Source organism: Gossypium arboreum, chromosome 7 (assembly GCF_025698485.1).
Source record: "Gossypium arboreum isolate Shixiya-1 chromosome 7, ASM2569848v2, whole genome shotgun sequence".
Lineage (NCBI taxonomy): Eukaryota > Viridiplantae > Streptophyta > Magnoliopsida > Malvales > Malvaceae > Gossypium > Gossypium arboreum.
Genome location: NC_069076.1, coordinates 105,396,198 through 105,465,434, shown reverse-complemented (window position 1 = coordinate 105,465,434; position 69,237 = coordinate 105,396,198). Strand labels below are relative to the sequence as shown.

The 69,237-nt window shown below is 31.3% G+C and overlaps 9 protein-coding genes across 18 annotated transcripts in view; 2 read left to right on the top strand and 7 right to left on the bottom strand.

Annotated features, from left to right (window-relative positions):
- LOC108466292 (protein CONTINUOUS VASCULAR RING 1-like) overlaps positions 1 to 5,005 on the bottom strand; it is a 5,195-nt gene extending 190 nt beyond the window's left edge. Inside the window, exons 1-7 of the mRNA XM_017766628.2 lie at positions 4,635 to 5,005; positions 3,469 to 3,521; positions 2,580 to 2,689; positions 1,844 to 2,011; positions 1,616 to 1,713; positions 686 to 812; positions 1 to 349 (exon numbers count right to left, since the gene is read on the bottom strand). The exon at positions 1 to 349 is cut by the window's left edge and continues 190 nt beyond it. Of these exons, the coding sequence (XP_017622117.1) occupies positions 261 to 349; positions 686 to 812; positions 1,616 to 1,713; positions 1,844 to 2,011; positions 2,580 to 2,689; positions 3,469 to 3,521; positions 4,635 to 4,775 (786 nt within the window). The 5' untranslated portion in view covers positions 4,776 to 5,005 and the 3' untranslated portion in view covers positions 1 to 260. The remainder of the gene's footprint in view (positions 350 to 685; positions 813 to 1,615; positions 1,714 to 1,843; positions 2,012 to 2,579; positions 2,690 to 3,468; positions 3,522 to 4,634) is intronic.
- A 2,529-nt stretch (positions 5,006 to 7,534) lies between these two features.
- Positions 7,535 to 11,719, bottom strand: LOC108471786 (uncharacterized). Of its 2 annotated transcripts, XM_053030349.1 has the most exons (5): positions 11,114 to 11,719; positions 10,800 to 10,857; positions 9,266 to 10,714; positions 8,992 to 9,112; positions 7,535 to 8,387 (listed from the first exon to the last, which is right to left on the bottom strand). In XM_053030349.1, exons 3-5 carry the CDS (start codon positions 10,709 to 10,711, stop codon positions 7,771 to 7,773), a joined length of 2,184 nt encoding a protein of 727 aa, XP_052886309.1. In that variant the 5' UTR covers positions 10,712 to 10,714; positions 10,800 to 10,857; positions 11,114 to 11,719; the 3' UTR covers positions 7,535 to 7,770. The 2 variants fall into 2 exon arrangements, with proteins under 2 accessions (XP_052886309.1, XP_017628845.1); XM_017773356.2 differs by lacking the exon at positions 10,800 to 10,857 and having other exon boundaries at positions 11,114 to 11,716.
- Positions 11,720 to 17,064: 5,345 nt separating this feature from the next.
- Positions 17,065 to 25,121, bottom strand: LOC108453693 (proteinaceous RNase P 1, chloroplastic/mitochondrial-like). Of its 6 annotated transcripts, none has more exons than XM_053030742.1 (11): positions 23,632 to 25,121; positions 23,283 to 23,554; positions 23,076 to 23,196; positions 22,914 to 22,982; positions 22,700 to 22,829; positions 21,926 to 22,549; positions 21,476 to 21,817; positions 21,002 to 21,171; positions 17,673 to 17,811; positions 17,355 to 17,463; positions 17,065 to 17,268 (listed from the first exon to the last, which is right to left on the bottom strand). In XM_053030742.1, exons 1-6 carry the CDS (start codon positions 25,090 to 25,092, stop codon positions 22,308 to 22,310), a joined length of 2,295 nt encoding a protein of 764 aa, XP_052886702.1. In that variant the 5' UTR covers positions 25,093 to 25,121; the 3' UTR covers positions 17,065 to 17,268; positions 17,355 to 17,463; positions 17,673 to 17,811; positions 21,002 to 21,171; positions 21,476 to 21,817; positions 21,926 to 22,307. The 6 variants fall into 6 exon arrangements, with proteins under 6 accessions (XP_052886702.1, XP_052886703.1, XP_052886701.1 ...); XM_053030743.1 differs by having other exon boundaries at positions 17,355 to 17,454; XM_053030741.1 differs by having other exon boundaries at positions 17,355 to 17,811.
- LOC108453702 (rop guanine nucleotide exchange factor 9) lies at positions 17,659 to 22,417 on the top strand. Its single transcript, XM_017751972.2, has 7 exons — positions 17,659 to 17,896; positions 18,504 to 18,620; positions 19,218 to 19,372; positions 19,456 to 19,530; positions 19,996 to 20,262; positions 20,621 to 20,941; positions 21,024 to 22,417. The coding sequence occupies exons 1-7, from the start codon at positions 17,659 to 17,661 to the stop codon at positions 21,402 to 21,404; spliced, it is 1,554 nt and encodes a 517-aa protein (XP_017607461.1). The 3' UTR covers positions 21,405 to 22,417.
- Positions 25,122 to 26,808: 1,687 nt separating the features above from the next.
- Positions 26,809 to 32,998, bottom strand: LOC108486282 (cell division control protein 48 homolog B). Of its 3 annotated transcripts, none has more exons than XM_053031194.1 (13): positions 32,824 to 32,998; positions 32,179 to 32,382; positions 32,033 to 32,077; positions 31,762 to 31,817; positions 31,478 to 31,627; positions 30,942 to 31,049; positions 30,393 to 30,492; positions 29,941 to 30,225; positions 29,705 to 29,874; positions 28,559 to 28,687; positions 28,149 to 28,236; positions 27,586 to 27,663; positions 26,809 to 27,373 (listed from the first exon to the last, which is right to left on the bottom strand). In XM_053031194.1, exons 2-13 carry the CDS (start codon positions 32,371 to 32,373, stop codon positions 26,882 to 26,884), a joined length of 1,896 nt encoding a protein of 631 aa, XP_052887154.1. In that variant the 5' UTR covers positions 32,374 to 32,382; positions 32,824 to 32,998; the 3' UTR covers positions 26,809 to 26,881. The 3 variants fall into 3 exon arrangements, with proteins under 3 accessions (XP_052887154.1, XP_052887153.1, XP_052887152.1); XM_053031193.1 differs by having other exon boundaries at positions 32,179 to 32,434; positions 32,824 to 32,997; XM_053031192.1 differs by having other exon boundaries at positions 32,179 to 32,393; positions 32,824 to 32,991.
- Positions 32,999 to 34,817: 1,819 nt separating this feature from the next.
- LOC108483339 (uncharacterized) lies at positions 34,818 to 36,491 on the bottom strand. The gene is made up of 3 exons (XM_017786693.2): positions 36,274 to 36,491; positions 36,052 to 36,170; positions 34,818 to 35,257 (listed from the first exon to the last, which is right to left on the bottom strand). The coding sequence occupies exons 1-3, from the start codon at positions 36,408 to 36,410 to the stop codon at positions 35,238 to 35,240; spliced, it is 276 nt and encodes a 91-aa protein (XP_017642182.1). The 5' UTR covers positions 36,411 to 36,491; the 3' UTR covers positions 34,818 to 35,237.
- Positions 36,492 to 42,108: 5,617 nt separating this feature from the next.
- On the top strand, positions 42,109 to 53,718 carry LOC108486224 (peroxisomal fatty acid beta-oxidation multifunctional protein AIM1-like). Of its 2 annotated transcripts, none has more exons than XM_017790146.2 (18): positions 42,109 to 42,630; positions 42,724 to 42,795; positions 42,920 to 42,982; positions 43,105 to 43,161; positions 44,367 to 44,434; positions 45,138 to 45,219; positions 45,332 to 45,387; positions 45,836 to 46,138; positions 47,432 to 47,518; positions 47,666 to 47,840; positions 48,216 to 48,337; positions 48,659 to 48,822; positions 49,421 to 49,675; positions 50,644 to 50,765; positions 50,885 to 51,006; positions 51,903 to 52,051; positions 52,834 to 52,972; positions 53,456 to 53,718. In XM_017790146.2, exons 1-18 carry the CDS (start codon positions 42,537 to 42,539, stop codon positions 53,498 to 53,500), a joined length of 2,175 nt encoding a protein of 724 aa, XP_017645635.1. In that variant the 5' UTR covers positions 42,109 to 42,536; the 3' UTR covers positions 53,501 to 53,718. The 2 variants fall into 2 exon arrangements, with proteins under 2 accessions (XP_017645635.1, XP_052886273.1); XM_053030313.1 differs by having other exon boundaries at positions 42,604 to 42,630; positions 42,924 to 42,982.
- Positions 53,719 to 54,920: 1,202 nt separating this feature from the next.
- Positions 54,921 to 62,139, bottom strand: LOC108470737 (protein tesmin/TSO1-like CXC 5). The gene is made up of 8 exons (XM_017772183.2): positions 61,400 to 62,139; positions 59,667 to 59,771; positions 58,345 to 58,522; positions 57,329 to 57,688; positions 57,049 to 57,152; positions 56,878 to 56,972; positions 55,901 to 56,320; positions 54,921 to 55,619 (listed from the first exon to the last, which is right to left on the bottom strand). The coding sequence occupies exons 1-8, from the start codon at positions 61,696 to 61,698 to the stop codon at positions 55,318 to 55,320; spliced, it is 1,863 nt and encodes a 620-aa protein (XP_017627672.1). The 5' UTR covers positions 61,699 to 62,139; the 3' UTR covers positions 54,921 to 55,317.
- Positions 62,140 to 65,644: 3,505 nt separating this feature from the next.
- LOC108458220 (cyclin-dependent kinase F-1) lies at positions 65,645 to 69,167 on the bottom strand. Its single transcript, XM_017757534.2, has 2 exons — positions 68,570 to 69,167; positions 65,645 to 66,853 (listed from the first exon to the last, which is right to left on the bottom strand). The coding sequence occupies exons 1-2, from the start codon at positions 69,053 to 69,055 to the stop codon at positions 65,912 to 65,914; spliced, it is 1,428 nt and encodes a 475-aa protein (XP_017613023.1). The 5' UTR covers positions 69,056 to 69,167; the 3' UTR covers positions 65,645 to 65,911.
- Between the last annotated feature and the right edge of the window lie 70 nt (positions 69,168 to 69,237).

Here is a 69,237-nt window from a genome sequence, read left to right as displayed (position 1 = left end):
ATTTGGGGGGAAAGATGAACCCCGCAATTATCAACAAACTTAACACTTTGAAAGCAAACGGTTTTTACATTTCTATGCAAGCAAGCTAAATTACAGATGCCACCAGAACCAGACACTACCATTACAAATTTTTATAATCTAATTCCGAATCCTGCATTATTGAGACATATTGATTGCATGGTCGGTCCGATGACTGAAGTCCAAAACTAAAAAAGTGAAATAAATAAACAACGACAACTCTACAACTGTTACCTTATATCTCAGCTTCTCTCAGGTCTGCTTCTTTCCAATTGAGTATCTAGTGTTGATAGGATCTGAGGCATTGACATTCCCCCAGATATAACAATTTCTGCAATGGGAGAAAGAGCGAGATATAAGTTTAAACTCGAAACAAACTCGAGATATAACAAGCTCGTGTACATGATTTATATGTTCAAACTCGATACAAAATTTTTGGGTATAGTAGTAATTTAATATCATAATATTAGAACTTGGCTCAAGAATGATCAAATCAAATTAGAGTTTTTTTCAAGTCGAACTTGAATAGCTTACGAGCACGGTGTCTCATTTAAACCCCGAGTTAGGAGGTCTATGCAGTAACTCCTCTCATTCCTACCCCACCCAGCCCCTTCCTTTTTTTCCTTGCATTTGCAATAATGACAACAAAAGAAGTTGAATGCCTCACCAATTCCTTCACGGACTGACAGATTCAGTCTGATAACATCCTTGGTGTTGATGAGGAATATATCACCAAGGTAAAGATGATTCGTGGGAACAAACACACAGCATAGCTCTTCTTCACCAGCGTCACTCTGCATTTAAAAAAAAAAAAAGAATAAAACGGCATCCTTGATTTCACGTTATCTGGTTTGTTTAAACCCTACTGGAATAATCAATATTTAAAACGCTAGCAACCAAATTTAGAAGTTCAGACACCAAGCAACAAGCAGTCTTTTGGAACAACAATCCTGTAGAAGCGAGCTGGGCAACAAGCAGTCTCAATGAACATGCAAACATGCATGCCAGAAAAATATGGGATGGCAAAAAAACCCGAATCTGACGGGTTCCAACTTGAACCAACCTGTTAGGATTAGAGTTTTTTTGGAAAATCAGGTTTGAGTGGGTCAGGTTGGGTGAAAATAGAAAATTAGTCAGGTTTGGTTTTAGGTAAACCCGCCCCATCCTGTCCTGAGATATTTACAAAAATTCTCCTAATATTTATTAAGTTTTTGCTTTCAATAAATAAATATTAAGTTTAAACTACAAATAAATAAATCTTATTTGCTTCAAAATTAAAAAATAAAACAATTAAAATGTAATATTTTTATTTTCTTCAAAATAAAAATAAAACTATAAAATAAAATTCAAGTCAGTTGGACTCGGGAGTCGGGTCTCCTATTAAATTTCAAATTCGAGGCAGATTTTTTTTTTTCTTAAGAATCAGGATCCGGTAGGATTCAAGCTGAATTGATTAAGCTTCGGGTCAAGGTCAGGTCAGGGTCAGGGCGAGGGCGGGCAAAAATCCGCTCCACCCTGTTACGATCTCATGAGAAAAAGAAGAAAAAAACAGGGCAAGCCAAAATGATAATTTAGGAAGAAAACTTTATTTGCTTACCTGCAGAGTAACAGATGAAGTGATGAAGGCAAATGCATATTCACCGATACGTGGGTGCCTTATAATGGCTACTTCCTTGAAGGCTTGTGTGTTCTGATCTGAAATAGTAAAAGAAGTGAATGAAAAGACTGATGTAGCATATGGATTGTCACTACATGGATCAATTTGAATAATATGACCAGCTAAACTAATTTACTTCATGTGGAAGAAAACCAGCATAGTGCATACCTGGTGATATAGCAGAACTGATCTGCTTGGATGCATTGTAGATGTGACGAACAAATGGCATCCGCTTGATAAACCACTCACCAAGGCCCAGGACAGATGCTCCCAACCAAGATGACATGAATACGCCAACCAAGAAGATGAATGTAATAGAAGTTACAAAGCCGAGACCTATCCAGGAAATAAAAGGAGGACATAGCCTTAGAAAAAGAAAACATGTTTACGAACTCCATGATCCAATTGGGGGAGGGGGGGAAGAATAAAAGACTCAACAATTGGTAAAAGTACCATGGAGGCCCTTGTACTAAGATTCAAACTGCATTTTGCCCCCTCAACTAAAGATGGGCAAATTAGTCTCTATACGTTATGTTAAAGAGCAAACCAATTCTTCTGTTAAAAATTCCAGCAACTTTTACCGTTAAAAACTGGTCCTTGTATGTCAGCATGAGCTACACATAGCATGCCAAGTGTAACTGTTTGGTTATTCCATCAGCCACACAAGTTTTTAACAGTATAAATGGATGAAATTTTTAACAAAAAGGACCAGTTTGCTCTTTGATCTAACATATAGAGACTAATTTGCCTATTTTTTGAGTAAAGGGGGCAAAATGCAATCTAACTCCTAGTACAGGGGCCTCCATGGTACTTTTACCCTCGACAATTATGAAATAAGTTCAACGCACTTGCTGGAAGTTAAAAAGAAAAAGCTTTTTAGGTGCTAACTGCCTGAGATGCTCACCAAATATATCAATTCCGAGTTGAGCATAAATTGGAGAGAAAAAGCCATCCACAAAGTGAATAAACCACCATGTTATGTAGAAAGTGATTGCTATAGGAAACAAAATGACGCTGCAAAATAAAAAATGGTTCAGTAGCTGCTATAACAGTTTCATGAATGACAATAGAAACTCCATACACATTTTCTTGGAATCAGAAACCAATGCTACTAAGTTTTGGAGTTCATCAAATAAAAGTTAGCACAAATTCATAGCGGAAAGAACAAACATTTTGTAAGATGATAGAGAAGTAGGGAATCTCAAGACAAGCATCCATTTCATGACAAGATTGCGACAAGAGAAAAGTGGAAACAAGAAAAAAAAATTAAAAGAACATGTCAGGCTGGTCAATGATCAAACATGTTATCTCTATTTCAAATTTCATATCAAGCTTCCACCGTAACTCTCCCAAAGAATTCATTGTAAATGAGGATATTTATTATAATTATATGGTGACTGAATGCATCCCAACCATTCTAGTGAAATACTTATTTTCCACCAAGCACTTTGCCTAGAAAATAGCTGAATAATTGTGAAAAATTTCAAGGTATTTAGAATTATCTCTCATTCAAGAATTAATAGCTCCAAAGTTCTAAAATTTACAGTACTCAAAATTAGAGGTAAAATCTACAAAGATATTTACATATGATACATTAGTGAAAGTATTTTCACTAATTATCAAGGATATGAAACAAAGAAGTTGAATTGGAGGCTTGTGTTGATCCCTTTTTTCCTTTGTAAGAAGATGGTAATAGCACCATCCAAATCATTTTCATACATATGACCATTGTAGAAACATCCATCATATGAGTCCATAAAGCTAAAGAAAGGAGATGAAAGAATGCCAGTTACCATCCTGTCATGAACTTCTTTGAAGCCCAGCTCTGGACAATTTTGTAAAAGGTCTGCATAAAACAAAGCTTGTAAGGCAAATTTTCAGAGTAAAAAACAAAAGTGTGCTCGTTACAAGAAAACACAGACAAACATAAGCATAGAATTCCTATACAGGCAACATAATAAAACCATTTCTTTTTGAAAGATCATCAATCCCACTCCACAAACCAGAAAGAAATAATGTCATTGTGTCTCATAAGCGGAGGGGAGACATCAAATTCAAGCCTATAGTTCTATACCCTAAATTTGTTCAAGGGAATTTACGAAAAGGAATCATATACCTTCTGTTGTGGGCCTTAACATTCTTTACACAGCACTTTAAGCTATCAAAAATAAATCACAGATACATTGAAAGCCTCTAAAACGGAAAAAGCAATCATTTGTTACAAATTTTGTATGAAATTCTATCAACCATCAGCTCAGTTATACATATACTAAATGGTCTTATCTTCTGATAACAATTTTACAAGAAAACAAAAGGGAAAACCATTTCCTTAATTTTTAATAGCTCCAGTATATTTATGCAACTTCCTACATCAAAAATACCAAGTCAAACACAATTAAAACAGTTCCAATTTCCATACCTCTTCTAATATCAATAATTTCCAGCTTAAATAGGAATTTGAACCATCTAATTTCTCTATATTAAATCGCATTAAGCTCTATTCCATGAGTATTAATTTATAAAATTCAAATCAAATCTTACAACTACTAACCAAAAACAGCTGCAAACCAAGTCAAATTGAATTAAATCACAAAGGTAACTCCAATTAACAACAAAACAAAGGAAAAACCATTTCCTCATATTTTAATAGCTCCAGTATATTATGCAACTTCCTACATCAAAAAACCAAGTCAAAACACAAGTAAAACAGTTCAAATTTCCATACCTCTTCTAATATCAATAGTTTCCAGCTCGAATATGAATTTGAAACATCTAATTTTTCCACTATTGAATCGCATTAAGCTCTATTGCACGAGTATTATTAATTTATAAAATTCAAATCAAATCTTACAACCACTAACCAAAAAAAGCTGCAAACCAAGTCAAATCGAATTGAATCACAACGGTGACTCCAATTAACAACAAAAAATCGAGAAAAAAGGAAATGAAAGAAAAATACCTCACGCCCGGCATGATGCGAAGAAGAGGAAGACGAAGAAGAAGAAGCTTTGGAGGAATCTTCGTCTACGGATTCAGCCACCGGAATTAGAAGCTCACGATCTCTACTCGCCGTCATCGCCGCCGATTTATCATCTCCCATCACCAGAAAAAACGCGGCTACCAATATCCTTATCAAAGGATCCCAAAAAACTCGCTTCGGCCGTGTCTCTCAACTCACCGTTTACCGGTCAAAGGAAGAAGAAACAAGAAAGGAATTTTCTAAAAAATAACCAAAAATTTTCAAATATTAGCTTTTGAGATTAGAGACGACTCTTTTGAATCTGCTGCTTCGTCAATTTGACAGTTAGGCTGACTTTTGTAAATTTGTTTCTGCGTTAATTTCACCAAAAGTCCTTAATTTATTTCAAATATTTTAAATTAGTCTCTAAACTTCATCAGATTCCAATTAGATCTCAAAGTTACATCAATAAGACACGTCACTTTAAACATTTAATAAAATTTAGAAAGATATTATAAATTTTATTACATCAAATCAGATTATCTATACAATATAAATACGGGTTTATAATTGACATATAATAAATTTAATCTCTAATATTCATCATTTTGTATATTAATTTTTTAAGATAATTTTATTCGTTAATCTTTAAAATGAAGTCAATTTATTTTTTTTAGAGAAAAATTAATGTTAAAATTTTAACGAATTAAGGTGACAACTTGCATGGTTGTAGCTTATAAACATGTATTTCATAAAAAAAACATAAGATTTCATAAAAAAACAAGAGTTCATATGTATTGAATTATTATGCGGTTATCACATTAGTGCCGTTAAAATTTTAATAATTCAATCAAATTTTCTACTCAAAACAAAGCAATTGAATAAAATTGAAGGTTAAGAGCCAAAATAATTTAAAAATAAGATCAAAATAAATTAAATATTAAGAGATAAATTTATCATTATACATTTATAATTTAATCTTTATTTTATATACCCATAATGTATATGAGCTCACATTTTACGCTCAAACTAATAGTTAAGCTAATAAAAGAATCAAATTATTATAATATTGATTTTTGATGGTTGAATTAGAATTTTTAAAATTTAGGATCCATTTAAAATTTGAATAATAGTTTAAAGTTATTTGGTAAAATAACCTTTTCTATCATTTAATTTTTAAATTTAATTATATAAAATATTAAGGGATGGGGTCGGACTTGTGGCTCTGATTATTCAAAGCTCATCATTTTGTATTTTTGGGTAAATTTCACTTAAAGTCATTAAACTATTACTAAATTTATGTTTTGATCACTCAACTTCAAAAGTTACAAAATGATTACTAAATTATTCGAAAGTTTTCATTTATGTCACTAGGTTGTTAAAATTTTTACTTTACAACATTCTCCATTTGCATCGATTACACTAATCGGAAGCTTTTTTTCTCTTATTCTTTTACAGTTCAGTTTTATTTCATGAAACAACTTTGAACTTCGTCAAGAATATGAGAACTAAAATCTAAATAGTTTTCTTATTCGATCTTTGACACTGTTCGTTAAATCAACTTAGATCTAATGTATGTTCTTCTATTTGTTGATGAGTACTGATCCACTGTAATAATCGCCGAATTATCCCTTGGAGCTTGATAGCAAGACTTTAGAAAAAAAAAACTTAAAGCTTGGTGACTTAAATAAAAACTTTTGAATAATTCAATGATCCATTTTATAACTTTTTAAAATTAAGTGACCAAAATGTAAACCTGCAAATCGTTTAATGACTTTTATTGGAATTTACCCTATGTTTTTCAATAGCGCGTGATCTTTATATTCCAGAAAAATATAATATAATTAATTGATATTATATTATTTACCCACATAAAATGAAAATGGAAATACTTTTTGTTTTGTTTTTTCCTAATGGGTTTGATTTTTATTTTTCAATAGCGTGTGATCTTTATATTCTAGAAAATAAAATAAAATAAATTGTAATTACATTATTTACCCAATAGAAAATGAAAAATAATACTTATTTTTTTTCCTACCGGGTTTGATTTTTTTTTCAGTAGCTTTGATTAAATCATGAGTAAATTTATCTACAAAATTTTTGTTAATATTAGATTAAGACATACTTACGATGTAGTTAAAAGTATTTACATAGTAAATATGTTATAATCTAATGTTTAATTTCATTATCATTTAATTAAATTACTCAATTAACTTGTGATATAAACTTAATCAAATGCTTAATATATAATATAAATAAATTAACAATACATAAAATTTAGAATTGCATGAAATTCAAGTTTGATACTCACAAATTTTCAAAAAAGAAAAATTTGGTACCATCAAAAACATAAAATTGAAATCATAATCTAAATGCCTCACATTTGAAAAGCTCGAGTTTTATTATGCATGATTATCGTATGTGATATCTAATCTTATCATGCATAGCTGTTATATTACTAATGGCAAGATAATTAGATAATTTTTAAAATTAGTATAATAGTAACTTTAACCCTTAACATTTATACTTTGTGTAATTTGACATTTTGTTTTTGGACTTTTACTTTTATTTGCGACATTGAAAGCTAGTTTTAAAAGCATGAGAAAAGATAAAAATTATCTTTCATTTTTGGTATATTATTGTCGCTAAATCAAATTTAGTTGATGATTTTTTTTAACTTTTTATGTGAAAAAGTTATAAAAAGCAAATAAAAAAAAATTACGCAGTGTGTATATGTTCAAGAGCTAAATTTTTAGAATCAATACTATATTAACGCAATGTATAAATGTTGAGTATTAAAGTTGTTATTATGCTAATTTCAAAAACAACCATGTCATTTTTCCGTAAGTCATTTAGCAATTGATGATCAAAAAAGAAAAATTCGAATAGTTAGATAACTATTTTATAACTTTTTATAATTAAATTACTAAAAAAATAATTTAATAATAGGTGAGCGACTATAAATATAATTTACCCTAAACGAATTTACAATTATCAACTAAAGCAACTTTATTTACAATTGTTGTATCGCTCACGTCCATGTTGTACCAAACTTTCGGAACAATATTATTATTTTTAAAGTTTGAACTCGTATTCTCTTGTTAAGAGTGTAACCGAACTCGGTTTCTGCTGAAACTTAGGCATAAATCTCCTCGATTAACCCATTCAATAATTGCTTCTCTATTTCATCCACTACTTGTATCGTGTCATTCACAGTAAACCCTTTCTTCCAACCCAAGTCCCATATTCCACTTAAAGCTTCCTTGTGCTTTAAGTCTCTTTCAAGCATTGAATAAAGACTACCAGCGGGGTAGTCTTCACCAGCTACTTCACTATAGTTTCTCAATGCCTCAACCTGATCACAAGTTTCCCTTAACAAATGGTCTAGAGAGATATGAGTTTTGGCATTTCCGACCACGGATGATAATGGAGGGTGAACCAGTTGAGAATCGGGAAAGCTTATTCTTCGAACAATTTCATTTGCGCAGTCTAAGAAAAGTCTTCTGTTGGCATCTGTGAATTCGTTGATGTCGAATTTTGGTGAAGTTGTAGGAAGATTCACATGAAGATAAAAAAGATAGTCGGCGTGATTGAGGAAAGCCGGACTGCTCAATAGCAGTGCTTTTAGTTTGGCCTCTCTAGTGAAGCTTTCGTTGTCAGTTTCATTTGGACCGATACATTTTCGGTTGTTTTGATAATCAGTAGTCACCAGGGTAATGTCACAAACGGAATCCTCGCTGTTATCACGACATTCTGAGAAAAGGAAACAAAGAATTTGTTAGGTGAGTATCAACATTCTACGCACAGTTCAATCGGTAAAAATATAATGGAGGTCCCTATATTAGGAGTCAGATTACATTTTACCACCCCTTACTAAAAAAATGGGCAAATTAATCCCTATACATTACTGATCATTTCTGTTTAAAATTTCATCTATTCTATTCTTAAAAACGGGTATGGCTAACATCATGTTGACATGCACAAACCAATTTTTAGCAAGACAAATAGATGAAATTTTTAATAAAATGACTAGTTTACTCTTTGATCTAACATACATGAACTAATTTGTTCATTTTTTTAGTAAAAGAGACAAAATGTAATTTGACTCCTAATATAAAGTTCTTCATGATATTTTTTACCCAGTTCAGTATCTAAACATATATCATCTAAATGTACGTCATGTTCTCGAGTTTGTCCCAAGTATCGAATAAAAATTAGGAACTCTCAGCATATTACATGCATCTACATCGGAAAATGCATTTTGTATACATTTACGAATCTAATACAGCCACACAGCAGCTGACTAATGTCGCATACATCAATTTACTATACTAAAATTTCTATCCTCCATTGTTACCTCCAATCATAATATCGGTTTCAATGCTATATTGTTCGAAAACTGTATCGCTTTCCGATATAAGATCAATCTTCTTTCCTTCCGAAACAATACCATCTCCATTGTGTTCTAATATCTCGTTCTGCATAAAAGATAAACTGCATTTAGTTTTCAATCTTCATTTCGGGTTTTCATAGCTTAATGAATGTAGCATAGGCATTTCAAGTCCAGTATGCTGATATGCCGTTTAACAAAAGAATTATAAATACAGAAAGTAAACTTATAAAGAACTCACAGTTATTTTAGCCGTTTTCATCTTGTTCACTCCCTTTTTCCGATCATTTGGAGCACGGACTACAGTTTGTGATCTGCGTTGATGAGACATTTTATTATTTGTAACATTTGATCCATTTTCAAGCTTACCAGACTTTGGAGGGGTAACCTTAGCTTCATCTTTAGACCTCAATAAATTCTTTGCCTTTGCAACCTCCTTGTTAACTGGTTTCGGTATCTTTTTGGTTTTCTTGTGAGTAGCCTCTTTTTTCAGCAATGGCACGGTTATGGGCCCTGAAGTTTTTGTCTTCATAGATAGCTTCTCTTTAGCTTTTACCTCGCTTTTCACTGGTTTGGCCTCTTTCTCTTTGCTTTCTTTAGCACCTTCCCTCGAGCTAATGGAAGGAGGCTGCACTTTTCTGAGCATAGTATCAGTGTTTAAGCTACGACCCTCGTGAAACCATGGCACGAACTTTTCTTCTGTTTGCAAGTGTGGACTGTATCGAGGTTTTATAAGTACGATTGGAGGACTATCATTGATCAACTTCTGTTCTGGAAAGAAATCACTCCATTGATGGGAATCATACTTGATCTCTTTGATGAAGTTGCTTTTCAATAGTCCTTTAAAATGCATGGCCTCGTGAATGTCCATTGTTCGCCTATCTAGATCTTCCTTCCGGAAAACAAATCGAGACTTCCTCACTTTTGGCCTATTGATTTCAAACATATGCTTTTGTCTATCCAAAATCTTGTTACACTCCACTTCCTTGCACGAATTTGTCTGCAGTGGTCTCGAAGGCATTTGTTCTAGTCCCATAAGCTTCGCAATCAAACTTGGGCCTTTTTCAGTACGGACGGTTGAAGATTGACTCGAGCTTGTAGACGGGATACCCGGATATCTTCCACTTAAGCATCTCATTTCTTCAACATTTGGCAAAAGATTTTGCTTAGCTAGACTATACGTAATCACTTTCCTATGCTCCTCAACACAATCTCTCGAAGAACCATCAACGGAAAGCCTCGGATTTTGGTTTTCAGTTCGATAATCCCATTCTCTAACCAGACTCAAATTCGGCTCGTTTCTCACCCTATCCCATTTTGCCATATAATGAGAAGCTTCTTGCAATTTCCCAAGCACATGCAATGAATCTTGCAAATCAAGTGCTCCTTTCAACAAATCTTTAGCTACATCTCTCGAATTCGTATCATACCAAAGCCGTTTCGAACATGAATCAATCACATTATTTAGCTTGTGAGCTCTCCTTGAAACCTCCAAGAGTTGACAAGAAGTCCCCTTTGTCGATCGGTTCTTCGTTTTTTGCTGGCATTCGTCAGTTTTATTACGCACCATCGTGTCGGTTGAACCGGTTTTCGACCTTCTAATTGTTCTACTCTCTACAACTCCTTTTGGATCATCACATGTAACAAATGATCTATAAACAATTGATCTTAAACTCTCTTGAGGCATATTCTGTAAACCCAAAAAACAAATATATTCATTAACTCAGATACTTACAAATATACACAAAAATACAACGCCAAATCCACTTGCTTACATGCTCTTCAATGTTCTAATCAAAGACATGATCATCTAAAAACCGACAAAACCAAACTCTGTTTCAGTGAAAAAAAACAACATAAACGCAAAAAAAAAAAAAACATTAATCAGTTCTTGTCTGCTGCGCTAATAAACAAAAAGCATTGTCATTTACAAAAAAATGGAGGAAAAAAAGTATTTTCAGTACTTAATTGAACAAGAACCAAAAATGGCCACAAAATTACCCAAAAAAAGCAAAAAGAAGAAGATCATGATGAGAAAATGGATGTAAAAATGAAAAGCATAAAAAACCCAAGAATTTATGGTGCTTACCTGTTGCAAATGAACTAGCAGAGCTTCAGATCCAAAGCCAAAAAAAAAAATGTTTATTTGATTGGTTTACTTATTGGGGATAATGAAAATTTTGGACCTTTTTAAAAAAGTGAGCAAATTTAGAGCATGCAAAAGCTTTAAACTTTATTTAAAACAGTTACCTAATGAAGGAATTAAAGCTTTGAAATTTTTTAATTTACATCATTTACCAAATTTGTTTAATTTTTTACCACTATTAGTACATTTTTGCATTAAGGTTTAAGCTTTTAGTGGAAATCATGAGTATGGTGTTGATGGTAAAGGGAAAAAAAGGAAGAACAAAGGGAAAAAAAAAAAAGGCATTATGAACAACCACTTGCAGATCCATGTCTAAATCACCTTTCACTATCAAATTATGAATTAAATGAACTTTTTAATTGATAAAGAGTTTAAAAAAAATTTCCTGTCTGGGTTTTTGCAGTAAAGTAGGTAAAAATGATCAAAAGCTGAAAATTTGAACAGTTTAAATGCATTCACAAGATTCCTGCAATGTATGTATGTATGTGTATATTTAGTTTTTGTTACTGATACTCCTTTTGGTGCCTATCATAAATGTAATTGAATCTTCATTTTCCCAGCTCTTCTTTTGGCCGGTTGCTGGGAAATATTACGATAGAGGCCACTAAATTAGGAGTTCAATTACTTTTACCGCTGCTTGCACATGTAAAGGTTTAATTAATGCTTTGAATTTGAAAACCTTTTTACTCAAGCTAGAAAGGTAAAACCACTTCTGTAGCCTTTTTCAATTTTGATATTTTGTCACTTTAAAAAATTAGCATAATTTAATAGTTAATTGTAAGTATTTTTTATTAGTGTAATAATAAATCTTATTAATTAACAAGCAATATTTATATATTCCGTTAACATTTATATAGAATATATAAACATTAAGAGTTACATTTGTTATTATATTAACAAAATTATATACAATTGATGAAAAATATAAATGTTGTGATTAATTTTATTTAGTTGCTCACTATTAAAATTAATAAAAATTATATTATTTTGATTTTTTAAGAGAAACCAGTTCACACAAAATCAAAATAGAAAAGGAACAAAAATATGTTTTTACTTCCTAAAATGTTAATTTTTTATTTGAAACGAGATTGAAAGAACCCTTTTTCCAATACCTCATGCTAAGCCAAGAGGTAAAGGTAAATATTTCGTTTGAAATCATCAACTCCGCTCCACTGCAATAATTTTGGGTTAATATGTAATTTATCCTTAAATTTGTCTAAAATATCTAGTTAGTATCTCTTTTTTGTACTTAGTTGATACTTGAACTAATATTCCATCATTGAGGTTAGCAGCTCTTCACTAACACATTTAGTTTATGCTAAAAGACTAATCTTATAATGATACATGATAAACATAAATTAAAAAAATAAAAAATAATTGGACAAGTTTAAATATCAACTAGGTACTTTTTAGATAAATCCAGGTACTTGTTAGATACTTTTGGACAAGTTCAATGAGACAAACTACATGTTAACCTTCAAAAAAAGTAATGTTGTTAACAAATTGGGGCAATATACAAATTTAGGTATCAACTAGGTACAAAAAAATTCAAGTACTATCTAGGTACTTTTAGACAAATTCAAGGAGTAAACTCCATATTAATCCTAAAATTTTATTTATGTTTTTATGGTCTAATTTTGCTCATAGTCCCTATACTTTTCACACATTTGGAATTTATTTTGCTTTTCTGATTTAATAATTGCAATCCATCAACTAAATTTTAGCTCGATTGGCACCATTGTTATTACAAAAAATTAAAAGACATAGGTTCGGACACACCTAAGTGTGTAATGTCCTTCACTTTTAAGTACTGAGGTATAATTGCCTAGTTTAGGCATTTTAGAATAAAATAAATAATTACATAGTCAATATTACACAGTTGAAATACCAAATATGCAAATAAAAATGTTGAATATGAGATTATAAAGTTATTAATTCAGAATTTGGGATTAAAATATTCTTTCACATCAAAGAACTAAAGTGAATTTTGATATATTTTTTGCTTCCATGGATCTCACCTGGCTTTGAATTGCTTGCATAATACAATTTAACAGAATTCCTTCTACATTATTATCAATTAAATTTCAATTATTAAATTAAAATAGTAGAAAAACTACATTCAAAAGATCAAAAGTAAAAGGACTAAACTTAGAAAAAATCACAAATTGAGATCATATTATCTTTTTGGACCATAACTCAATAGGATCATTTTTTTGGACCATAACTCCATTAATTGATTCAGCTTCTGATTCCCCCACCTATGGCCAATAATTGAAAGTAGAAAATACAACAAAAGTTACCCTTTAATTAAGGCTCAAAAATGGTCATCACAGTCACATCACACTCACAACTTTCCCATTGAAAGGGGCAATGAGCACATGCCCATGGCCATCCCTTTGTATTTTGACAGATTTGTAGCTTTTTGTTTTCTAACTACACCACACTGTTTTTCTTTTTGTCTAATACAGCTTCTAATTATTATGCCAAAAAGTGCTTAACCAAATAATTACAAACAAAGGGCCATTCGCAAAAAGTTTCAAAACTTTTTAGGGTAAATTATAAATTATTAGTAAATTTATGTTTTGCTCACTTAATTTTAAAAAATTATAAAATGATTATTAAATTATTTAAAAATTTTGATTTAAGTTACTAAATTGTTAAAATTGTTGTTATATGGCTTTCTCTGTTTGTATCGCCTACACCAATTGAAAACTTTTCTTTCCTCCTCTTCTACAGTTTAGTTTTTTTTCATGAAATTGTTTTAAACATCATGAATCTGCTAACTAAAATCCAAACAACTTTCTTTTCCAGTATTTGGCACTGGTTATTAGATTGACTTAGACCTAAGGTATGTTCTTTTATTCATCAATGAGTATTGATCTACCGTACCAACTTTCAAATCGTCAATTAGAGCTTCCTAAAAAAAAAAAACTTAACAGCCCAATGACTTAAATGAAAACTTTCAAATAGTTCAATAATCATTTTATAATTTTTATAATTAAATGATAAAAACATTAACTTGCTAATAATTTAATGATATTAAATATAATTTACTCAATTTTTATTAGGTTCAAGTTCGATATTGCGCAAACGTGTTTTACTTCAATTCTAGTAATGATTGTTAAATTAATTATTTAATTAATTACTTGTAATGATTAATTCTATTAAAATTATGTAATTTAAATATAGAAAAAAACATTCCTACATTATAAATTTGTGATAGGGGACCAAAAGATCTTTGATTTTCAGAAAAAATAAAGGAAAGAAAAGAAAACACAAGGGGAATGTCTCACAACTAAAATATTCCCTTGTTTAAACTTTTGTTCTTGGGAAATGCAAAAGGTATAATTTTGGTTTTAATCCTTTTTCTATGCCTGAAATTTAAGATTTAATTCCTCTATTTTTAATTTAGCATAATTTAAGCTTCGTGCCTTTTTAATATTATTAGTAAGTCCAAATTTTATAATACCTTTTCTTTTTGTGATGAGGTGGAATTTAAAAAAAAAACCTTCTTTGAAGATTTGATTTATTTGTAAACGTATTATTAGTTGAATATGGTTGATTGAATTTCTACATGACTTCGAATGTTTGACTGACTTTAATGAAACTAATTAACTATAGTTATTTGAATCTATTAATGACATTATAAAAGTAAGCTATCAAATTAAGTTAAATTAAAATAGAGGGATTAGATCCCAACTTTTAACATAGTAGAAGGACTAAAATCAGAATTAGACCAATGTGAAATGAGAAGACAAAAGTTACTATGGCCCTCCTCATACTAATATGCCTTAAATTTGGTGGACATTTAATCTTAGCAGATTTGGTCAAATTTTGGTTTATTTTGTACCCATCAAATGATTGACGGAAGGAATATCGATGACTACCATCAAATTTTTTGTTTATTTGTACCCATTAGATATAAGTCAAATTAATTAAAAGTTTTTCGAATATTTAAATCCTTTTAATATCAACGTTTAGTAAATATAAAAATATTTTTAAATAAAATTTTAAAAATTAAATAAATAATAATTTTGAATATTTAAACTGAATTTATTATCCATGAAAGTAAGTAAATTCATATATTTATTGTCCGAAGCTAAATCCAAAAGTAAAACGAATTTAGATAATAAATATGCAAAAGTTAATATCAACATTTTCTTCAAATTCATTGTGGGTAGTAATTATAATATCGAGATCCTTTTCAATTCCTCTTTTCTTTGAACAATAATTATTAGAAAATAAAGTTCACATTAAATAAGGGTAAATTACATCAATAGTTTCAAAATTTTATTTAAAATTATGCTTTAGTCACTCAATTTTAAAAAGTTATGTAAGTGACTTGTTATATTTTGATCATTCTTCTGTTACCTTTTAATAAAATCATAATGTGACATGTTAACTCAAAGGATTAATTACTATTTTAGTCATTGAATTATAGTTAAAATATTAATTTTGTACTTTTAGGTATTTATTTAACAATAATTCTAAAAATAAATTAAAAATCTGAAAATTCATAAATTATGTTCGGCAATTTTAAAAAATTGTTTTGAATTATAATTATTTAAATTTTTTCTAAAAAGATTAAAATATTTCTATTCAAATTCATAACAACATTTATTGTTACTATTAAAATAAGTTATCAAGGTTAAATGTTGCTTTTTTGGGTAAACTATCCACTTAGTCACCTAAATTGTTGGTCACCCAAATTTCAGGACGTTTTCATTTTGGCCACTCAAAAAGAAATTCTTACAATTTCATTACTCAACTTTTAGAATGCTTTCATTTTAGCTAACTAGTTGTTAAATCTCTAACAACGGTTTAATGTACATGTCACATCATATATACACTTTTATTTTAGTCACTAAACTTCTAGGCCGCTTTCATTTGGTCACTAAAAAAATATAACTTTTTAAGCATTGATTGGGGTAAAAAAAGTTAAGGATTAAAGTAAAAAACTGGTAGAAACTAAAATAATGCATTAAAAGATTATCAATTTATACTTATTTACTCCTTTTGAGAGTTCTAAATTTTTCAATATTAAAATTTTAAACTTTAAAACATCAAAATCAATTAAATAAATTTTGATATTATATTAACAAATCGACTTTTATTATAATAGCAAAAGAATAATTTTATTAATTTCAATATTATAGTGACAAATCATTAATACTATCTAGGATAAAAAATTTCAACAATTTATTTAATTGATTATTATGTTTTAAAATTTAACATTTCAATAAAAATATTAAAATATTCAGCAATGGGATAAAAAGTACAAATTAAAAATATTTTAGTACATTATTTTAATTTCTATTATTTTTTCACTTTAATCCTTATTTTTACTTGATCAAGACGTAATTTTTTTTAGGGACCAAAATGGAAGCAATCTAGTTCGTTAAAAAAATAAAAGTGTAAATATGATTTGACGTACGCTATTAATAATTTAATGCTTGAGTGACTAAAATGAAAACGTTTTAAAAATTAGTGACAAAAATGAAAAAATATTTTTTTAATGACTAAAATAAAAACACCCTAAAAATTGAGTGACCAATTCAAACAATTTAACTTATATTTTTTTGTACAATACCTAAACTACCATTAACCCAACTCAAACAATTTTATCTCTATGCCCTTGTGTTTCTCCCAAGTCCTAACCTCATAAGCCAATGATTCTACTTAGGATGGAAAGGGAAACCTCAAATTAACACAAAATATCATGAACCATAAAGATTTGAGGACCATAAATTATCACTATAACATACCATAATAATTCTGTCCAACTTAAACCTGCACAAAGGTCGGATAATCCGCTTAGTTCGATTCGGGATTGGATAAGGATTTTTGTACCTCATTTTGGCCTAATCCGAATTCAATTTAAACAATAAAAAATATTTTAATTATAAAAATATATAAATCATTATTTTATTAATTTTTTTGAAACGGGCTTAAACTTCAATTCTTTTTTGAAACCAGACCTCAACCCATCCCATTATCAACTCTACTCCAACTAAAGAACTGTAACAGTTAAACTTAACAAAACTTAACTACAATGGGTAGGTTCTGTAAAAGAGAAAACAGGAAGGGCAGCAGCAGACCTAAAAAAAAAAAACACAGAGAATTTAGTTAAAATTAGTTAAACATTGAATGATTTTTCCGGAAAATTTGGCAATGATTTTCCTACCTTAAAACAAACAACCATTTTTAGTCTTTGTGGTTTATAGTTTCTTTGTCAGCTGAACCTCAAATTTGTGTTCCAAAAACATTCACCGTTGATACTTTGCCTGCAAAAACTGCAAACAAGATTAACCACTCAAAAGAGCTTTATCTCTTTTCAGTACTGAAAAATTCAAATAAAAATCCTTGCTAGCCTCTCATTTTCACTCATTAAAAACAGACTCTTTTGTTTTTTATAATTGTTTTTCGACTTTGTTTCTTCTTCAATTTTTTTGCTGCTTAAAAACGAGAAGAAGAAACACAGGAATTGAATGATGGTTCGAACATTGACTCGCTTGTATAGTACTCAAAATGTAGGATCTTTTCGCCTGTTTGATAATCCAATGAGACATCACCACCACCAGCAACAAAACACAACCGCGGCAGGCGGTAATAACGAGCACGTGGATGATGTCGATGATAATCTGCAACCAAGTGAAGATAAATCAATGGGGCAACAAAATATAGGAGAGTCTGTGGTAGAAACTCCCCAGGAGTGGCCACAAACAGGTGCGAGAATTTTCTTTCCTACCAAACACGCTCAAACATCCATCTTCTTTTTCAGTTTTTCACCACCCTAATTCCATTTCTTCTAGATTTTTCACTCTGCTAAGCAAACCACTAATCTTGTTTCCGTATTTTTGCTTTACAATCTATGAACAAGAAAGCTAATGAAGACGATGCTAATCTTTTGTAATGCAGCTAAATGAACAAGAATTCTTTTTCCTACCAAACACGCTCAAACATTCATATTCTTTTTCAGTTTTTCACCATCTTTTGTTCATTCTTCTGTTGTTTTTTTTTCTCACTCTGCCAAGCAAACCACTAAACTCGTTTTCGTATTTTTGCTTTACTATCTATGAACAAGAAAGCTAATGAAGACAAAGCTAATCTTTGTAATGCAGTTAAGTGAGCGAGAATTTTCTTCCCTACCTAACACACTCAAACATTTATGTTCTTTTTTGGTTTTTCACCATCCTATATCCATTTCTTCCCTTTTTTCTACTCTGCCAAGCAAACCACTAATCTCATTTTCCAAATTTTTGCTTTACAATCTATGAACAAGAAAGCTAATTATTTCCTTCTAAGATATATATGCATGTATATATTGAGACAGATATGGAGCAGATGAAGGAAAGGTTTTCTAAGTTGCTTCTGGGAGAAGATATGTCAGGAGGAGGCAAAGGTGTTCCTTCGGCTTTGGCTTTGTCAAATGCAGTGACAAACCTAGCAGGTAGAACATTTCTTGTCTAAAATTTAAGGTATAATGATAAACTTATTTCTTTATTTTTTTAAAGCTAAATTTGACTCTAAAACTTTCAAAAAGGGTCAAATTGCTTTCCTTATATGTCAGTTTATATGTATTTCATGCTAACATGGCATTATTTATCTTATATGCCACGTCAACAAATAATTTTAAAATTATAAAAATATTCAAAAATGAAAAAAATTCAATATTCAAAAAAAAAAAAAGCATGAAGTACACGTAAGTTGTGATATGGGATGCCATATTAGTCAGAGTTTCCATTAAAAACATCAACTCAAACTCCTTTTTTAAAAGATTAAAGATCAAATTGACTCTTTTTAAAAAATTGAGAACCAAATTTAGTTAAAAAATGAATAAGGATCAGATCTGACATTATGTTAAAATCTAATTATCAAATGCATAATAAAAACCTCAAAGTTAGCTCAGTTAGTTCATGTAACCACTCATAGGAAACGAAATCCGGCAATTTCAGGGTTGAATCCCATCGATCTTCTAGCTTTCGTTTTTCATTTCCATGATGAAAAATGTTGATAATTTGAACATATTGGTAAATGATAATTGCAGCATCTGTTTTTGGGGAACAAGTGAAATTAGGACCTATGGCACCAGAAACCAAAGCAAGGTGGAGAAAAGAAATGGATTGGCTTCTATCTGTAACTGATCACATTGTCGAATTAGTTCCTTCGCAACAGAAAACGAAAAACGGAACGAACATGGAGGTAACATATAACTCACAAATCTTCGAACTAGTACGACCATTTCACTATATGAACTCACAGCAACTTGTTTCGAATTTGGATAGATTATGGTCACGAGACAAAGGAGTGATCTGCTTGTGAACATACCTGGTCTAAGAAAACTCGACACGATGCTTATAGTGAGTAACTTTATCCTTCTAGTTAACTTGATAAAGATCGCTAAAAGTATCATGGAGGCCCATGTACAATAAGTCAGATCGTATTTTACCCTTTCTACTGAAAAAAAATGAGCCAATCAATCCCTATATGATAGATTAAAGAACAAACTGGTTCTTTATGTTAAAAATTTCATCAATTTCTATTGTTAAAAACTAATTCCTATACATTAGCATGAGGTACACATGGCATGCCAAGTGATACTGTCTAGTTATTCTGTTAGCCATGCCAATTTTTAACATGACAAATGGATGAAATTTCTAACAGAAAGAATCAATTTGCTCTTTTCTCCAATGTACAAAGACTAATTTGCTTATTTTTTGAATAGAGAGGGTAAAATGCAATTTGAAAGAGCCTCCATGAAACTTTTACTGATAAAGATCATATGATAAATAAATATTTGATCAAAATTTATAATAAAAAAACAGGAGACTCTTGATGGCTTTGGACAAGAAAAAGAATTTTGGTATGTCTCTAAAGATGATGACCAAGAGAATGAAAACGGTAAAAGGGACGATAAATGGTGGCATCCAACTGTTAAAGTACCTGTAAACGGGTTATCGGAAATGTCACGGAGATGGCTGCAGTGTCAAAAGGAGTCAGTAAACCAGGTGCTAAAAGCAGCTATGGCTATCAATGCTGAAGTACTATCTGAAATAGAGATACCTGAAAGTTACATTGATTCACTCCCCAGGGTAAAGAAATAAGACTTCTTCGGTAAAAGTACCATGAAGGCTCTTGTAAAGGAGTCAAATTGCATTTTACCACCTCTACTGAAAAAATGGGCAAATTAGTCCTTGGTCATTCTATTAAAAATTCCCTTTATTTTTTATTATTCTGTCAGCCATGTCAGTTTTAAAAGTATAAATGGATGACATTTTTAACGGAAAAGACCAATTTACTCTTTGAACTAACATACAAGGACTAATTTAACTTTTTTTTAGAAAGGCTAAAATGCAATTTGACTCTTAGTACAGGAGCCTCCATGTTACTTTTACCAACTTCTTTTAATCATTTTTTTAGTTATCTTTATTGATCTTCTCCATCATGCAGAACGGAAGAGCGAGCCTCGGTGATTCGATCTATAAAGGCATTACGGTGGACCACTTTGATCCATCACAATTCCTTTCGACTATGGACTTGTCGACGGAACACAAAGTTCTTGACCTTAAGAATAGGATTGAGGCTTCCATTGTCATTTGGAAGAGGAAGATGCACCAAAAAGACGGTAGGTCTTCTTGGGGTTCAGGTGTTAGCTTGGAAAAAAGGGAACTCTTCGAAGAAAGGGCGGAAACTATTTTAATCTTGTTAAAGCAACGTTATCCCGGACTTCCACAATCTTCACTCGATATATCTAAGTTACAAGATAATAGGGTACATACACAACAAGCAAAGCATTAAATGTTATTCAAAGGTTGATGATAAAAAACTTACTTGATCTTCGATTTTTCACCAGGATGTAGGACACGCTATTCTAGAGAGCTATTCAAGGATTCTAGAGAGCTTGGCCTTCAATGTCATGTCAAGAATCGAGGACGTCCTTCATGCTGATTCCCTTGCTCAAACATCATCACCACAAAAATCCGAGACATACCCTAGCTCATCTGATGAAGATGCATTGAGGGTGAGCAGTTCAGACACACCAACACTATCAGATTTTATGGGTTGGGGTATTGCTTCAAGGAGAAGAAGCTCAACTGATCTAGAAATCTACTTTAAGGGTGACAATGACAAAAAACTGGCCAAGCCACCGGTTAGTTCTACTCAGAAAAAGTCTCCTAATCTAGAAAAGCTGGAATCCTTAAGTGGCAATAGAAGTCCAAAAGGTCGTGATTGATAGATAGAGAAAATGCAATAACTGGGAGACAAGTACATAAAAATGTATATATAATTAGAAAGAAAGGTTACCTTAATATACATATGTTCAGCCCAAATGTCCAATGTAGGATTCCATTGGGGACAGTAACTAATGTCCAAATTTGGACAGGGAAGTGATTATATGACTCTTTTAAGATTTGATGTATTCGGGAACTGCTTTCCGGCTGTCTTCATCTCTAGTAAACTGTTCTGTCATTTACCTGGTCTGCAAGTACGTAAATTTTTTGCCTCAAAATGCACCATGAAACTAAATTAGTTCTAATGCTGAACCCTGAGTCACTTGTCTGCACATGTGAAGAAGAAAAGCGGCACTCTTTAGTGTCGAGTTCATGCTTGTCTATGACTTTTACTGGACATGGAGCAGTTTAATCCCTACAATAATGAACCGGTTAGAAACATGGAAGATCAAGCTAATGTCTATAGGTGTATGTGCGTATGTATATCACTCTAATGTTGCGTAGATAAGGAGAGTCAACATACCTTGGTTCTTCATTCAATTTCTCAATGGTTGCTACTGTTGCTATCGGTATTTCGAAAAAGGAGGAGCAAATTAACATAAAAGAGTAAGAATAAGAGTTCAATACATGGAGAAAACTAGGTACTTAAAACATAATCAAGATAGGAGAATTGGAATGCTATATATATAACACTGGTGATGTCTTGGCAAATTTGGATTGCACTTTGGCAAATTTGGATATTTTCTCTCCAGAAAGAAACGGCTTCCGATGGGCAAAAACCCTGCTAAAATAAACCATAGTTCAATATAAACTCGGCTCAGGCACTTCAAAACTATACAACTAAAAACAGATTCCTACTGGTAGTCCAATACAATTTCCAAAACTTTACACGAAAGCCACTTGTTTCATATTTGAAAGTCGATTACACAGTTGCCAAGCATCTCTGCAGTTTCTATTTCTGATAGAACTGTGTGTTGATCGGAGGAGACAGAAGCAAACGAAATACTGGTGATGTTTTTGTACATTTCCTCAGCTAGCTTTCGTGGTTTATCATAGTTTCCATTGTTTAATGGCAGGAAATTCGAGTTAACTACGGTTTGAGTAGTTGACTTGGTATGTTCCTTGTTACGGTTAAGAGACTGCGAATCTGTCACACATGAAAACCTTGTATGTAAACAAATCAATGGGACACCATAAAGTCGAATTTGCTGACATCAAATAAATTGCATGCATACTACTACTATGTGACATATGATAGCTGAGTGAAGAAACATTGATAAACTAAGCTCGGTAATACCTTCAGTTATGGCTACGGAATCTTCCTTCACCGCATGTGAGTTAGCTCGTCTAATGCATAACCATGTTCTTTCAGAATCATAATCGAGTTCCGATGCAATGGGAATATGCCAGTGGCCTTTCTCTGATTCCTATTGACATGTATTTGCATATATGAAGATTCAGCACAGTATCTCTCTCTCTATTCTTTCGATTTATAGTTCGTAGGGACTTACCTGAATTACTACTGAACATGGAGGAGGCATGTAAAATACTGGACTGGTGTTTGAGAAACTGAAATGCACCTTTGATAAGGAAAAAAGACAGATTCTTTATTAGTAGAATTGCTTTAGAGAATCATACTAAGCAACTGAGCATATATCAAGAGCTTTACTCACTTGATGCCTTTCTTTCCATTTCGGAAAGAATTCATTTCCCAAAAGTTGAAAGGTATGGTCTCTCATCTCATCGTTAGTCACAATTAAGCACTTAAACTTGATAGCTGCATACAACCAGTACCTGAAGCACAGATAAATAGAACCGTAATGTGCCATTATGCAAATAAGCAATCATGCAAGTTAGCTGTAACTTCCCGTATTTCGTACCAATCATCATTGGAACCGGTTGGTGTTGAATATAGAGCATCGGCATTTTTCCACTTCTCAATTAATGCTTTATTTACCGGTTCATCCATCTTCCGTCCAGTGATCCGTTTGTTATGCAAAACAATAAGTGGCCATCTCCTTGATGGAAGTTTCTGTCGTATCGCATTAACAACAGCATTGACCTTTGATGGCATGAATCTTTTCTGGCTGAAAAGACCAACATTAGCCGCATCAACCACAGCTTCAAACGGTCCATAGTAGTCAAGCCATTTCTATAACAAAAATAAAATTACAACTTTATCAAAAGCATACATGATTATGGTGATTGAAAAAAAGATGATTTCCATACTTGAAACTTTTGAAAACTGAAGTTCTTCTCTCGTTTTATAGCTATAGAAGCAACTGATTCGGCAAACTTCTCGGTTTCTATAGGATCGAGATCGATTAAAGCCAACTTATCACCACAACATTTACATAAAGCATCATCACCAACAACTGTATATGATATACTCCATTTTCCTTTACCTAACCAACCTTGTCCGTGCCAACCTCCGCCAGCATTTTCGATTGCTTCCTTTATTAACTTTTGGTCTATTCGTCGTTTCCCCACTCTCGAGGCTGCTTTACTCTCGAACCATCTAACAATTATATCAGCAGTAGAAGGTGATATTTTCCTCACACTTGTTCTTAATTTATGCAATAAATAATACACTTTATCACCTTTTCCAGCCTCTACACTAACTCTTAAAAGTGCTTCTAATTCAGGCTCTTCGGGTTGAACACCATGTTCCAACATATGTTTCTCGACTTCGAACGCTTTGTTAACATCTCCGGTACTACAAAAAACAGATAAAGCAGGACCATAAGATCGTAATCTAGGATTTATACCTAATGGTTTCATTTGTTTTACCATATCAAATGCCATATCACCATCTCCCATTGACATTGCCATTCTTGCTACAGATGTTAATGTCGCTTCGTTCATCGGTACATTGTTTGAACACATCGTCTCGTATATCTCAAATCCCTTAACCAATGCATGTTTCTTAACATCTTCACTTACCCAAATCTCATCATCTTCTAAATAATAAGGCTTTGTAGACCCATTTGCTAAACTATTATCAAAATCAACCAATTTACCATTGTTTAAAACAGGTCTGTTACCACTACCACTTTTAGCAGGTTGAACAATACCCATAGCTGCAGAAGAACAAAGATACAAAAGCACAGCATAATGATATTGCCCCATTGTAATCCCTTCTTTTATAGCTTTATCATATAGCTGAATAGCCCCCATTACATCCCCTCTTTTTGAACACATATCCAATTGAACCCTTAAGTGTACTACAGGTGAATTAGCCTTATCTTTCTTTGATTTTTTCCCCACCACAGAGTTATTTTCCATGGTTTTAGATGATTTTAATGAAGAACTATCAAAACCCATTTTTTTCTTATCCTTTACATACCTTTTCTTTTCAGCTTTCTCTTCCAAAACAGAACTAAAAAGGTTCTCTAACTTGTTCCTTTCAGTTCCACCATTGCTAGACCTTGAAGAAGAACTAGACCCAGTACCAGTTTCTTTCCTAGCCTTTTTTTCGTAGTGTTTTGTGGATAGCTTTGCATTGAAATGGTGTCTAACGCTAGCATGTCTTGTTCTATGTATAAAAAGTTGAGGGATTTGGTGTTTTGGAGGTGAAGGGTAAAGAAAATAAGTGGAAGATGCTGATGACGGGTACTTACAGAGAGTGATGGAAAGGAAGTAGTAGTGTGTTGGCTGTTGTTGCATAGTGGTGAAAGTAAAGGAGGCCATGTGTGGCCGTTAGGATATATCTATCTGTGTCTTTCTGATAATATATGGTCTAGTAATTTAATAAAAAAATTCTATGGATTCGGCTAGAATTAGGTAAAATTTCCATAGAGATCCCTGTACTAAAATTTAGATTATATTTTACTCTTTTTACTCAAAAATGAATAAATTAATACTTATATATTAAATCAAAGAGCACATGGGTCTTTTCTGTTAAAATTTCACCTATTCATACTATTAAAAACTGGTATAGTTAGTAAAATAATTAGATGGTAACAAGTGGTGTGCCACTTGTACCTCCTTCTTATGTATAATAACAATTTTAACAGTAAAAATAAAATTACGTTTTATTTTTTATTGAATTTCCTACCTTATAACATCATATTTAAAATAGATATTTTATCTTCTTAAAAGTATTTATAGATCACGATAGTAAACACTATCAAAATTTTCAAAAGCACTTTTTGAAATATTTTTCACAATATTTTAAACTTCAATGGTAAATTGACATTAAATTGGATATTTGAAAAGAGAGCAAAACTCTTATAAAACTGTTTCTTCATTTATAATATTCGATATTTTATTTATGGAATATCAATTTTTTATCACTTGATTTAATAAAATAAACCATCATATTTAATTATTTGTGTGAAAATAAAATATATGTTTGAAAAATGTCAAAACCAACGTCTAAAAAAAGTGTTCCATCAATACCCATCTAATATTGGCATGATTAATATTTTAAAATTTTAAAATATAATAATTTATTTGATTTTTAATTTTATATAAAAATTACTATTTCTTAATTGTTTTCACACGGTTATTTGTCAAATCTTCCCAAATGTACGACAAAATTAATATTTATTAATTTGTTGACGTGATATCTAAATGAATGCTATATTAATAATTAATTATTTTTAAAATTAAAATTCAAAAATTATAAAATTATTTAAAAAATATGTTCTAAAATTAATTGTTAACATAACATACAAGTGGACTTCCACATCAACAAATTAAAAAACATTAACTTTTTATACATTTTAAGAATAATTTGACAAACAATACAACTTCAACAATTACAAAAACAAAAATTAAATGAAAAATTAAAATAATTTTTTTATAAATTTAAAGAGAAATAAATCAATATACCAAAATTAAATTCAGCAACATTAATTGTTACAAATATTCCACTTTTACCCAACATCTAATATCGTCGCTGTATTAAACAAACACAAAATGTCATTGCTAAATCTAGTTGTTAAATCGGCATAATTTAGTCCTCAATGTCATTAACTAGCCTAAATAGCTAAAATTAATAGGTTAAAATGTGCCTATAGTCCCAGTACTCCTCAAAAATTGAAAATTAGTCCATATACTTGTATTATTAAGAATTTAATTCCTCTTCTTTTAAATTTCAAAATTTAAAAGCAACTATTAACACTGATAAATTTTTTGGTTAAATTTGTTGAAGCATTTTGGAATAATAATAATAATAATAATAATAATAATAATAATAATAAAACTTAGCCATGTAGTTAAAAAGATGTTGTAACTAACATGAATTTAACAAAAAAAATTAACAATTGAACCCAAATCTTGAAATTTAAAAGGTAGGATAAAAATCCTGAAATATAAGTACAATGACTAAATTCCTAATTTTTGAAAAATTCAGGGACCATAGGCATATTTTAACCCCAAAAGAATAAAGAATACAAAATGTTTCTATAAATAAACAAACGTTACCAAAAAAAATAGGTGATACAAACTATTTATATAAGATCATCAGCATACTTTATGTAACCACTGATTCATATGATGTTTGTTCATTATGCATGAATATATATGTACCAGCAATAAGCAATATGACACCCAAAACACTTATTTTAATTGGAAATGCTTTACTCAATGAACTTCTACCTTTTTGTATTATGGCTTTTTGTCGGGTACTCAGTTTCAACTCGGTGGCACCGGAAGGGGACAACATTGAACCTTGGTTCTTCATAAATGATGAATAAGTTTCAATTTCATCTCTTGTTAGTGCTGGTTTTAGGGACGACTTCACTGTTCCAAAATGTCGATTGCTGACTAAGGTGGCGGATATGTTTTCCCTCAGGGCTACTATCCCGGCTTCCCTGCACAAACCTTCCAATTCGGCTCCCGTGAACAGCTCTGTATCTTCTGCTATTCTTCTTAGATCAACATCATCCCCGATTTTCATGTTCCGTGTATGCACGCGAAGGATCTCATACCTAGCTTCCATATCAGGTGGCGGTACATAGAGCACCTATATTTTCATTGTTTCAAGAAGGTACCAATTAAGACCATTGAAACAATGCTCAAGTTTTCCATTTCAATTGATTCATATATTATTTTTGTTAATGAGACAAAAGTACAAGGTTTAATGGTGTACTGAATTTGTAAGACAAGTTAGGACCGAGAAACCATACAGGGAAACAGCAATGTCAAAAGTCAGATGATAAAAGAAGGATTTTTTACCAAATCAAATCTTCCAGGCCGCATAAGCGCAGGATCGATTGCATAAGGTCGATTGGTAGCAGCTAAAACGAGAATCCCCTGAAAAAGAATTGACTCAAAAATCACATAAAGAAAACTAGATAACATCCCTGATAGTCTGACAAACCGGAAATAAGGATTATGGAGGTAAAAGTACCAGGGAGGCCGTTGTAACTAGGAGTTGGATTAAATTTTACCCCTCCCACTCAAAAAATGGGCAAATTAGTTCTTATATATTAAACTAAAGTGCAAATTGATCATTCTGTTAAAAATTCCATCCATTTTTACCGTTAAAAAATTAGTCCATGTATGTCAGAATGAAGTACACATGGCACGCCATGTATAATTGTCTGGTTATTTTGTCAACAAACCAAGTTTTTAACAGTAGAAATGGATGAAATTTTTACTAGGACCAATTTGCTCTTTAATCTAATGTATAGGGACTAAATTGTGCATTTTTTTGAGTAAAGGGAGCAAAATGCAATCTAACTCCTAGTATAGGGGCCTCCATGGTACTTTTACCGGCTTATGGAACTATCTCTCACTTTTGCCTGTTCTAAACCATCCATTTCAGTCAGTAAAGTGGATAGAAGCCTCTCTCCAACAGTAGTACTGTTCCTCGAACTCCCACCCCTGCCATTTAAGGGAGAAGATATAATCAGTTTGAACTACTAGAACAGTCCAAAGCAAAATGATGAGAAGAATGTATTTATAGGCGACAAAATCATTAGACACATAACCATGCATGACCACAATCTAGACTTCACCCAATACATTTCATTATCTTGCCAAATACATTATGAAATAAGAGCATTGAGTCAATAACATGGTGTCTAATTGTCAAAACCAAATAGCACACGAAAAACGTAATCCAAAACCTAGAATATGAGAAAATCTACATTTTAGAGAAAATCAAGTAATACAAACTCTATTAAGTAAAATGCTACATGCTAACCGTTTAGCAGCAACAACATCAGCTTCATCAAAGAAAATTATGCTTGGTGCTGCAAGACGCGCTCTACGAAATGTATTTCGCAACAAAGCTTCACCCTCTCCAACATACATCGAGTATAGCTCTGCACCACTGATTCATAAATTATGAATAGACCAGCACAATACACAGTATTTAAACAAGCATGAGAGCGAAGCAGTGAGATCGAAAGGCAAAATGTAAACATATCCTCGGTCTTTGAAGCTGAAATGTGGGGGGTGAATGATGGTTTAACAGTAGCCACAATATGGGAGTGAGGAGGACTTTGCTGGAAGTCAACAAATTCTCAGTGGCTAAAGCAATTTGCAGTAGAGGAGAAGGGCATAGTTTTAATGTTGTATTCCGATCTGTTAACGGATGCTAAATTTGGATTGGGAAGTGAATTTTAAACATATCTATCGGGAAGGTAATGCTTTGGCGGAATGCAATGGCAAATTTTGCATTTATTAAACCAGTCAACCTCCATCTTTATCACATCAAGCCTGATGAATTGTTGACGGTTGCCCAAGATAACCTAGATGGTTTAGCTAGAACAAGGAAGATAATAGTGTAATTCAAACTCTGCGGACTTGTACCAAGTCCTCTGTGTAAGCATCCACTATCTCTGAGATTTTACCCATATAAGCAAGTCTAACAACGAAGTTGTTTACTGCTAACACAGGGCTCCATTGTAATCATTGGAAATATGTGTACTCACATAGGTCTATAAGGAGCTAAGTCTTTATACAAAATCAGTTTTATTAGCATGCTTGCTTGTCTTTGTACTAATACATTTTCTTTCTTGCAATGATTAGGCCTCCTGTGTGTGAATGGCTTAAACCAAAGAAAGGCAAAAGGTAATTCTATCCTAGTTCCAAGATTTTCTTACTTCAAATTTACCATCTTCTTAGATATTCGATTTACAAACTTATGTCACACACCCTAAAGCCCAGAACCAAAATACAGCTACCATAAGATGGCTAAAGTCCTACACCCTAAAGCATCTCTTAAGAACAGGTGCAGAAGTTGGTGGGGAGTCATCAGTCAAAATATATCAACCACCAAAGAAATATTAAGGTCTTCCATACATGTTTTATGGATTACAAAATGTCGACCCAAATATGATCTAACCTCAAAGAGAAAAAAGAAGCTTGGGCAGCATGAGCAGCAGCTTTAGCAAGAGTTGTTTTTGAGCATCCAGGAGGTCCATGCAGAAGAACTCCACGAATAGGAGATATCCCAAGCCTTGCAAATGCAGCTGAATGTTTGATAGGCCACTCAACAGCTTGCTGGAGCTTTTTCTGTTCATGAATTGTGTAAAATGAAATCCAAGATTCTCAATAAGAAATAAAACATGTAATTCTCACCTTCAGATCTTTGAGTCCACCAATATCATCCCAAGACACCTTCGGAATATCCACAGTTACTCCTCTTGTTATGCTTGGGCCAACAACAGACTTAGCAAGCTTCCAGTCGTCCATTGTTAGGCTAACGACACTTGGAACTTCACCTGCATCTGTAGACCTTTTAACTGCGGACATGGTTGCCTCACGACATAAAGCTTCCAAATCAGCTCCAACATATCCATTGCAAGATGCAGCTACAACTTGTAAGTCAACACTGGGATCCAAAGGAACCTTCTTTGTATAAAGCTGAAAACAATGACAACAAAGCTTTATGACTTGAAGCAATCTGAACTGGGATGTGAATCAAGCAACTAGTACAGTGACAACTCATGCTTACAAATGTTTCAAGCATTTAAAGGATCTGATTGATCATAGCAAGCAAAGCAACACATATAAGGGACAGTCAGTCTTACCTTGAGAATTTGAAACCTTTCTTCTTCGTTAGGCGTGGTAACTTCAACTTCATCATCGAAACGCCCTGACCTTCTTAGAGCTGGGTCAATTGCATCCACTCTTGATGCACAAAAATAAAGGTTAGCAACGATTTACTAAGTTCGACCTAAAATGTTAGGACCCACTGCAACTAGCTTTCTATGATTAAACCACCAGTCCATCAGTTAAGACATTACAGCCTCTTTTTTGGCAAAATGAAAATAAGAATTACACTAAGGAGATAATTGACGGTACAAAATTTATAAGCCCAATGCATTTAAGTTTATAAAGATAGCACCATAACATCATAGCACTTGGAGAAAATCTTAGAAAGTGGCGGAAACTGGGAAGTAGTAAGTATAATGCATAACTATTAGGTTCTAACATAAGCATAAAACAAGAAACTTGAATGACATTTGAATCTTTATATAAAATCTCTAGAAGCTTGACACTATGTTACTTATAAACGAGGCTGACCATGGCACGTGCAAAAAGAATGAAGCTTTATAACTCGAATTAGACAAACCAACCTATTAGTTGATGCAACCACAACGGCTCGTGGTACAGAAGTTGCTGAGGGTTTATTGGAGTCCATCAATGTAAGGAGTTGAGAAGCTAGCCGAACATCCTGCTCACGTCTACATTTGAAGCATAGTTAGTTTACTGAAGTGTGCTTCAGAAAACAATCACTTGGTTACATGCAAAATGCAATGTGCATAGACACCAAATATTCTAAAACAAAATATTAGGTATGACCTTTTTTCTAGATTTTTGCAGTTATTATCAAAATATGATTACTTCTTTTTAGCCAAGCAAACCATTGATAACAACCTATAGGGGAATGTAGATGAAGGAAAAAGCATTAGAAATTTAGTGATAAATTTTGCTTCACACAATAACCAATTATAAGTGATCAACTATCATGCAATGTTACATCTTGAATTCCATGAATTCTCAACTTGTTTGTCGATCACACTCAAATACAAATTACCAAAAGAAAGAGGCAGTTTGAATATGAGCAATTTTCTATAAAAAAATCCATTTTTGCTCTCACTTCTTTCAATACCTTGAATCACGACGAGGGCAAAGCGCATCTATTTCATCAATGAAAATAACTGATGGTTTGCCTGAACTCGCATGAGATGATGCCTCTGAAAATGCTTCCCGCAAAATTCTCTCACTTTCTCCAGCATGTGCTCTGTGAACAGAGTGTGGACTGCAAGACAACCAAAAATCATAAAACCTATGGAAACTTGAAAATGACAAAACAACAATTCAAAGACCTTTTTTTTTTGCACCATACAGATGCACTTTTATAGCATACAAAAATCAATCCAAAAAATGCAGTACCTGAGAACTATTAAATGGGCACCGGATTCCCGAACGATTGCACGTACCAAGCTTGTCTACATTGCAAAAAAACCAAGTTACTTCAATGAACAAAAGGATCATATATCCCCCCCCCCCCCTTCTTATCAGCTATAGATAGAAATTCACCCATTTTAGAACAATGATTTACAACATATATTAGCTTTCTGGGTATTCAAATTTCAAAAAACTGGTGACGATATTGAAGAAAGAAAGATAGAAAGAAAAGCAGATGCATAAAGCCGTTAGTTACCTTCCCAGTGCCTGGGGGACCATATAGGAGCAAACCACGAGGCCACTGAAAGAAAACCCAGAAATCAATAACTCAAAAACAAAAGCTACAACTTAAGATTTTGAAAATATATATAGAAAGAAAAAAAAAAGGTAAAAGCTGGATACTTTGAGACCAAGTTTCTGGGCTTCACGAGAGTAGATAAGAGGGAAAACGATAAGTTCTCTCAAGGCTTGGAGAGCCTTGGCATTCCCACCAACTGCTTCCTCAGCTTTCCATTGACTATCACTTACGATACTTATCCCGCCATTAACGATGCTGCTGCTGCTGCTGCTGCTATTGCTGTTACTAACAGTAGCCATTTAACCGCTCTATGCAGCAACTTTGAAGAAAGGAAAAGTAAACAGGTTGCGGGTTTTGAGGCTTTTGTAGAAAGGAAATTGCGATAAAACAAAAGCACTAACCGATAAGCACATACCTCATAATTTCATAGAATTTTCAAAACAATAAGCAATAAATTTAAAAATAATAATAATAATCATTTCCAGCTTATAAACAATCGAATAATACGCTTACAACATCGACACAGTCAACGAATCAGAAGAAAACAAACGTCACATTCCAAAACCTTTTTACTTCCTACTTAACATCCAAAACAACAAAAATTGAACAAATCAAATGAAGCATAAAAATGAACAGCATCCAAAGCGAAAAAATAAACATCAAACCAGATATAGTGAAAAAAAAATGGTTAAAATCAAGAAAAAAGTCTGCCAAGTTAATAAGCATAGCAAAAACAGAGAAAGACGTACCCCGAGCTGAACGACGGTGAAGCTCCTTCAGAACGTCAGTGAAAGGTGAACGGCAACGAACGACAGTGATATTTTAGGGTTTTAGAAAATGGGTGTCGGCCGTCGGGGATGTTTTGGGGGGAAAGGGTATGAAATCATGAAAAATGGCTGAAAGCTTTTGGGGTTAAAATATCCTATAGTCCCTGTACGTTTTCAAAATTGAGAGTTTAATCCTTATACTTGTATTTCTAGGAATTTAGTCCTCTACTTTTTTAAATTTTAAAATTTAAGTCCAATTGTTAACCTCGTTAATTTCTTTTTGGTTAAATTGGTTGCTTTGACATTATGAAATAAAAAAATTACTCACTGAGTAGTCATGTAACTTAACATTATCAATAGTTGACTTGAAATTTAAAATCGAAAAGTAAAAAATTAATTTCCTAAAATACAACTAAATAGATTAAATTTCTAATTTTGAAAAGTATAAAATTATAAGCATATTTTATTTTATTTTAAATTTTAATTAATTTTTTAAAATGGGTTTAATTAGATCTTATGAGTTATTGAGATAACTTAAAATTAATATATTATTAGCTGGTTTTTCATTTGAGTCAGTTTTGAAATTAAAAAATAGATAACAGGACGAATTAACTAATTATACCAAGGCCAAAATTAATTAATCCACCCCACCCAATTAAACCGAAATCAAGAAAATTGAAGGGGTCGGTTTTTCAGTTAAAACCGAAAAATGCTCTCCTCTACATCAATTTGACAATTTTTATTTTTAATTTGTTTTACATTAGTTTTAGAATTCGGTAATTTTTTTCAATTTAGTGTTTGAATTTGGATTACATTAAAGCATGATGATGCTGTATTTTAAATTAAGAGTGTGCATTCGATCAATCTAATTTTTTATGCCAGAAACCAAATAAATCAAACGAAATTTTTTTTTGTTTGTTTCAGTTTGGTTTTAAATTTTTCAGTTGAAAAAAAACTCTAATTGAGGTATTTTAAAATTTCATTCCCTTTAATTTCTTTCACATAATTGTATTTTCTTCTTCAATTTAATATATCATATTACTTCTAATTTTATTTTTATTTTTATTTCAAATTCATTACAAAAATATTAAAATTAAATCAAACAATTTTAATCAACTCAAAAATATTTCTTTTCTTGGCCAACAATCCAACATACAATTTTCATGACTTCTACTATTCTTAATGGATATTTATCAATTTAAGTTTTTTATATATTAAGTGATAAAAATTAAAATGAATATCATAAAAAATATTAATTTGAGTTTTAAATATTACTTGGTATTGGATTTTAAATTTTAATAAATTTAGGTTTTAAAAGTATAAAATTTTAATGGGTATTTAGGTTTAATGTTTAAATTTGAGTTGACTGATTAGGTATGTAAATGGGTTATGAGCTCATTATATTATGGGTTATCACTTAATTTGTTTATTCTATTTAAAATGTCAAAATTAAAATAGATCGAATATGTAATAATTCAAAATTCACGGTCATCGAAAAAAAGTACATTATAGTGCCTCCGTCTCAGTAAACTGAACCTGTAAATAATTATTAGAAATACCTATGAGTCTAGTAGTGTGTCTAAAAACCAATTAAATTTAACATGAAAATAAATTAAACCTAGATTATGATGGAGGTTTAAAAAAATCTAAAAAACTTGACCGGACAGAACCAATATCACCCCTAAATTTACCATGATCTATATAAAGTGCAGTAGAAAGCACCTTTTGCGAGAGCAAAAATGACGAAAATCAAGACAATTACATTTGAAATGGGATGTTCAAGGCTATAATAACATGCCATTATCGACATTATTTTTAACTATAAGCAATGTCAACTTCATTGGAAAAAAGAGTCACTATTAAGCAGAACGTGCCATGGCTAAAATGGCAAGCAAACTAAGATTAGCATGAGATAGGCATGATATATGAAATCTCATGGCTTCAAATGGACTGCTTAGATTACTTTTGGTCCCATATTTTAAATCATCTCCAAACTAAAAGTTGATAGTAATACACACATCTTTAAACATGTCAAAGGGAAATGAAAGAATCTTCAAAGTTCCTATGGGAAATTGCTTGTTGCTGAATCTAACACAAATAAGGGCAAAACAAAAAAACTGATAAGCTCTTGTCAAAGTTATGAACTCATGGTGATTATGTGAAGTTCATCCACGTTAAGAGACACTAAGGGGAAAGCAAAAGAAGAAGAAGAAAGGCAACATTGACTAAAGGAACCAAACTCAAAAGCAAAAATCAATGTCAAATTGAAGTGTTCCTCAAAGACCAGGTTCAACTATAAAATCTTGTGCCTCAGAAATCAGTAAAAAAGAAAAAGGCTTAAATGTTAACACTACTACCCATGTTCCACTCCAAAAACTCTCTGCAAAACATGGCTATCATAAAGGCAATGAAATACCTGCAGCTCAAACACAAAGAAGAATGAAGATCAACACAACACCCAGAACCAATTTCAGAATATATGCTTCAAGTTACACATTAGGTCTAATTGCAGTTTTAGCCTCTCTATTATGCTGAAATTTGGGATTTAATCCCTCTACTCTAATTTTATCTTTTAACTTTTATAATGTTATTAGTTCGTCCAAATTCATAACACTATTAACCGCCGCTATTAAAGTAATGACATGGATTTCCATGAATTTGTTAACCCTATTAACACTGTTATCAATTAATAGTTAATACTGTTAATAATGTAACAGCATCAACTAAGAATGTAATCTATTTGGACTTACTAATCTAAATTAAAGTAAATTCCAACATAACAGAGAGACTAAATCCTAAGTTTCAACATTGTAGAGAGACTAAAACCATAATTAGACCTCACTATCAATCAACAGTTAGATTAAGTAATGCAGATCAACTAAACAGTTCAGTCTCGAAATCTTTGCCTTACATTTAATTTGCAAAGTTTAGTCTTATATTTAAATGTTCTAGTAACAATCGAGCTTTCAATATATTATCATAGGATGCAAATACAGTATATTAAAATTAAAAAGCTGATTCGCCCACCATTGATATTTTCTTAAACTAAAAGGCTTTTCTTAAAGCTTTCTTTCCTCATTTTCTGGAATTTTGCTTGACATTGTATCAGAAACATATTCTTTTGTTCATAGATTTTGGATTGAAAACATGTATATATATATATATATATATATATATCAAATGAAATTAAAAAAGAAAAAGTTAATTAACCTTGAGGAACTAAACTCCAAGTTTGAGACTCAGAAGCCAAGCTCGATATCAATCGCGCCGAAGCTATAGCATTGTGAAGCGGCATCATCGATCCCACACTACTCAGCTCCAATGGAAGCCTTAATCATTTAAAAAAAATATTTAAACGAATTATAATTGTTCAAAGATCATAGATTCAAGCCAAATAAGAAAAAATAGTTCAAAAAATTTAAAATCTCTCACCTTGAGATGCGATAAATGCGTGTAGCTGAAGAATGAGATGTGGACTGAAGAACAGTGAATGAAGACTTATTGAGCTTACTAGTTGAAGACTGTAACCGAGTCGTTAACCTAGACATTGCCTTCCAAGAGGACGCCATTTTCAGAGGTTCCTCACTCGAGTTTTTTTTTTTAATTCTGTGTTAATGGATCACGAAGGAAATTAGTCAAGAAGTCCAAATAAGATGGAAGTCCATTAGCCCATAGTCAAAGAATATGACTCTTTAGTCTATACTACACCTCTCCATGGGCCCCGTCTGAGGCCCCAAGCTCATCTTAGCCTAACCCATCCAAAAGCCCATTTCACTATTCAAAAATTAACAAATATTTAAAATATCTTTTTTATAATTTAATTTACTTTTAAAATATTTTTATTATTAAAATTAAATTTGAGTTAGGCCGAGACATAAAAAATATTGTCCAAACATAACTTAAGTTAAGTCGATCAACTTGTTTGGTTCATGAATAAGTCTAATATATATTCTTTTACTGTATTTATGAAGTTGTAAAAATTAAATCAAATTGGTAATTTAACTGTTCAAATTAAAATTTAATTGATTTGACAATTAAATTATATAAATTGAATAAAAAAATTAGATAATCAATCTCTCAAGACCCAACTTGATTTGTTGGCTTATAGATATGTATGATCTGGAATTATGCTCTTTTAATACTCATAATCTCTTAAATTTTCACCGCTCACATGTACATCTCCACATGTTTAAACCCACAATCTCTGTAGATATCTATTCTCTAGAGTACACTTATTTATGCGTCAACACTATGGATTTTTATATGTGGAGACATACTTGAGGGTAGCAAAACTTTAAAGAAGATAATTTCAGTTTGTGTATCATATTGGAAGGTCAGGTCATGATACGACCATAACCAGTAAAATGCTGAGAACATGGAAAAGGAGAAATCAATTTTTTTGTATTTTTAACAAAAATAAATTTTATTATATTTTGGTTACGTATATTAACTTTTTAAAATTTTTAGAACATTAGTTTCTGTTTAGAAAATTCAATGAATTGAAAAATAATATAATTAAAAATATTTAACTAATTTAAGATTAATTTTATTTGATCTTTAAAATATTTAATATTAAAATAATACGATAATTCATCATGAATATTGATATTAATACATTATAATTTAAATATCATTATTAATAATTTTTACATGTTATTTATTTTTACATATTGTCAAATTAATTTTCTCTAATATTATTTTTTAAAATATTACATTCATCTTTACTCTATTTTATTATATTTGAAAATATAAATTTAATTTGATAAATGTTATTAATATATTTAAGATAATATTACATTTTCCCCAAATATATGAAATAAAAAGTTTATTTATCAAAATATATGGATTAAAAAATTAATTAGTGAAATTGTTGAAATCGGCGCATGGAGCAGCCGAGTTGAAAGTTGGCACCTCCAGGTGCCTATAATATTTTTTTGGCCTCAAATAAAAAATGGATAAATATCATGATTAGTCACCATCTTTTGTCAAATATTAATGATAGTTACTTTCAATTTTTTTTTTCAGTTTCAATACAATATTAATAGATTTCAAGTCAATAATTTGGTGGGAAGTACAAGTACAGATGATATTGATTTTATTAATTTCTTCTTCTTTTAAGAATTTATTTTGAATTTTTGATAAAATTATGAGGGACTATTTGTGATGTTATTCGCCATTCTTTGGAGGTTACGTTCAACTAAAATAGTGGAATAATATCACAAATAGTCCCTCAAGTTTTTATCAAAATTCTGAGATGATTTTTTATCCAAATTATGAGGGACCATTTGTGATATTATTCCATTTTTTAGTTGAACATAAGCTCCAAATAATAGCTTGTTTCTATGCTCTGGACAAAAGTAATATAATATCACAAATGGTCCTCATAATTTTATCAAAATTTCAAGATAAATTCTTTAAAAATGAGAAAAAATTAATAAAATCAATGCCATATTTACTTGTAATTCTCACCAAATTCTTGGATTGAAACCTAATATTGCATTGAAACTGAAAAAAAAAAACAATTTAAAGTAACTATCATTAAAATTTGACAAAAGATGGGGACTATTTATGATATTTATTTTAAATATTTATTATCGTTTTGAAATTTTTAGTTTTATTTATTTATTTTCAGCAAAAGTTAAAGATTTTGACATCTTGAACATCAAAGTTTAAGTTTCAACATCACAAATATCATAAGGAGATTTTCTCACAAATTATTTTAATTTTAAGTAACATCATGTGTATCCTCTATATAAATTCATTTTTAATTTAAGATTTTATTTTAATTTTAGTTTATTATATATATTATTTATGATTTGTACACTTACGCCTATACTTGCACTTGTATCATATAATGACTTCAATTTTGGTTGAATTTACAACTCTTACTTCTTATTTAATTTGGTTTAATCTAATTTGAGTTTGAATAAAACATTTTGACGACGATAATTTTTTCGGTATAAAGGATAGTTAACCAATGATGATTATAAACCAGTGAAAATTTTAAATAGTAGTAAGGGATGATGCATTCAAATCTTCATGTAGCAACACTAGAGCTGAGTTCGAGAATTCTTCAAATCTCTGCAAACTATTAAAATTATGACCGGCTAGTTTAGTCATGTAGTCCCCTTCTTTATTGTAAGTCTAAGAATATGTTGAACTTACACACTTTAATTGCGTTTTCGGGATAGATCAATTTTAATAATAAAAATATATTAATGTTAATATAAAAAAATTTTAACTAATCGGCGTAGGCCAAGACCAAATTTAAATGTTTTCTTTATAAAATACCTTTACCAGATTTACTTTTTCCTTTTACGCTTAAAATAAGCCGGTCAATTAGAATGCAATTCAAGAGAATTGTTAAACGTGGCCCTCAACAACCATAATAGGGACAACAAATGAGGTTTTTCGTGGATGATTTATTTATTCAACAACTTTCTTTTTGGTTTATATGAATTTGGTTAAATTTTATCTAAGTCCTTGTACTTTTTTTTTATAAATTTAAAATTTAACTTTTGTACTTTTACTTTTGGTAATTCAGTACCTATACTTTCCAGATTTCAAATTTCAAGTTTAATTGTAAACATTTAAAGACGAAGTCAAAATTTTTTTGGGGAACTGAGTTTTATATTTTTAAGAGATAAAATGTAAATTCATCATTGTATTAGCTTATATATTTAAAATATTTAAAGGATTAAATTAAAATTTTATCATTTTGGAGGATAAATATAATTTGACCATTTGCTTTTTATAATTTTATAAAATATAAAGGAGCCAATATAATATTTTTCCATTTTAGGGTGGCCTCGACCTTGCCATCTTCCTTTTGCACCGCTTTTAACACTATTAAGATTATTTTGTTTAATTGATTTATTATAGCATTATTTTTTAATTATATTGCTATCAAGTGGATATATATTTTCATCTCAAAATATCATACCAATAAATTTAATAATATTAACAATTAAACTAAAATTTTAAAATTTAAGAAATAAAATGTTAAATTTTTAAATATTAAAAATATAAAAATTAAATTTTAAATTTACTGAGATATCAGTTAACCTATGAAATTCCAAGACGTCATCATTATTTCTTAAAATTTCATGAAGCCATCACAAAAAGCAAGGTATCATTGACTCGTGAGTCACATTAGCCGACACCAAGACAATGACCATGACCCAATAAACAAATAATAGTGGGATTTTGGTACATCTCAAAAAGAAAAAGAAAACTATAGAGTCATACCTATAATGCGATTGCAAGGTTCAAAGATAATCCGTAGGCAAATAAATTGTAATTGTTGAATTAGATTAGACTTGTATATAGAAATGGATTGGTATGTCGATTTGAACAAAAAAAATTTTAATTGATTGGATTGTAAAATGCTCTCAATTAAGATAAAGAATTTATTGAATCCAGTGTTATAATTTATTTATTTTTTTCTATTTTTTAATAAATTATTTAATTAAAAATTGAACTAGTAATCAGATCAATAATTGATGGCTTGATCAGTTCAATTTTAAAAATCATGATTCAAACTCGAAAATAATTTAAAATGATTTAAGCTCAAGTTGACCCAAACAAATAACTTAAAATTACTTAAATTCAAGTATCAAAAGCCTATAGCAAAACTTGCAATGACCTGACTCGAAAAATTTGTCTAACAAACTTAAATGACTTGAACCTAAAATAACCCGTACCCAATGTGATTTGAATTTGAAGTTTTAAAACGTGATTTTTTCAGAACTAATTTATTGTATTCTAGGTATAGCATATGCATGATGTGTTTTATATCTATATAGATTGCATTTAAAATTTTGACTTAGTTGATGTCACGAATTAATTAGATATCAAATCAGTTGAAAAATAGTTTTATTAATAAATTAGCCCCTTAAACATATCAGGATTCTTAAATTGTTCCTTACTAAACTATCCAATTTTTATCATTTTACCCAAAAAGTATATGACATCCAATAAAAACATTCCATATTTCGCGTTCTTATTAGGTGATATTATTTTTATGTAAATTGAGACAAAATTAATTGATAGTTTAAGTATCACTTTGAAAAAAATAACTTTAAGGACTAAGTTGAGAATTTTAATAGGGCTGATTTATGAATAAAACTTTAAAAATACGCATTTTGAAAATTAAAAGATTAGAATAATCAAATTATAGTAGAGGGTTAAATTCACTAAAACATATAGTACATGACCTTCTATACAATTATACCTAAGTTAAATAATAAGTGAAGAAAATCAAACTTAAAAAAATAAAGAGATTAGATTTTTGAGAAACACTTGCCAATATTATGGTGAATTATTTTATTATGTTATTTTAAAATTATATAAAAAAAAGGATAATGTGATTGTTATTAAAATAGTTGTGAAAGCAATAAGAGTGAAGTTGTAATGTGAACTTGGAAAGGTAGTCACATAAAATAAAAGCCATAGAAATTTTTCTTCGAAACATCATGTTTCATAATGGAGCAAATCCAAAGGTTGATTATGGTTGTTAGCACAGTAATTCAGGAGGAATCCAGAAAATATTTTATGACTGGAAATTAAATTATAAAATTTTATAGAGGTTAAAACATAATTTTATAATTTATACCATCAATTTTAAAAATTAATATTTTTATTTTTAAGTGTCAAATTGTAACTTTTAATTCTATAATTTATTAATGATTAAAATACCAAATTTTCGTTTAAGGACCAATACTCTCTTTTGCTCCTTTAAATTTGCCCTTGTAGTAATTTCTATATCAATATTGATTATATTCATGTTTTGTTTTTTAATAATAAACTGAAAATTCAAATTATAATTTTGTTTTAATAAAAATTTTAGTTTGTATAGATCGGATTAGTACATTTCATCCATTCCACTCGTATTAATTGAATTAATATATTTAGTCAATACAGAACCAATGAATTTGAATAAAATTAAAACTATATATTATTTTAATTAAATTCAATCGACTCTATATCATTAAACTTAAATAATTATTTTGATAAAACACATTATATTGTTTAAATAGATATGTATTGATACTAGTTAAAAATTGATACAGGACGCAAGGCAAAGTAAATTTTTTACTTAGGGCCAAAATAATATTATAAAATTTAGGGTCAAAGCTAAAATTTTGTATAAAAATATTTAAATTAAATTATTATTTTTAAAAGGTTAAAATTAAAATTATTCCATTTAATCAAAGTTAAAAAAGACTAAATTGAATATTTTCTTTTTAAATTTAGAAGGGAGGCTATAAAAGAAAATTTCCATTTAGCCGAGGGGCGAAGGGCCCTTTGGCAAAGTCCTGACAATACGGACCACCTTATTTATTATTGTCTTATTGATTAAAGGAAACGACGTGTTTTCGTGAATCATACCAGCACGAATTTCCTGAGATCTGACCGGCAACGACAAACGGCCTAAAAGTTCAACGACGAAAGACCAAATATATTCGTTGACTCTTTCGCAGAAAATAATTTTATAAAAAGGTGGGAAAATGGGAATATATAATTTTTAGTCAACCTTAAATATTATTTTCCTCATATTGCCACAAAACTTTCCACTCAACAACATCTATATATAAAGCGAAGCCATAGCACTGGAAGTTACAATTACATCTTCATTGGAAAGTTTGGAAGAAATAATTAAAAAAAAAAAGGCAAAAAAGAGCCAAAACAGTGATATGTCGCAAATACGAGTGATGATGGAGGTCGGAGACGACAGCGTTGCGGTTATCACCATCTTCAATCCTCCCCTGAACACCATGGCTGTTTCAAGTAAAAGCTCTGCATACTTGATCGCTTTCGTTTATTTTCTTCATTTTTTGATGTAGTGATTTGAATTTTGAAATATTTTTTCAATTATTGCAGTAATTGCGGGATTGATGGAGAAATTTGACGAGGTTTCGCGGAGAAACGATGTTAAAGCTGCTGTTTTAACCGGTGAGTTCTTCTCATTTCAATCGGATCTATATATGAATGATTTATCTCATGATAAAATTTTTGTTTTAAGCTTCGAGATGTTTGTGCTTATTTTTACTGATTTATTTTGATTTCGTTAATGAAGGCAGTGGAGGAAAGTTTTGTGGTGGTTTGGATCTCAATGTTATTCAGAAAGTTCACTTAACCGGTATAAGTTAATTTGATTAGTTTAGGTTTTCTGTAATTATTATTTTTTTGTTACTTTTTTAGTAAATTATAATTTCATTTACTTAATGAGGAACTGGAAAATTTTCATTGGTGCTTAAACAGGTGATGTATCTTTGGTGCCTCAAGCATCCGTTGATCTTGCTCTTACTGCTATCGAAGGTTTCTTCTTATCCTTTTGACTTGTGGTATACCTGAGAATAGACAGAGAGCACCATTGTTTTTTTAAACCGTGGCACGATCCATCCAATCCGTCGGATTAAAAGTTATTAAAACAATCAGTTCAATGTGTTTGTATTAATTTCTAATGTAGTTAATCCAAAGTTATTCTTTAAATCAATATCTTAATTGATTCTCGATTCAATTAGTTCAATTCAAACAACATTAGAGAAAATTAAAAGTTTATTTAAAACGCAGTGTTGAGTTAGATTATTTCTTAAACCGACCGAATTTTAATTTTCTATTTAATCTATGTTTAACTTTTATATTTTTATAATATAAAAGGGTTAATATACTATTTGATATATGTATTTGGCTTCAATATTTAAATTGATACTTGCGTTTTTTGTCTAAATTTGGTACTTAATTTTGACTTTAATATTCAGTTTGGCACCTTTTTTTTTTCAAATTAATATTTGAGTTTTTTTTTTATCTTGTACAAGTATCTAAACTTGACTTCAATGTTTAATTTCGTACTAAATTTTTGTTTCGACCAATTAAGTACTTATGTTTTGTTTTTTTTACTAGAGCACACATGTTAAGTATTTATTGGACCAAATTGAATATTAAAGCCAAACTTAGGTATAAATTGAGAAAAAGTTCAAATACCAAATTGAACATAACTTAAAAATATTGAATTTATATTAACCTTATAAAATTATATATAAATTAATGAAAATAACTTAAAAATATAAAAATATATTTTGTAAAACCTATGAATCGATTTGCTTTTTTAAAAATTAAACTACTATATCCGTAAATTTGTTCAAAATCGATCCAAATCAAAATGTTATCCGTCTAAGTTATTGATGTGTTTATTTTCACTGTTGTTTATGATTCATGCGGTTCTTTGCTTTTTCAAAAACTAAAACATTGTAACCGTAAATTTATTTAAAATCGATCCAAACCGAAATGTTATCCGCCTAACTTATTAATGTGTTTGTTTTCACTGTTGTTTATGGTTCATGTTATATGGTTCTTTGTTTTTTCAAAAATTAAAATACTGTAACTACAAATTTATTAAAAGTAGATCCAAACCGAAATCTTTTCTGCCTAACTTATTAATATTATCCACCTAACTTATTATTGATGTGCTTGTTTTCATTATTTATGGTTGATCTTATGTGGTTCTTATAAAACCCTGTCAGATTGCAATAAGCCTATTGTGGCAGCTATTGAAGGATTAGCTCTTGGAGGTGGCTTAGAATTGGCGATGGTTTGTTTTTGTTTTTTTCTTCTGTTGATGAATATATTTTTTGCCATTAACTTTTTTCGGTAACAATTTTGTCATTGTCCGCCATGATATTTTAATGGGTAAATTGCACTTATAGCCATCTAATTATTTTAAAATTTATTTGGTAACTCAACTATGAAAAATTATAAAATGGTCATTTAACTATTCAATTTTTTTTTTCATTTTGGTCACCACTATCAACATTTATACATGGTGTAATTTGGTCTCTTTTATTTTGAATTTTACTTTTCCTTACTACCCTTTCACCTAAAAAGCTAAAAAACCAAATCTATCAACTAAATTTGATTAGAAATATACCAAAATGAAAAACCTAAAAATCAAAGATAATAATTTTCATATTTTCTTATTATTTTAAAACTAACCGTTAATGTCACAAATAAAAATAAAACTATAAAAAACTCAATTAAACAATATGAAAATGTTGAGGTTAATTTTTTGAATCAAAACTAAAATGATATAATATATAAATATTAAGAGTTAAATTTGCTATTATATCAATTTTAAAAGTTGTCAAGTTATCTATCCGTTAATAATTTTAAAAGCTGGTGACCAAAAACAATTGAATAGTTAAATAAAAAAATACTAATAATTAGATAACTATAAGTGTAGTTTATCCTGTTTTAATTTGCTCAGTTTGTGTCTAATTTTTCTTTTTCACATGCAGAGTTGCCATGCACGTATTGCTACTCCTAAAGCTCAACTTGCCTTGCCTGAATTGTCGCTTGGACTGATTCCTGGGCTTGGAGGTATAGCCACTACTATATATAGAACGTCTTTTGAGGTTGGACCGATAACACGAATAAATTGTACTTTACAAGCTTCGACTTACTTGTTATATACTATGACTCTTTTCAAAAGGCACACAACGTCTCCCAAGGATTGTTGGGCTGTCAAAGGCTATTGAAATGTTGATGGTAATACTCCCTGTCTGCTATGCTTTTCTAAAATTTTATTGGCATGTTGACTTATTTTTTGGTTAAAGTATTTGGGAGGTCCCTCTAATAAAGGGATTGAATCAAATTAGTCACTTTATTATTAAAAAGAATTAAATAAGTCCAAAATCGTAATAAAATTAATAGTTTTTATAAAAGGTCTTAAAATTATTTTTCAATTAAAGTTCAACTCTAAGCAGAACCATAAAAACTTTAAATATATTAATTATGTTAAACATTAAATGTTAACTCTATTCCAATTTAATTTATTTGATTTTTTAATAGTATTAAGATTAAATTAATCAATTTAATAGTAAAGAGACTCTAGATACATTCACTCTTATTTTTCAAATTTCTAATGACTTATAATGAACTCTTTATTGTTGTAAACTTTGTAAATCTAATTCATATGTGTATAATGTTTTTACAGTCATCGAAACCAATCCTGTCTGAAGGAGGAAAGAAACTGTGTCTTATTGATGCTATTGCTCCTTCACAAGAGTTGCTCAAAATTTCTCGCAAATGGGCTTTGGACATTGCAGAGAGACGTAAACCATGGGTGAAATCCCTTCAAAGGACAGACAAGATTGGATCCCTATCTGAAGCACAAGAGGTGTTAAGATTTGCTAGACATCAAGCCAAAAGGACTGCCCCAAATTCATCTCTGCATCAAGCATGCCTAGATGTAATTGAGGAAGGGATTCTCCATGGAGGATATAAAGGACTTTTAAAGGTAATTTTTTGAATTTGACATTACATTTTTTTGTTCCCTATTAAAAAATAATAAATTAGTCATTATACATTAAATCAAATAGCAGACTAATTATTTTAGTTAAATTTTTTATCTATTTCTATTGTTGAAAACTGGTGTGATTTATAAAATCAGTAAACAATTACACTTTACATACTGCGTGTATCCCATGTCGACATATATGGATCAATTTTCAATATTAGAAACAAATAAAATTTTTAACAAAATGATTGATTTGCTCTTTAGTATAACGTATAACGACTAATTTATTTATTTTTTAATAAAACGAATAAAATACAATTTAACTTTTAGGACAAAAAAACTTCATCATACTTTTACCAATTTGAGACCAACTTGTATTCCATGAATAATAAATGCTTATGCTGTTTAAATTGAATAGGAAATGCAATCCCCTCCCTTCTAACTTTTGAGGTATGCAGGGGTTTAGGATCCCTTGCATTTAATCTCATATGCGATAATGTTTTCAGGCAACGCGGTGGGTAGTAGAGACTTGGCCTATTCGTTTAAATTCAAAGATTTATTCGATATTTTAGAACATTAATTTAAAAAAATATTAGGTTTAAAAAGTGAGTTCGTAAAAAATTTAAGCTTATTTAAAATATAGTTTAAGCTTGGACTTAAATATTCAAGGCAAGTTTAAGTCCGACTTATTTTTAAGTTTGTAATGTTATCTATTATGTTACTTTTATATATTATGTAATTTATAATACATAAAAATTAAATCTACTACTATAAAAACATTAAAAATGTTAAGATAACTATATATAAATTTTAATAAATAAAAATTAAATTAAAAATAATATAAATATATATTTTTAAAATATAAGCGGTAAAAATGAGCTTGAATTAATTATTTACAAATATGGGTGGATTTTGACGAAATTTTAAGTTTATATTTTGAGCTAACCAAGCTTGGGCATACATAAAATATGTTAATATCATGTCTATAGTGATCCCTTGACTCTCCTAAAATGGAAAGTTTTTCCTTTAAGAACTCTAAAATCTATAAAGTTTTAAGTTTAAATACAGTAATTTTGCACTTTGGTTTCTCGAAACAATAAAATTATAATTTAGTCTTTATAAAAACAATAAAATTATAAGTTAATACAATAATAAGATTATATTTTAGCTCTTATAAAATTTGTACTTTAATTCTGACCCCTTAAAATGGAAATTCTGATTTTGCCACTATTAGCCTCGTAAGAGTCTCTACTCAGTTGCACCTAAAGATACATAAGGATTTTATGTATACAGGAGGACAAGGTTTTTAGGGAGACAGTCCTTTCAGACAATTCAAAAGGCCTTGTTCATCTGTTCTTTGCCCAGCGTGCTACTTCAAAGGTAATTGCTTATACCTGCTATTCTTTGCTCCTTTTTTATTCTAATTTTAATTGTTCCAAACAGTAATTATTCAAACTTTGAAGTAGATGTTGACCAATTGGGATCTTTTATCTTAAATATTTCTCTAAGAAAATTGTAATTTTGCAGGTGCCAAAGGTTACTGATGTTGGTCTAAAACCTAGGCAAATAAAGAAAGTTGGTGTTATTGGTGGAGGCCTAATGGGTTGTGGGATAGCCACGGCTCTTATTGTCAGCAATATATGTGTCCTTCTCAAGGAACTAAACTCTGATTATCTCCTTAAGGGAATAGAGAGGATTCAAGGTAATTATTTATTATCAGATTATCGTTACTCTTTCAATAGCTAATAAAATTACATGTTTTTAAATATACATTGTCAATAGAGCTTTTAAATTCTACAAGTAAAATGAGAAGTTTTCTACAAAAGTAAAATATTAAAAAAAAGAGACAAATGGTAAAATATTGAAGTTTTCTACCTAGAAGTATTTACATATTATAGAAATGTAATATTGATAATTATTTTGTCCACTGTCAATGGAGTATAAAAAACTCCATAAACGATCTAAGATGATACCAAATATAATTTTTAATTATTATTTTATTGTACTTTAAATACAAATAATATCAACCTAAATTCGTTTATTCCACTAATATATAATAGTTTTTTTTTAATGGCAGCAAATGTTCGAGGTTTAGTTACAAGAGGAAAATTAACAAAGGATAAAGCGGACAAAGCTCTCTCAATCCTTAAAGGAGTATTAGATTACTCTGAATTTAAAGATGTAGATATGGTCATAGAGGTGAGCTATGTTACGAAATTTACAGCATTTATAATTAATAACGAATCTTGATATTAAATTTTGGGATTTAATTAAAATTTTTAAAAAATTTAAGGGAGTCAGTGAGAATTTTAAACTAAACGCAGGTTTAATTAAAACTTTAAAATATTTTGAAGGTTTAACGTACGAAATTTACAAAAAAAAAAAAAAAAGGATTACTCAAATTAAAATTTTGAAGTTTTTTGAAATACTTGATTGAAAAAATTCAAAAATTTTGAGAATGTTGTTTCTGTGTGGAGGATTTGCGCTGAAATATCTCTAATGTTGTTGCTGTGTTTGCAGGCTGTGATTGAAAATGTTGGTTTAAAGCAAAAAATATTTAGTGAGATAGAGAAAGCATGCCCTCCTCACTGTATTTTGGCCACAAACACATCCACTATTGACCTCAATCTAATTGCAGACAAATTAAACCCACAAGATCGTGTTATAGGAGCTCATTTTTTCAGGTCATCAACTTTTATTTTCCTTTCTTTTAATAATATTTTATTGGATTAGTCAATTATCTTTCAAAGTATACATTTTATATTTTTTAAAATTTAACTTTTAATTTTTATATTTTTACAATTTTACCTTTATTCTTTTTAAACAATTTATTTTTAAATTTTAAAAAATTAAATTTAATCATTATTATTTTAAAAAGAGTTGAATTGTTATTTTTATAATGAAAATATTAACTAAAAATTATTTTTATATGGCAACTCATATGACAATTCATATGTATTTCATGCTATTTTTTTTTTAATTTTCTTCATATTTTTAAAATTATTTGTTGATATAACATATAAGACAAATAATATCATGTCGATATGAAGAATATTGACTACTACGTAGTTTGTTACACTAACATCATTAAAATAATTAATGTTTTAGCTAGAATCTATGCTAAAAAAATGATTTGACTTTTTAAATATTAATAATCAATTTAATTTAAAAAATAGTTAAATTGACAAAAAAATTAACCCATTTAATATAATTAGTTGGTCGAATTGCACAATAGTTTGTAAGTTAAAGCAACTTAATTTGATTTGGGTCTCTCATATGCAGCCCTGCACATGTGATGCCTCTCTTGGAGATTGTAAGAACACAAAAAACTTCCCCACAAGTTATTCTTGATCTTATGACAATTGGGAAAGTGATAAACAAAGTTCCCGTCGTGGTCGGTAACTGCACCGGTTTTGCTGTCAACCGGACATTCTTCCCCTACACGCAAGGTGCACATTTATTGGTCAATTTAGGTGTCGACTTGTTCAGAATCGAAGGGGTGATCAGCAACTTTGGCCTTCCTATGGGTCCTTTCCAGTAATCTTCTTTCTTTCCCATTTTCATGAATTGAGTATACATGATCTCTGCATAACCATTAACCACAAAATGCACACATTAATTAGTAATACTATTCTTATCACATCTAGATGTCATTGATGGCTGAGCAGAAAATATATCACCCGACCCGGCCCGGCTTCCAGGTCGATTGTAAGCAATGATAATTGGATTGGACTGGTTAGACCAGGATATTGGTTAGGGTATCGGTTTGAGAAATGTTTTTGAATTAGTTAGACTAAAAATCAATACGGACCAGTTGAACCGACTAAAAATTAGTTCATTTTTTTGAATTTTTAATTGAATAGATCGGACCGATAAATTGACGACTTAACTGATTTAACTATCAATTTGGTTCTAAAAACATTAATAGTAAAATACAAATCAAAGTTGTCTTCTTTGAATACCAATTGATTTGATATTTGTTCGTTAGGGTGCACTTTATGTGTGGAGATTAGGATTTGAATTTGTAAAAGCCCACTTGATAATTCTGAATTATGTATTTACAGTTTGATATAGAGGTGTTTATGGGCCAGTCCGAGTTTAGGTTGAGTTTAAATATGATATGAACACACTTTATACTTGCTTCAAGTTCGACCTGACTTAAAATACGAGTTTAAAATTTTATTCAAGTTTGCTCATATTTGTAATGGCTAACACAAATCCATTTTAGATCCACTCATATTATTATTTTTTAGTTTTCTTAAATATTTATATTATTTTTAATTTAATGTTTAATAATTATATATTTTTTTCATTTATTAAAATTTTATATACAGACATATATTAACAATTTTAAATATTTACACTATAATACTATATATTACTATGGCTTTAGTTTAAAAATAACATAATTTATTGGTTATAAACATAGAAAACCAAGGGGTTGGGTTATGATATAAAACGACATGTTTTTGATAAGTTATGCTTCTCTTTTGCAATACTTGCAGGCTTCAAGATGTATCTGGTTACGGAGTTTTCTTAGCAGTTTGGAAAGAATTTGCAAAGGCATTTCCAGATCGAGTATTCATGTCTCCATTGATTGAGCTTTTGATGAAAAATGGACGAAATGGTAAAGAAAAACTGTATTTATACTATTCCTATGACATTCTTCTTTCTCGTTTGTTAGTGTTTTCAATGGATGCTCCTTAGCTATTGAAGCATTTTATGAACTTTTTGGGTAATTTGCAGGGAAAATCAATGGGAAAGGATACTATATTTATGAGAAAGGAAGCAAGCCAAAACCTGATCCTTCTATATTACCTATTATTGAGGAGAGTCGACAGCAAACCAAGCTTATGCCTGCTGGAAAGGTAGCTACACTTGCCTTTAAAATCATTTTATACTTCTGTAGTATATAATTGATTCCATCAACACAATTCAAATTTGATAAAAAAAAGTTTCCAAACTTAATCCAACTAACTTAAATCTAGATTGACCTGAACCTGAAGGTGTAATCGAGTTAAATTGAGCTTGAATACTGGCAAGCTTGAGCTCGGCTTGAAATTTGGAGCTCGATATATGGCTCGAATTTGACCGAATATCTATTTTTAAGCTTGAGTGCAGCTCAAGATATAATTGAGCTATCAAACGTGAGCTCGATTAAGCTATTTATCAATTTTTGTACCCAAGCATTAACTTGATTAAGCTTATATGTATTCAAGCTCGAGTTTAAACTCAGCATGCTAATATATTAAGGGCAATAACGTAATCTAATAATATAAAATATTTATTAAAAACATTGATAAGGCTTTCGAGCCATTCGAGCTAAGTATTACTAAACTTGAATTCAGTTTGACTAGTAGTTCAAGTTGCTCAAGCTTAAGCTCAAGCTGAATTCGATAATTATCAAATTGAGTTTGAGTTTTTTTTTTTTCAGGTCGAACTTAAGTAGCTTATGACTTGTGAGTACTAGTATCTCATTTACACCCCTAATCAAACTTAAAATAGACTTAAACCCAAGATAACTTAAATTGAAGTGCCCAAAACTCAAAATGACCAAAATTCAAAATAACCTAAACTCGAAATTAACCTAAAAATATAAAAATTCAAATTAATCCAATCTAAATTCATCAGATCCAAAATCAATCTGATTCAAGATGGGTTAATGTTAAGAAAGCTAAGAAAGACAAAGACAATAGAAGCCAACACCTTTTCTATTAGGCCTTTGTATACAAAAATAGCAAATGAATTGATTTTGTTTTGACAGCTTATAACAATTACTGATAAAGAAATCCTAGAGATGGTGCTGTTCCCAGTAGTTAATGAGGCATGTCGAGTTCTGGATGAAGGAGTAGTGGTTCGAGCATCAGACCTTGATACTACATCTGTTCTTGGAATGAGCTTCCCATCTCACCGGTATGTCTCTCTTTTTGGGTCGTGGGAGGGACAAAGTTTATTTAATTTTAATTTTACTTACAAGCAGCTAATTTGGTGATTTCATAATGTCATTACAAAGATAATTATTTTAAATATTTACTTGCATAACTATTGGATCTGTATAATTAGTATAGGTTCTGCTTGTGTCTTAAGTTTGTTAACAATTCTCGATTTTGTTGAGAGAAATTTGAATAACATTGTTTGTTAAAAGTCAATACACTCTCATAACGTTCAAAATATTCTCAAGGAGGGTTTTTTTGTCTCAACTCTACTATAGAGAAATTAGTAAAACATCATCTATGTTGAAATAGCTCGCAAACTCTTCGATTTTCATGATAGGTGAAAAACACTCCTACTTCGTAGCTTGTTTGTAGTAGAGTTAGGACCGCTTGTGACTCTTGACATTTCTATTAGTTGTGTAAATCAAAAGTGTCCTGTGGATAAAATTTGGGATTAAAATTGAGTATGAACACCTTGAGATGGAGAAATAACCACTTTCAAGACAATTCTAGAAGTGTTAATAATCTATCGATTATCAATTAACAACATTTTGCGAACTTCTTTTGATATAATTGGAATCTATAACCAGTTCTTGATTAAATACGGGTGCATTATGTACAGTTGTACAGATCACCTAAACATTATTAGAGGGTTTATGCAGATCATAACCATATTCTTGTATGTTAACATACATATCATTTAGGAATAGTCCTTTCACGTAGTCTTTTCACTAACATGGATTATAATGTGGTTTTTGGCAGTGGTGGAATAGTGTTTTGGGCAGATACAGTTGGAGCAAATCACGTATATAAAAGTCTAAAAAAATGGTCAGAGGCGTACGGTAGCTTCTATAAACCATCAAAGTATTTGGAAGAGAGAGCCATTAAAGGCATCCCATTGGTAACAACCTTTTTTATTTCTTTCTTTCCATTTTCCTCTCTGCCCAATGTAGCTTAGGTCTCATAAAGGGCGAAATTAGATCTCACATAAATTGTAATTAAAATTATCAAGTCAAAGTTAAAAATTTATAAAAAAATCGTTATTATTATTATAAATATCATTATCAAACATTTTTATATTTTAAAATGGTTAATATTCTGTAATTTTTTAATTCTGCAACCAATCTTAAAAATAGATATAATTTGTCTCTTTTTCTAATATATATCTAGTTTTTTAATGTTAATATAGAATTTTTTTATTTATGATCGTGCTTAGACATAATTCTCTATTTATAGATAATTAGAAACCATATTACATGTTTGTGTATGTTTGTGTATGCGGAATCATAAATATAAAACATAAAACAAATATTAAATATTAAATATTAAAAATAAATAAATAAGAGATGAGATTATGAGGTGCTGACCTTTTGTTTATTTGCAGAGTGCAGCAGCAACTTCATCTCCATCATCAAAGTCAAGGCTTTGAGGCTAATAAATAATAAAGCAATAGGCCGCGGTAGGCCCCGTGCGATTGACAATGCTCCGACTGGTGCCGTTGGAGCTTTAGGGGGTCAATTTGTAAAAGTCAAGAGAGTCTTTGTAATTTTGTAATTTTGATGTTTAATAATAATAAATTATTTAATACAAAAGCAATAAGAATTTGATTAATATATGAAAAAAAGGAAGAAAGTAGCTTAGTCCAAATGACACGATCCTCGTTTACTAGGTCAAAATTTTGACCCACACATGCTGCTTTTTAATGTCATGAATTTTTATCAGTTACAAACCTTAAAAGATATATTTTTCAAAACAATTGTTTCTCATCAACAACACAATATGCTCTATCCATTTTAAGATATAATATGAAATTTAACTCTTAATTTTTTTCGATTTAATCTTTATTTTTGTCATGAATTGCTTATATTTTAAGATATAATATCAAATTTAACTCTTAATGTTTACAATTTTTGTCAATTTAACCGTTATTTTTATACAGTTCTCAATTTTTAAAAAGTATAAAATTTGACCATCAACATTTCAAAAAATTACCACACCATCAATATTTTCTCATTACCAACGAAAATATTCACTAAAACATCTCACATAACAATTCTCATGTAATTCATGTTATTTTTTGAATTTTATGAATTTTTTGAATATTTCTTTTATAATTTTTAAATTATTTATTCACATGAATATAAGGTAAATAGTATTATATCAATACAAAATACACATGATCTACCATGCAAATTACCCTAACATCTTTAAAAATGCTTTAGCATTTCTCTTAAAAAACGATTTGACTCATTTTAAAATATTAAAAGCCAAATTTAGTTAAATAATAATAATTAAACTGACAAAAGATACAAATGTTAAATGTTGAGGGCTAAATTTAACATTATGTATGCTAGAACATAATTCAACAGAGCTAAATTTAACAAAGTTAATTTACTATCCCAATCCGATATAAGTGCATTAATAGCTATTCCAAGTCCACAAGTTTTAGGTATAAATCTTCCATACCCTAGGTCTATTCAATATTCTTAGAACTGAACTGGTAGTTAAACTAATCAAACCAATAGTTTACTTGCCAACTAATTCAGACCGTTCGATTAAATAAATTATAAAAATTAAAATTAAAAAATAAAAAATAGTTGAACTGTTTTTAAGCTAGATTCAATTGATTCGTACTAGTCAGTGACTCAACTGATTTAAGAATCTTTCTCCAGTTCGATTCCCGGTTCAACAGGTCTAGTAGTATAGATAACCATGGTCTATGGCTTTGTTTGGTCACACTTATACGTGCTAGAACCATACATACACATATATATATGTGTATATATCAACAAGACGACCATACACATGCAAGTGTAGCCATACTGTGCAAGAAAGAGCGTGAAAAAAAATTTCATTTCAATGAAGAAATAATATTACATATAAACAATAAGAACATAAATCGTTGAGGCAAACAGCATTCAATACAAGACCGTGACTCACCAATTAAAGCAATAATCAGAAGCATTTCTCTTGGATATTAACTGTAAGCTACAAACTCCATCAAGAATTATAAAATTCCTCTTTGTTTAAGCTAAAAAATAAGAATAGATTAATGGAAGCTATGGTGGGGTAGTTGGCATGGTATGAGACGAAAAACGGATAAATATTTTCCAATATGGGAGAAATTAAATTAGTGCACTGGTCAGTTTCAAGAATGATGTCTACCACAAACCACCTTGATATTGCATCAAAGTTGAAAAGTGGAAGTTGAATGGTTGGTTCGAAATAGTGCAGAGAATTATGGTATCATACCTTGGGTCGATTGTCAGCATCATTTATGGTCTTTACATCTGTTTTCTCAGATTTTGATTTAGCATCCCCATTTTCAGGATGAGATGGACCTCTAGAGAGATCATTGTTACTGGCGGTGATCACTGAAGCAGTCATCGGAGATGTCTTGACTGTCGGTGGACTTGCATTTTTTGCAACTCCATTGGTAATGGATCCTTGTTGATTCCCAGTCTCGTTTCTGACTGTTTCAGTTCCATTGCTGGGGTGACCTCTTTGACTACCTATCTCCGTTCGTGCTAATGATGAACATTGCGTTTCTGTGAGAAAAATAGTGAAGCATCATCAAATCCCAATAGTAAATGTTAACTCTATTCTAAATTGGCCTTGTTTGATTCTTTTTAATAGTACAGGGACTGAATTGATTCATTTAATAGTAGAGGGACTAAATTGATGAGATCCTTATAATAGAGGGACCTCTCAGGTACATTCACCCAATAAAATAGATATGGTTTCATCATTTGAGTCTTTCTTCCTTTTTTAAGTGCACAATATAATTAATTATAAATTAAATTTTCAGAAAAGGGGAAGGGAAACTTACCCTTTATTTCTCCGAAAGTGATAAGCCTATTGAGACAATCTCGGAATTTCGTCAAAACAATTCTTTCCTGCTCTGCATAGATCTCGGTCATGCCCTGTTCATAAGGCAATTGTGAAGATGTGCTGCAACCATGGCCCATGATCCTATTAGGAGAAGCAGAGGCCATGAACATTGTATCTTGTTCGTCACACATTAATGCCAAAGTTCCTGGAGACATAGGTCTTCCCTTTGGCATATCAGCACCATCCGAGCTGGATTCTTCAGGGCCAGCTTTATCAGCCTGGTTAGCACTTGAACAATCATCAGCCGTGGTTTTCTCAGCATCAGAATCCTTCTGGTTTTGCAGCCTGTCTTGAGTGGATGAAGCAATGGAAGTTTCTGCATGATCTTCTGCCCGTTTATCCGTCAAAATTATCTGATCTGAATGCATACAGAAATTGAAGACCAATTAGGTGGAGTTGTGGCAAATCCATTAGCCTACTAAGATTGACTAAAAAGTTAATTGCTAAAAATGAAAATCCAACAACGGATGCACAACAGATTCTTTTATTGGCATCAAGTACCCAACAATTATTCACTAGGACAAGAACGATCTAAAGTAGAAGAATATTTATGGTAACAACATTAATACCGATATTTAAAACAGTATTTGTGGACAAAGGAGGTCTACCTTTAAATGCTGATATTATGCATTCATGTGGAAGAAAAGTCATACCATTACTTTATACTCGGGAAGAAAAAAAAAAAAGTAGAACCATTAATCTTTCTTTAACAAGTACAAGCGGAAGATTCAATATAAATTAGTTTCGATGAAAAGCTTGAGGTGAACACAACAACAAAGCAAGTATAAGTTTATAATCATACATGATGATACTTGCACTGTTTGCTAACACATGCAAACACGTATATCAATCACTAAAATACGACAGAATTAGACACTACAACTTTGACCAGTTATCTGAATGGCTTCTGTTTACCTGAAAGTGTCTTGTCAACTTCTCCAGATAGGACTACCAAAACAGAGCAAAGCTCCTTCAAGTCCTGCTTCTGAATGATGTCTGCTAACAGAGACCTTCACCAAAATGCATAACTTAGTTTCCTGAACAATCAGATTTACAAATATCTTTTGATCAAAACTCTCTATTTACCTATATGTGAATTTCGAAGGGCCTACTGCAGCAGTTGTACCAGCACGAGAAGCTGGTACAGAAGACAGGGAGGAGGCAGGTGCAGAAGCTCTGATATGATGAGGCTGATTAACAAATTTAAAAAAAAAAAAAAAAAGAAGAAAAAAGGTAGCAAATGTAAGTTCCGAGAGCATAACTAAAAGTAATGGTGTGAAGCTTTTATTGTAACAAGAGAAGAATTAGCCGACACAGTTTCTCCAAAGACAATTATCAATAAATATGCATAGATAAGAAGCTTTACCTGTGGAAAGTTTCCAAGCCGGTGAACAGATGGATCCTTGGCAGTTGACCCAAAGAACAGTTCCTGACCTTTTCTCTTCTTAGACACTGGAGTGGATGCATAACCAGAGGACCCAATAGCTCCAGTTATGGCAGCATTTGCTGCCTGTTGAATATATGCCATATTGTTGGCATGGTCACCGTGAAATAGAGCCTGTCTCTCTTCACTTCCTTCAAAATTTTTGCAGTCCATGCATTTGCAGTTTTCGGAGCAAAGAATGTTAGCTTGGAAACACTCGCAGTACTTTTTAAGGCACCCAGATTTCTTACAATGGCATCCTTTGTTGTGCTTTGCCAACATTAAGACTTCCCCAGCCTCTTCCTAAAAATAATTCAAAACTAATTACTTTGAGAATGCCAATTGCAGCAAGCTTTATCAAAAGACATTCATGCTATTAGAATTTTATACATCAAATACTAAGCCTAGGCCCTTTCCCCCTAAAATTTTCAAGAGGGAATCTTCAATACTTTAAAAGTGGTGGAAGTTTCCACTAATTTATCCAAGGGTGAATAATACACTTCCAACTAAATCTATTGCTGACATTTTATGATTTAAAATTAGAAAAAAATAAAAAGGAAAATAATTTGAATTAATGTTAAGCTTAAATTTAGTTGAAACGCATCACTCACCCTTAGATAAAGTTTCCACTACCTTTTAAGTAGTGAAGAGAATCTTTTTCCTTTGCAAGAGTCTAACCGATAGAGTTCAGGAAAAAAAAAGAAAAAAGACATCAACTGTGTGCTAAAATCAAGGCTTAGTCATACATTTCAATAGAAGAATATAATTTTAAAAGGTTCTGTATATTCCAACAGGCCCATCAATGAGTAAAGGCAACAAAACATATGACCCTAGCTAGACATTTTAATGGAGCCGTATGAATATTGATATCTCCATGATAAAAATGAGCTAAAATTTTCTGTGCAAAATCTGTAAGGTAAAATGTGAAATTAAATGAAAAAAAAGTTCAGCCAGCATACCCTGCTATCCCCTGCACCATGTGGGCTGCTAGCAATTTTTGGTCTGAATGCATTTGGATTACGCTCCAAAGTCGCTTCAATAGCATCTCGTCTAGCAGCTTCATTCTCAACATTGTTATAACAATTAACACAGTTGCACCCATCACAATATGTGCCAGATGCAAAGCACTCACAGTACCTGATCAAGGCATTGCATCAAACAGATTGATTACAGTTCACATACAGAGATGATTTTAAAAAAATCACACACAAGAATGAATGTCTAAAAAACTAGTAGTACGGTGTTTATCTAAAATGCCTAGGCAAGATGCCTAGATGCTGCATATAAAAGACATAATCCTATGGTATAAAATCTTCTCTCATGCACACTTCTCAGAAGATAGAACATATAAGAACTGCGAATCTATTCAGTCTGTTGGAATGCAGAATATCTGTCATAGAGGTTCTAAGCTACAAAATTGATTTAGATGCGTACAGTAAAAAGGGAAAAAACACGTAGAAAGAAAGGTTAGATCAAGTTTTGTAAAAGAAGTTGCAGTTATTGAAGGATACAAAGGGTCTAGGCAAAATTGGATGTAGAATGAAGTGCATTTTTTAAAACTGAAGGCTTCATGTTTCAGCAATTAGTACAGAATGAAATATTTCTACACCTTGCACTAATTGCATTTTGAGGCTGTTGTTGTCCAATCCAACCAACCTAAAAGGCTAAATGTGGATAAAGGTTCAGAAAATGCTAACAAACTTTTAGCTAGAAAGTACCACTTATCAGCCTGGAAAATGGAGAGACTGAATTCAGTTTGGGCCTAATGATACAAAAATTAATGTTCTGAGACATATTTCTAAGAACTATTCATTAATTGATATTGTTACAAAATATAGAAAAGTGTATTTACAGGATTGTTGCTGATTACTTCTACTATTCTTTCCAATAAAACATATATAAATATAGCACTACACCAAATAGGAAATGCTACCCTATATATAGGAAAAAGTTTCCCAGTCTTATCCAACTCAACTTTGCAAGTACATTGCTCTTAACAAATTCATTTGACATTTACTTCCTTTAAAACCCCAGTGTTGACAAGTTCGTAAGAAACATGTTACTAGCCACCAAGTTAAATAGTAACAACAGCCGTTAAAAGGACAACCAGACCCTATCAATAGGGAAAGAGCCCAGCATAGATGAGTTTGTAAGAAACATGTTACAAGCCAACAAGTAAAAACAGTAATAACAGCTATTAATAACACATTGAGAATTGAGCAGCACTGAATCATGGAAGAACTCATTCAAGACAAAAGAGCACATAAGTTGATGTACTTACAGTTTCAGACACCGAGAATGTTTACAATTACATTGCTTCTGCTTCTTTGGAGTGCCATCTTTTAGTTCATTTGGTCTTGGTTTTGCTTTGGGGGATTCCGGTTTTCTGAAGCAAGCAAGAAATAAAGAAAAAGAGTTAAGGCTAGAGAACAGGTAACTAGCTTCCATAATTAAAAAATTTTCAAAAAATGACATATTTTAAAGTAATTCTGCTATTCGTTGAACCATTAACTTCTGCTATTCAAAGAATATTTTCCATAAATGCAACAACGAAAAGAAAAATTGAAAGAGAATAAGACAAGTTTCATTGCATTTAACATCTAATAAAGGGGGGAAATGACCAATATGGTTATGTCCAAGAAAGACAATGAAAACATCTTACCACTAAACTAGATTCTAGACAGAAACAATGGGAAACAATGAGTAAATAGCCTAAGAAGCTGTTGATACTTGTTATTTGTTGTTAACATGTCATGAACGCAAAACTTGATTAGAGAGAAAGTCCAGGCAGCAATGCTCCCTAACAATGACACTTTTTGGTGGCAGCGCTCCTCAACAGTAGCAATCCAATCCTCCAGAGCTCCAGTGTTTTCACTCCAACGCTTCACTGCTCCAGCACTTCAGTGCTCCAACACTCTAGAGCTCTAGTGCTCCAATAGTTTTGCTCCTCTAGTGCTACAAAGCTTTGGTGATCTAGCATTCTACTCTTCCAACATAGCAACTTTTCATTCCCTAGTAGCGTAGCAACATATACAAGTTCTGCAGTGTGGATCTAACCCCGGAATAAGTGGCAGGATTTTTGGGTTTACTTCAGCATCAGGATTTTCTAAAAGTGCCACTGAAGCTCGAATACGGAGATTGTTAAGAAGCCTCCTGCCTCCTTTTTAACTTTTTATTGGAACACAAGTTCTTTTCATTTCACTTTGAACTAATGTTGCACAAGAGCATTCTTATGTTATCAACCTTTACTCCCTACAGCCTAGAAGTCTCTCATGATACTCTTTGAAACTTCCCTTTCCCATCCACACACGCTTTGTATACGTGGCATCCTAATAACTTCCCACTCTTGGAATTCAGAATGCATCTTTCTCTCTAAATTATCCTAACCACCACACTTTTCATCTTCCCAAGGCACTTATTTCCTTAGTTATCACCATTTGCCATTGCACTTGTTCTTCAAATTCCACTTCGTTCTTCCATTCCGCAATCTCTCACAACATTCTATCTTACTAATTTGCATAATTTTCACAACCTATCAAAAGAAACCCTCTAGAGAAGCTATATAAGGTGAAAGATAAAGCTTAGAGAAACCCAAATTCTCAACAAATCAATTTACCTTCATTCAGAAACAATGTTTAGTACAAAAGAATTGAAGAAAAACAAATGATTTGAATGGTTAACTTCCAAGTGATCACTTCCCAAGAGAAACCCAACTCTCTGCTAAAGCAAAAATTAGTAACTTTCCTAAAAATGCATTTCTTACGGAGAAAAAAAAGCACAAAATTTATCAGAATTTGATGTAAACATAATTGAAACTATAGAGTTAATTTTGAAGCATATAAAAAAAAAAATTCAATCAGGACAGGGAATGTTCACTATGTACACCACTCTCGAAAAGGAAAAGAAAAACTGAGATAAATTTATTAAAACAAAAATTAATCCAAAGAGCAAACACCATAATAATTATAATAAACTAAAAGAAAATCACAAACTTTTTTAATTAGAAAAGCTTACACAACTCTGGTCGAAGCAGTAGTAAGAGGAGGATGTTGCGCGGCGACAACAGGGACAGCCGCAGCCACCTCCGTCGGCGGCTTTATCTGTTGCTGTTGCACAGTAACTGAAGCCGAAGGCGAAGCCACACCTATCCTTTGTGTAGATTGCGGGTGCTCCGGCAAATTAACACTTCCAGAAGAAACCCCGCCAAAACCGACCGTGAAATCGAGCTGCCTCGCTAGCTTCTTCGAAGGAAAATCCGCCGTATCAGATTGCACCATTTTTGGCGGGATTTCACCTCCTTCTTCTTTCCCCATCCAATTTCAAAAAATTCACCACACAGCCACAACTCAAAAATTCCACCAAATAAATAAATGATCTCACAAATTAACTTAAAATCAACTCAAATTCACACACTTTTAGGTTCAAATACCAATCTACAATCTCAGAAACCTCAAATTACTAAAATAACCCGCGACTTCACCACAAGTTCGAGATTTCCACCAATAAGTACCAAAAAATGTAGAAGATTTAGTATCCGATCGATGCATAGAGAGATGCAGAAACTAAACACCACACTACAAGTAGAATTATTAAAGTTAGGGTTTTTAAAGCACTGATTTTTCAAAAAAACAAAAAAACAAAGTGTGAAAGGATTTTTTTTGCTGTTTCTTCTTCTCTTTTTCCTTTGGGTTTCTCTCCTCCCTCTCTCTTGCTAAGTTTTGAATTTTCAATTTTTCTTTTTTCTTTTTTTTTTTAGTGTCTATTGGACGGTTAGATTCGGTTGAGCTTGAAATCTGAAGGTTGATGTTGAAAGATTTGATCGGACGGGTAAAATTCATAGGTGTTTAGTATGGAGTGTTGCTGAACGTTGGATCTGTTTATATTAAACTCTCTGAGGTTTTCCACCAAAGCGGTGTCGTGTGGATTAAAACAACACATATACATATTGGAATATATAAAACAATATAGTTTTTGAATTATTGAAAAGAGTCAAATTAGTCAAATAAGATTATTGTTAATGTAGGGGATCGATCCAATTAAGCAACGAACAAGTAAAAATAGTGAAAGAATTTAAAAAATTGAACACACATGTTTATTGTGGGAAAACTCCTCCAAAGAGGATAAAAAACACGGGTAAATATAATTTTACCAAGAATATATTTATAAGCTAAATTGTAGGTCAAATAAATTATACTAATAAATGTTAAATATATTATACTAATAAATATTAAATTATCTAGAAAGAAAATATATTTTTTTGTATCTTCTATATCCATTTTACTATTTATAAAATTAATTCTTTTGAAGTTTATGGATACGTTTGTCAACAATATTATTATTTTTATTTAATTAGCGAGAACATATATTTGAGCATGCATATATGCTTTTTTCTTTCGTTTTAAGGATCTAAAGTTATGAGTAAAAATTACAATTGTTTGAACTGAACCAATTGACTAGTCAGACTAATTAGACTTGAAACCAATTAGAGTATTAATCTAAAAAAAAGACGTTAGATTAATTAACAAGTGAATCGATACAAATCAATTAAATTAATATTTATTTTTAATAATTTATTTAATTAAACTGTACGAACAAATCAAACTTACAAATTAATAGTGTGATCAATTAATTTACTACGTCTAAAAACATAGTATAATAAAAAACAAATTATTGGAGAGGCGAATTTAAAATAAAAAATATTTCAGATTTTTAATTCATTATTCAAACTATAAATTTATTTCAAATTTGAGTTGAACCAACAAATTGAATTTTATCAAAATTGGAATAATTTCAAATCAATTATTTTAGATTCGAGGGAGATTGCAAAGTGAGATTGTGACTAAGGAACGGAAATAGCTCTCTTTTATTTATCTTTTGACACGTGGGTAACATGTTTTAGGGGATAATCTGAACAACACGTGGCCTTATATCACTGGGTAAAAAATATATACGTGATTGGATTGGGATTTGATTGGATTCGAGCTTATGCTAATATATATTCATGTTGACCAATTGACCAGACGTGATTAATTGATTTCTATTTGCTCTCCCGCTACGCTAGTACTTAAGAGACTATCTTAGCCCAGAGTGATCCCCCACTACCAAAGTGGAGACACCTTTATCTCGTCAGCTCCTTACCGCTCCGTGGGGCTACCTTCACGTCACTTCCTTGAACTCGCTTAAGGAAATCCCAAGCTCCAACACTCGAAAAGAAAAACTACACAACAACAAGGCAATGGGAGTTTGGAACCCTACAGCGAGAGGGACACCTCGCGAGCCGGGCTTCTAGAGATGAGGCCTTTTGGCGAAGCCAAGTCAATTTCGGGCCACCAAACCCTGCAACTGATGAGAAGGCCCTATGGAGTAAAGGGAGACGGCCATCTCGAGGCACATCACGACCTACAGGCAACACCGGCGAGACCTGGGAAGGCAACCCGGAAAGCGGGTTATAGCAAGCCAGTGAAAAAGCGACAGTTTGAAAGTCTCCCAAGGAAGGAATATTGAAAAGAGCAGGAGTTTTTCCAGCAAGTTTGAAAGCCTTTAAGCATTCCCCGGTGCTTATGCACCTTCTAAAAGTCTCTGTCCCTGTATCGTAAAACTATTTAGGAAACTTCTTTAATAAGCATAGCTTATCCCCGGCTTATTAGGTTTCGGGATCCAAGATCGGTACATCGAGGAAAAGTAAAAAGTAGAGTTCAAGAGTGCCCTTTTCACTTCTTTCAACTTCTCCATGGATATTAGTTCTTTATAAACATAAACGGGCTTTCTTTCCCAAAGACAATCTACTAATTTGACTAACTTCTCTATCAACCGCTTCCTCTTTTGACTCCCTTCTTCTTCTCTGATAAAAGCAAACTCTCCAAATTGTTGACTTTCAGTGACTCAAGAGTAAGCCTTTTTCAATTTTAGGGTTAATTGCTCTAGACACCTCCAAATTATGATCCAATTTTTGTATTAATCCTAAACTTCAAAATGTTTCAGTTGAATCCTCAAACTAATGCATCTTTCCAATCAGGCCCTTCCGTTTGTGCAACTATCGGTTTTGGCCTTAAACATCAACTTGTATTTCCTTTTTTCTTTTTTTAATATTTATAAATTAATAAATATTTTTAACATTTATAATGTTATAAGAATAAAATCAATAATTAAACTAATCAAATTCTCAATTCTCAATCCAACCAAGTCACTTACTCAACTATAACAATAAAATAAAATAAAATAGAAAACTAGAAAAATCATAGAAAAGGTAAACACAAAATAACAATAATAGAAGCTTAAACATTCATATTTTATACATTATAATAACAAAATTAAATATTTAAATTATCTCGATTCAAATGGTTTTATGCGATTCAATTGATTCAATCAATATTTATCGATTCAACTTTTCTTTAATTTTATGATACTAATTGGACTATCGATATATGATTCAACCAACTAAATAGACCACTATATACATTTAATTTAATGTTAAAGCTAACGACTAAATTAATAAAGAGAAGTTGTTTTAATGATACTTTAATTTAAAGATTCAAGACAAATTTAAAATTTAAACCATACTATACAATTAAGTTTTCATTTTAATATACCATAATTAACTAAATTTAATCTATTTATTATGGAGTCTTATTACATAAAAAAAAGTTATTATGCACTTTCCTTTAAAATTGTCTTAAAAGTATTTGGTCAGTATATATTGCTAATTTTATAGTGGCATATGACAATCTCTTAATATGACACGTGACAAGTATAAATTAAAAATATTATTTTTAAATATATGAATTAATTTAAAAAATATAAATTTTAAACAAGTACCAACTAGGTATTATTGGACAAGTTTAGATGGCAAATTATATGTTAACCCTTAAAAAATTAAACCTACTAATAAATTAGAACAATATGTGTAACGATATACAACTTTAGGTATCAACTAGGTAATGAGGTAAGTATTTTTGGATAAGTTTAAATGGTAAACTATGTATTAACCCTATAAAAATCCCATTTTAATTGTCACTCTTTCAAGCTATATACTCTTTACAAATTTAAAATTTAATCCTTGTAATTTTATTTTTAAGAATTTGATCCCTTCACTTTTCGGAATCAAATCTAATTGTTAACTTTGTGAATTGATTGGTGTGACCATTTAAAATAAATAAAAAATACACTTGTTTGGTAGCAATGTAATTAAAAATGTTATAATAAAACTGAATTTAACAAAATGATTTTGACAGTGTTAATAATTAGACTAAAATTTTGAAATTTTAAGAAATAAATGGGACTAAATTCCAATTATACAAAGAGTATAGAAATTTATGGTATATTTTAACCTAATCCATTCTTCTGGAGCTTTGCATATACTAATTACATAATCAACTTTCAACATACATAAAACCACCAAGTTCAGACAGGGTTCATAATTTTAATCTCCCTAATTTCAGGTTTAACTTTTTTTAACTATACCCTAAAACAAAAACGTAATATTTAATAATTCAAAGCATTCACTATACCTCAAATACAGAACAAGGCTCAAGAGAATTGTATAGAGAAACCACTGCTGGTGGTCTTGACATTAAAAGGTCCGAAATCGTCGAAATCGGAGTCAGATCCCATGCCGTCATAATCGTTCCACCCACCAGGTGAATCCTCATCATGGTCATTCTTTGTGAGAGGTACATGCAGCTCGGAAACAGGAAGTGGAAGAGGTTCTTCATTGAAATACTTGTCATTCAATAGTTCCATTGCAGTAGCTCGATTAGCTGGGTTATAACAAACAAGTCTTTTGACAATAGAGATTTCGTCCGGAGACCTGTTGGGTAAGCAAGCTTCTAAACTGACTGGGTTTTCGATCTTGGCAAAAGAAATGGTTCTGTAATCGGGAAGTTTAGAACAGCTTGGCCAGACTTCTTCGGTTAAGTTCCCTAAAACATTGATGATTCTGCCAAGCTGATCGATGTCAGAAACCCCAGGAAAAAGCGGCTCAAGGGTTAGGAGCTCTGAGAAAATGCAACCCAACGACCACAAATCCACCTCTAGTCCATAGTCAATAGAGCCATAGAGTAGTTCCGGGGCTCTGAACCAGCGAGTACCAACACAAGATGTGAGAGCACCAGTTCTGTCATTCCCACCCTCTTCGGCCTCGTATGAATAAGAACTCTTGAGAGGATCATCATCAATGTCACTTATCGTACCCGTTGCAAGACAAGATGAGTATCCGTCATTAGTATTTGTTTCCTTGTCAGCTTCATCCATGGCATGTCGTTTTGCTTTAAGCTCAACCAACTGTCTAAGATATTCTTCTCTATTCGTAACTTCCTCTGCTTGGTTATTACATCCTTGATTTGGCAAACTGTGAGCATCAGGGACTGCGACTAGTGGTGGAGGTACGTATTCCTGATATCCTATGTTTTGCTCAACCGGCACTTGTTGGTTATTGTCACCATCAAATCCAGGTTCCATGAGTATCCTTGCCTGAAAAGCAAGCCAAACACATGGACGATAACAAGTAAAACAAATCACACAGGTTCTTTGCAGATTATAATTCACATAGTACTTTGCATTCACGAGAAACACACCATCACATGGGTAAAAGTATCATGAAAACCCCATACTAGAAGTCAGATTGCATTTTGGCCCCTATACCAAAAAATGAGCAAATTAATCCTTGTTAGATAAAAAAAGCAAAATGGTATTTCTATTAAAAATTTCATCCATTTTTACTGTTAAAAGCTGGTCCCTGTGTGTTACCATGAGGTACACATGGCATGCCACATTTCACTATCTGGTTTTTTTGTCAGCCGTGCCAGTTTTTAATAGTAAAAAGAAATGAAATTTTTAAAAGAAAGGAGTAATTTGCTCTTTGATCTATGGTACTTTTACCCCATCACATGCAAGCAAGCATATTACCAAGCCATATTACAAGCAGTAGCCGAGGAGCCACTAGTAAAAGTCAATGGAGACAAATTTTCCACTCATTTAATTCCTTGATTCTATCATTCTTTCGACTGTACCTAGTACGAAACAGATGAGTATGAATGCAGTCCAAAATGCAGACTGGCACTAAATCCTTGAAACTTTTATTACCGAAAACATGTTATATTACTCAAAATAGAATAAACATCAGTACCACGCCTTTACAGCCTGTGCCTACCCTAACTGTTCATTGACATCAAAATGAACTGTCATTTTCTGATAATGCATGGACCAATATGCTGATCTTTCATGAAATTATCAGGGAACCAATGGGACCTCCTAATGAAAATTGTAGCAATTCAAACAAAAAAGCAATAGTCTATTAGAATTTAGCATCAAAACCCTTTAACTAATGCAAATGCCATCGTCCCATCTAAGATTAAAAACATTGCATTTGGATGAAAAAGAACACATAATGAAGTGATTAGAAGAACCCCATCAACCTAAAGCATCCGAATTTTCAAAGTAACTGCACAATGAACCAGATCAAATGACTTGAAGCACCAGCTCTAGTAATCCTAGTAAAATTAGTATTTCATACACTGTTAATTGAGCAGGTTTACAAATTTTTGCTACATGACCATTGATCAAAGTTAACTCGATTTATGTTACTTGGGGATATGATTAGATTTTTTTAAATTTTTACAGTCATATCCGTATATCCATCTGTATACTTCAACAAAAATGAAGAGTCCATTAGAATTTAACATCAACACCCTTTTAACTAATGCAAATTCCATAGCCTCAGCTGCGATTAAAAACGCAGCATTTGGATGAAAAAAAAAACATAATGCAGTGATTAGAAGAACCCCATCAACCTAAAGCATCAGAATTTCCGAAGTAACTTCACTAGCTTATGAATTAGATCAAATGACATGAAGCATCAGCTGTCATATAATCCTAGTAAAATAAGTAATTCATTCACTGTAAATTGAGCAGGTTTACAAATATTTTCTACAATTTCATTGATTTAAGTTAACTTGATTTATGGTTAGATTTTTTCTAAATTTTTAGAGTCATATCCCTATATCCATGTGTATACTTCAACACTTAAAAACACTGAGTTTAAACACCTGCAACCTGTTCCATGACATTATTAAAGCAAGCTCTAAAGGCAAAATTTCCAATCTAAATAAACTTAATTCCAGATCACCACATTTCGAGGAAAAAAGGTTCCAAAAAATCGGCTAAGAAAATGCAACAAAAAAGTACTACCTGACCAAAATCGGCTAACTTAAGAACACCGTCATCGGAAACTAACAGATTACCGGGCTTTAAATCCCGATGAACGATCATATTCCGATGACACGCATCGACACCGCACAAAATCTGAAGCATCCACCTTTTAACTTCACCGACTCGGACCGCGCCTTCCCTTTTTTTCGCGTCTCGGATGACCGCCGACAAATCGGTCCTCAAGAACTCCAAGACAAGCACGGCGTCCTCGTCTTCCCGCCAAAAATACTCGTGCAGGAGGACGACGTTTGGGCAGTTCCGAAGCATTTGCAAGGCCTCGATTTCGCGGAACGCCGATTGGTAGTCGTGGACTTCCTTGAGGGCGACGATGAGGTCGTCGGAGAGACGACGCGCCCTGTAGACGTCGGAGTAAGCGCCTGATCCCACGCGCTCCAGGATCTGGTACTTGGCGATGATCTCGGGTCGGGTATGGATGCTCCAGCTCTTTGGTAATGGTTGCTCCATTTTTTTTTTTTTTTTTTGCTTATTGAATTTTGGTTTGAGGTTCTTTTGAGGTTTCTGACTTTCGAAGAACAAGATTTTGAATGAAAAAAAAGTGAATAAGAAGAGAGACAAAGACGACGTCGTTTAAAAAGTTGATAATGTAATATATAATTGGTAAGGAGCCTATTACTATGGGCCCAAAA

Coding starts and splice junctions, on each gene's coding strand:
- LOC108471786 (XM_053030349.1), bottom strand. CDS start 10,711: ATGCCTCAAGAGAGTTTAAGATCAATTGTTTATAGATCATTTGTTACA. Junction 9,113..9,265: donor TGAAAACGGCTAAAATAACT/GTGAGTTCTTTA, acceptor TCTTTTATGCAG/AACGAGATATTAGAACACAA. Junction 8,388..8,991: donor AACCGATATTATGATTGGAG/GTAACAATGGAG, acceptor TCCTTTTCTCAG/AATGTCGTGATAACAGCGAG.
- LOC108453702 (XM_017751972.2), top strand. CDS start 17,659: ATGATGGTTCGAACATTGACTCGCTTGTATAGTACTCAAAATGTAGGA. Junction 18,621..19,217: donor TGCAGTGACAAACCTAGCAG/GTAGAACATTTC, acceptor TGATAATTGCAG/CATCTGTTTTTGGGGAACAA. Junction 19,531..19,995: donor AACTCGACACGATGCTTATA/GTGAGTAACTTT, acceptor ATAAAAAAACAG/GAGACTCTTGATGGCTTTGG.
- LOC108453693 (XM_017751961.2), bottom strand. CDS start 25,092: ATGGCCTCCTTTACTTTCACCACTATGCAACAACAGCCAACACACTAC. Junction 23,555..23,631: donor TCAGTTTTCAAAAGTTTCAA/GTATGGAAATCA, acceptor TTTTTGTTATAG/AAATGGCTTGACTACTATGG. Junction 22,983..23,075: donor AATGGAAAGAAAGGCATCAA/GTGAGTAAAGCT, acceptor TCCTTATCAAAG/GTGCATTTCAGTTTCTCAAA.
- LOC108486282 (XM_053031194.1), bottom strand. CDS start 32,373: ATGGCTACTGTTAGTAACAGCAATAGCAGCAGCAGCAGCAGCAGCATC. Junction 28,688..29,704: donor GCTTCTTTTTTCTCTTTGAG/GTTAGATCATAT, acceptor TTTATGAATCAG/TGGTGCAGAGCTATACTCGA. Junction 27,374..27,585: donor GGCCTGGAAGATTTGATTTG/GTAAAAAATCCT, acceptor ATGAAAATATAG/GTGCTCTATGTACCGCCACC.
- LOC108483339 (XM_017786693.2), bottom strand. CDS start 36,410: ATGGCGTCCTCTTGGAAGGCAATGTCTAGGTTAACGACTCGGTTACAG. Junction 36,171..36,273: donor CGCATTTATCGCATCTCAAG/GTGAGAGATTTT, acceptor TAAATGATTAAG/GCTTCCATTGGAGCTGAGTA. Junction 35,258..36,051: donor TTGGAGTTTAGTTCCTCAAG/GTTAATTAACTT, acceptor TTTGAGCTGCAG/GTATTTCATTGCCTTTATGA.
- LOC108486224 (XM_017790146.2), top strand. CDS start 42,537: ATGTCGCAAATACGAGTGATGATGGAGGTCGGAGACGACAGCGTTGCG. Junction 44,435..45,137: donor GTGGCTTAGAATTGGCGATG/GTTTGTTTTTGT, acceptor TTTCACATGCAG/AGTTGCCATGCACGTATTGC. Junction 45,220..45,331: donor ACTGATTCCTGGGCTTGGAG/GTATAGCCACTA, acceptor TCTTTTCAAAAG/GCACACAACGTCTCCCAAGG.
- LOC108470737 (XM_017772183.2), bottom strand. CDS start 61,698: ATGGGGAAAGAAGAAGGAGGTGAAATCCCGCCAAAAATGGTGCAATCT. Junction 58,523..59,666: donor CATTCTCGGTGTCTGAAACT/GTAAGTACATCA, acceptor TGCCTTGATCAG/GTACTGTGAGTGCTTTGCAT. Junction 57,689..58,344: donor ATGGTGCAGGGGATAGCAGG/GTATGCTGGCTG, acceptor AATTATTTTTAG/GAAGAGGCTGGGGAAGTCTT.
- LOC108458220 (XM_017757534.2), bottom strand. CDS start 69,055: ATGGAGCAACCATTACCAAAGAGCTGGAGCATCCATACCCGACCCGAG. Junction 66,854..68,569: donor AGTTAGCCGATTTTGGTCAG/GTAGTACTTTTT, acceptor CTTGCTTTTCAG/GCAAGGATACTCATGGAACC.